Here is a 71,663-nt window from a genome sequence, read left to right as displayed (position 1 = left end):
CTAAAAAGATCATCATATTAAAGCTTTGGGGCAAAAAATGAGTCAAAAGATTTTCAAGGTGTAAGTTTTATCCTCCCATTTTTTTTGTTTTAACCCAAAGGAAAGAGACGAATGACATCATATTTTGTTGTATTACCAGTTCGTGTGTGAGGCTGGAAGCTCTGTAAGTTTGTATGATATTAGCTGATATTATGTTGTTGTTGTTTTTTACTTTTTACCCGGAAAGTGTGAATGGAATGACATTGTCTGATTACCAGTAATTTTTTGTACATCTTTGTGACTAAGAGAGAATGCATTAGCAAGTATATAAGTGATACAAATGTGATTAAAACTGGATTTAGAGACACAGTAGTTGTAAAAATATTGATATTGTTTATAAAAGCTTTGTCTTGTGATACTGGAGTGTCTGTGAGAAAGTGAACAGAGATATAATAGCCACCGTGTTTGGCAATGATGTTGATCACGTACTGTGTAAAAGAGTGCAGAAAAACGGGTAAATTATATCTCTTCATTAAAATAAACAGATTCTTACTCCCTCCTTATTCAGCCATTTCTCCCTGTCCCCTCCACCCGCATTCACTACTCTCATTTTTTTCCCTCTCTCTCCCCCTCACTGTGTTTTTTTCTCGCAAGACAAAGACGTGTCTTAACAATATGCATACTTATTTATTGACTGTCTCTCTTCCTATTGACCACCACCCCTCCCCCTTTGTCCCCCACCCCCACCCCATCTCTTCTCCTGTTTCTGTCTCGTGTCTTTTCTTCTAATCTCCCAGCCGTAGTGTTGTTACAAAATCATATTGTCATTTTGGGTACTTTACTTCAGCCCTTTCCATCTAGCAGTTCTGTCAGATACCTTCTTTCCTTTTTTTCATTAACTTCCCAGTATTGTGTATGCAAGATATCATGCTGAAGTTGAGGCAATCTCGAAAAACAACCACTCTTTCAGAATGGTAGTGTTGAGAATTTATTACATAGGTAATGAATCTCAAATAATGATACATAATCCATTTCGCTTACAAGAGAATGTGAAAAGCATTTGGCTCTTGTCCACTGGCGTTTTCCATATCGAGAGTGTGTTTGTGCATTTTGTTTCGTTTTTGATTGGAGGGATTATATGAATTTTGTAGCATTTCTAAGTGACCTACATAATAATCATATTGATAGGCAAGTGTTTTTCATCCATGAATCTCCTTTTTGCTCTTTTCTTCAAAGATGTCGTCACACTTAAAAAAGCAGTCATATTCTTCTTTTAGGCAAGACCAAGACTAATATATATTTTTTTTTTTTCTAAAAAGGGGAAAGAGCAATTGACATGTAGGAATAATAGAACAGATTGGGGGAGGAGTTTTTGGGGGGTGGGGGGGGGGAGAGAAGTGTACCTGAGAATCTGTGTCAGTTCTGTACAATCATTTAGCCCTATGTTGTAGCCAAGAGACTTCAACAGATATAAATGGGAAAGCAGTAGCAGAGCCATAACGGACGTTATCAGTGGTGGATTAATGTTCAAAGCATCCACTGAGAATGTAAAAGGGCTTTGCGTTGGCAAAGTTGCTTACCTGAGCTAGACCTTGAGCAGTCAGTGGTCTGGATGCAAATCTTCTGGATGAGATGATGTATTGTGGTTTTGTCAGCAACATGCACTCAGCTTACACACACACAGAGACACTCGCACTCACACTCACACTCTCTCTCACACACACACACACACACAGACACAGACACACATTATGGCATTAAGTGTCTGATTTGAAGCAAAATCTTTATTGTGCAGAATCTGTAACATTACTTTTTGTGTTTCCATATCTGGGTTGGTAAAAAAAAAAAATAGAAAAGAAAAAAAAAGAAAGATAATAATAATGATAATGATAAGTAACTTTAAGTGATCAACATTAATGCAGAATCTAGGATAGAGCTGCATTCTGCAACAAAATATTAAGTTTTGGGGGACAATATTCTAATTAAAAGAGCAAAACAAAAAAACACTAGCTTGTGGTTAGGTCCAAATGTGTACATACATAAATACATTTGCAAATTAAAAAAAAATTAAAAAGAAAGAAAGAAAGAAAGAAAAATATTGATGTTGCTGTACTGTTATAGAGCATCCTGAATTTCGCATTGAGAAATCTGTTGACAAAAAAAATGTGCAATACACCTGCAAAAACCCCTACTCCCCATTCCTCCCCCCCCCCCCCCCCCCCCTGCCAACCCCAAGAAAGCAACTAGACTTGTTTCATGATTGTGAGAAAGCACTTACGAGTTACATACAGAAGGAAGATTGATTGGAAAAAAAATTGACAGAGGTTGGGGATATTGAGGTGTGTGTGTAAGTGCGTGTGTGTTTTAGTCTGTTGCTTTTAAAAAAAAATAATGACAAAAGTCTGCAAATGACAGTCATAAGCATTGCAATTATTTATATATTGGAAAAGAAGATGTTTTGTTTAGAAGGGAAATGTGGATTTGTGTGTGTAAGTCATGAAATGTCAAGAATCTTGTTCTTCTTCTTTTTCAAAGTAAATGTTTGGTGTTTTTTGCAAGCACACACACCGTTACACTGGACTAGCTTACAGAACTCACCAGCTTAATAGGGGTTTTAGATCACTGCCACAATTCTCATTCCTTAGAATAGTTGGGTTGGGTTTTTTTTAATTTTTTTTAATATATATATATATGTATACATGTGACAAAATTTTCTGCTGTTTATCTTTTTACTACTGTTTCTTGCCTCACATGTCACACAGTAACTTAATGATCTCTGGTTTGTGTGTTTGAAGTTTTATTGTAAATTTCTTCAGCCTATATGTTTGCTGACACGGACATCAGGGCTTTGGCGTAACTGTTGTAACTGTAACACGCGGAAGCTGTGCGAATGTGAAACACCAGACATGAAATTTGTGATTTATACTGATTAAACAATAACTTTTTAAAACTTATCTTGTAAATGTTTTTGATTTTATGGTATTGAGAGTATGAGTGATAGAGAGAATACTGTTTTATACACAATGAATGGCACGAAAAGAGAGAGAGGGAGAGAGAGCATTTCATAGCATGTATTGATAGTTATCAGGTTCACCAAAGAAACCGGTGTTTTATCACCTCTTACATATGGTTCTTTTATTTTTTTTTCATGTCTTTTTATCTTTTCTTTCCAGTTTCTTCCTTCTGCTCTCCCCCCCCCCTCCCCCAGACATGGACTTTGCATTTAAGAATAAGAGCAGTCTCATATCAGTGAGTTTTTTGTTTGGGTTTTTTGTTTTGTTTTGTTTTTTCATGTTGAAGGTGCTAAACCATCTCTCCTGTCTAGTTCATTCAGTCTCCTGTTCAGTCCAAACTATTTTTATCTCAAAGGTTTATGAGTGAGAGATGATTCTTGATTCTAAATGAAAACTGTGTATGCATGCATAATGAATTGATTCTACTTCCAGTAGAAAGTGCACTTTGACGTTGCAAGACCCACAATCAAATGGCTAAAACAGATACATGTGTAGAACTGATACTTGCCTTCCCCCCCTCCACACCCTTTCCCGCCGCCTCCTCCTCACACTTTGAATGTTTCCATGTCAGGCTGTGTGTCAGAAAGCTCAGGTCTTAAATGTGTGTTGTGGAACTGGATCCAGACTGTTGAAGTGTCGACAGACAGTATGTGGATGCCTTGATACAATCCTGCTTTGATCAGTTTTGTATTGGTGCTATGAAGAACAGGCCTTAACCCCCCTTGCTACATGTATTCACATCCCGGCTTCTCTGCACCATGTGAATTTGTGTGTGTACTTTTTCTGCTGTTCACAGCTGCGTCTCGTTCACCTAATGGATTTTATGTGTGTCTATGTTAATGATTTTTGTGTGTTTCATTGTTTTACTTTTCCAGATAACAAGGTTCTTTGTTGCACAAGATAAACACAGCGTTTTGTCAGGGTGTAGCTTTGAGCATTGATGTTATTTTCAGAGCAGTGAGAATGGTCATTGTTACGTGATTGCATTTATTGCCCCACCTTTCCTACATAGATGATAGAAAAGATGATAGATGATGGAAAAGGATGATAACGAGTAGATTTCATCACTGACTGATCCATCTGACTTTTTCCTTCAAATAGTGCTGTTGAAGAAAGAATTCAAATATTGGACAACATGAAGCTCGTTAGCATAATATTACATGTCTGGTTTCAGATTTTTATCAATATTACTACTGTTGTGACTTTAATTTGTTTTGTTGTTTGTTGGGGTTTTTTTGTGGGGGATTGGGGGGGGGAAGGTGGGATGGGGGAGGGGGGTCTCTGTCTTCCTAGCCATGCTATTCCAGAAATTCATGACATGTCCTTCAGATGCAGTGCATAATATTATTTTCCATCGTAGCAGACTGATCTTTCCTTTCCCTCTCCCTGCCCTGTTGCTGTGTGAAAATTCATTCAGATTGGCGCTGCTCTTCCTGGGGAAACTCCTATTTAGTTTTACAAGACCACACCACCCTAACCTCCCTTCTTTTTATTTTTCTGATTGTTTGAGCATGTTTCTGAGTGCTGGTTTTGTGGTGCAGCTGTCTTGTTAATGCATGTAGTGAGCAAGGTGTGCTCAGCATACATGGCCTCTCTCATCGTACAATTATCCCCACCACACACAAAAATAGAATTATTACTCATTATTTTGGATGGAGAATATATGTTGTGGTGGTGGTGTTATTATTTTCATTGTTCTTGCTTTAGCAGCTTCTGTTACAAGCCGTTGCTTCGATTTTCTATATTGTGTTTGAAATGAAACGCCTTCAGTTGAAGGTCAGTAATATGCAGTTTACTTTCTTTTCCTGCGTGGTTCAGGTATCTTTCATGGGAGAAGAGATTTTTTGTTGTTGTTGGTATACACATCTGTACATATTATTCTGTTGAGAGAGTTTACTATTGTGTTGTTACCTCTAGTCGTGTGAAGTAGAACACAGTAGCCTCAGTTTTTCTTTTTTGTTGTTGTATTTTTGGTTTGTTTTCAGAGCGGTGGTGCAAATTTTATTTTTGTACGCTGTTCGATGAGCAATGATTCAAACGTTTTTTTTTCCTTCAGATAAAAAGCTTATGTTTTCCTGGTCCTGTTTTAGACTGTTAAGTCTTGCAGTACACTGGCTTAATGCAAAGGTTCGTATAAACATCTAAGTATCAAGAGAATGGGCATTTCATTGTCATTTAATTGTTATGAAGTCAATAGCTTTTTCTGTCATCCTCATAAAGACATAATTTGTAGCCCTGGATAGTGTTTTATAGATTGGATTTTTCGACTTACAGGGTAAATTTAAACCTTTTCTTATGCTAAAAGTTATTGTTTGAAAACAGTGTTTGAGAAACATGGTAATGATTTGTAGGAGTTAAAATCTACTCAATATTAAAGGGAATATGAAGTGGTTTGGCTTTATGGCTTCCATAAATACTTTATGGCTGCTCATCCATTAGTTTTTAGACACTTATAGCTGCTCATCCAATACTTTTAAAGCATATATATTACAAATGCAAAAGAAACAAAAACAAAAAAAAAGAAGGATTAAATGTTACACTTTGAGTAGTCATGGAAGCCGCCATTTTGAAAACATGTTGTGATGTCACAAGTTCAGAGACTTACTTTTACTTTTGTCTGACTTAATAAGATTGAAACAAATTCGTTAAAATATACTGTCCAAGAACTTTACAAAAGAAGGAAAAAAAATGTGCAAAGAATGAGTTGGAATGGATTTTGGTTAGTTCCATATAATTTGGAACCCGAGTTTTTTGGGAGAAAAGTTCAAACAAGCTGTTGAAATAGTCAACACAGACAGATCAAAGTTGTCGGTGCTGCTGTGGAAACTGTATGTTTGCCAACTCAGTCATGCCCAAAGAAAGCACGTGTTGCAGAGTCTGCTGCTAACAGCCTTTGAAAACAATGATTGTGATGGGCCTGCAGTTTGAATCACAGAACATCCATTGCTTCCCACAGTTGTTATAAACTGAGCAGTCCTGGAAGATGACATGGTGCACAGTCAATGTGATGTCACAACTGACCTTTCTCTGCCTTCTTTCTGAAGAACCAAGGCCAATATGTGACGCCCTGTGTTGCACCAGGCTAATAGTTCAAATCAAAATAATTGCTTTAGTGTGCAGATATGTTCACTTTAGTGCATGGTTCTGAAATTATTTACCCATTTGCAAGGTTTATAGAGCATGATGCTATTTCACTTCAAGTCTGCTTTAAACTGAGCAATATAATTGACCCCACTAGTGGCATCTTGTCCCATACATGTATATTCATGAACAGCATACACTGGTGAATAGAAACTGCTAAACCTAAGTTGATAGCTGTCTAAGTAAAAACAAAAACACGAATAAAGGCTGCTGTGTTGGGGGAAAAACTGTCAACTGAGACTGCTATGCCAGAATATATAATCAAATGGAATACTACAGAAAATATGTAGAGACTGCTAAAGAGACACGTTGAAAAAATTGTAAATAGTCACTTCTAAACGAGAACATTTTATTTGACGGAAACAAAGGATATTGAAGAAACTGAAAATAGAGACTGCTAAACACATATAATAAGCATAATTTTACCAAGGGCATACTGCAGAAAATGTTACTGACTGCTAAACAGAAACATTAAACAAAACATATGCTTTTTTTTTTTTTTTTTTTTTTTTTTTGAGCAAAGTGTGGGTGTTGCTCTGAGGCTGTAGCAGTACAGGATTATTGCTGGACAGTTTTTCCAGAAACTCGAGCAGAGAATTTGTGTACCTGATTTCTAGTTAGGAAAACAAACTGAATAACTGGTGCCAGTTTGGACAACTGATGCAGCTTTTGCCATTCAGTTTCCCTTGCTGCTAGCAACTTAACACACAGTTTAGCTGACAGGATTTTGTTTTCTTTCAAAAATTGGTCAGCTATTTTTTTTCAAGCGGTTGACATTCATGACTTCAAATTTTGTTCCCATCTGCTGGAAGTTCACGCAAGTGGTTTCTTTGTTCATTTACACTTTTCTGTGATGTGCGTGGATACTACGGTGAAATGTGAAATGGAGCCTGACTTTTCATTCAGTGCTGTGAAGAAGTGGATCAAGAAAGTAGAAACAGTGATGAAAGCAACAGACTTCACAAAGTGCAGAAGAGTTGATTATGGAAACCCTTCCCCTTCACTTCCACATGACAGGAGAGTAAAGTATGTGTTAAAGTGGGGAGTATTTATTTGTCTGTGTGTGATGGGTGATGAATGTTTGTTTCTGGTTTTTACTTTTGCTGACTGGATTTATTTTGTATCTGGTCATCTCCATTTAAGTTCCTATTACCCTCATTTCACATCTGGGGATCCTTTGATCCTGATTTTTTTTTTATCTTGAAGCCTGAAAGCAAGATAAAGACTGCTTTCATACTAAGAGAATAACATTATAAATAATATGAAGGATTTTAAATTGATGACATGGAGGTATATTGGTGAAAGCTAACAGATACTTAGCCCACTTTACACTTGGAAGTACAGTATTATATAAGCAAAAATTACACAGTGGATGAAAAGGGGGTGGGGATCTTTTTTTCAAGCGTCTTGCTCAGTTTGTATGGCTGTGGTCACACTAAGCCCAGTCTGTTTCTGATAGCATTTTGCTGAGAATTGTTCACATGTCATTTTGGGCTTTCCTGTCATGTATGCTGGTGGTAAGGGATGACACTGGCCACCAGCCATCTCCAGCCAGCAACAGTCAGCTTTTTGACTTGTGACATGCACACTAATGAGATGAATGGCTGGTCCAAGGGATGGAACTTTTTAATGATAGAGCATCGTGAATCCCAATATTTGTTTCTTCCATCTGGAGAGCTCTGTATTGTTTTAAACTGACAGCAACTGGCTGAAGTTTGTTGCTGTGTCAGGCTGACAGCAACTGGCTGAAGTTTGTTGCTGTGTCAGGCTGACAGCAACTGGCTGTCAGTAAGTGGCAGGGCTGAATGTGAACTTAGCCTCATTCTGACAGCCACCCATTATCTGGTCATTTTCTTGTGTGTTTTATTTTGCTGTGGCGATATATACTGCTCTATTTCAAAGTGAATGTGAGTGAAATCTTCATGTTGTTCATGTATCCAGTTTGCAAATCAGTATTTCTTCTTTCTCCCTCGCTTTCATGCTGTCTCTTTGTCTCTCATTTGTAGTTAGAAAATTTTATATCTTACCTCTGTGTGCTTATGTATTACTCACACTTTTAAGCGAATAATAGCTGTACTTAAATATGCACTCACTGCATCTTGCCATAGAACATGTGATACAGTCTCTAGTGTAAACAGTGTGGACCATTTTTAGTTGCCCATTGTGAATGGTACGTGCCCACTCTGCCTGTCTGCTTGTGCCTCTGTCTGAAACCTAGAAATGTTTTATTATTATGATAAGCTGCCTTTGCAGAATTAGGATCGACAGGATGCTCTGGATGCTTGCATAAGTTAACGTGTATCTGCTGTGAATGCTTGCATCAGTTAATATGCATCTGTATATATATATATATTCATGCATGCATGGAAGGGGAAAAATGCTAGATTGGTCACTTGTTTTTGATCTTTTTTTTTTCCGCTTAGTTTCTCTTTTTTTTTCCTTACGTGTTTGACTGCCAAAATTATTTACAGCGAGTGCTTTATTTCTTTCTCCAGAGATAATCACCTTCCATTTTAAGGAGACTAACATGACTCATTGCATTAAGGTTGAAGCCAAACTTAACTTGCATATCTGAAGCCAGAAGTTTGCTAGTTTTTTCTGTGGAACATGAGCGGTGACATGGATCAACACTATTCACTGATTGCATTGACCTACCGAAGAGTTTTGTGGCGATATTGACTTATGCTAAAATGTTTAGTGAAGGTTAGCAATCACCTGTGTATATATGTGTGTATAGCAGCTATGCTGTCTACAAGCTTTTTCTGTGTTTGCCTTCACACAAGCATGCTGCATTTTTATGGGATCAAAACATCATATACATGCCTGTGTTTTTTGTTTTTCGTTGTTGTTATTTTTTTGTCCTATTCTTTTTGTATTATTTAAGTGGATAATAAAGTGGATGAAGTGATAAAAGCATTGAACACTTAAGAATAAGCTCTTTTTTTTTCTTTTTCTTTTTTCTTTTTTTTTAGTCTGTACCTTGTGGTCAGAAGTTATGTTGGAAAGTCAAAAGACAAGGACTCTCTTTGCCTCCAAAGAATGCCTCTTACTTCCTTGTTCTTCCACAAAGGATGGCAAGAGTTGTCTTTCTCCTTTTAAAAAAAATCTCTACAAGATTCCACTTTGATGTGTGAATAAATGAATGAGTATCAACAGAAAACTGAAGTGGATGGTATCAGACTGTGATAGCACAAGGAGGAAGCCAAAATTACTCACAGAGACATTTCACGTGCTGGTAACACAAGACAGTACAGTGCAGTGTGATATGGTACAAACAGAAACCTAATGATGGAAATGCAAGTAATTGAAATAGTCATGCTGAGTAGGATCGTACTCCACTAAGGTACATAAATGGACTGGTTTTGAGTGCTAGAAAAGAGTTTTCAGTTCATGAGAATGATTAATAATACCCTCTCAGTATTACAACAATAACAAAAACAACAGCAAAAAAGATTATGACCAGAAACATTTTCAAACAAAATGGTCCACATTATTTCATGATAAATTTGTTTGTGACAGGATTTTTTTTTTTTTTTTTTTTCTCTCAAAGAGATATATCTTTGACATGTATTTTTTGGATGAGTGAAATAACTTTGCTATTTCTTCATATTCTCTGCTCAGCGCTTCTGCAAGTAGATGATCTGATGTGTGGAATTATTGCTTCCTTGCAATCTGGGTTGGCTTCTTTTCTGTTCAGTTTATCAGCTTTTTAATGTCTGAATGGCTTGATCTGATGTGTTGTTCTTGGTGATAGTAATGACATGATCAGGAGCATCTGAAACACTTGCCCCAGTCAAATCGTGTGCACTTTGCAGGGAGCATTTTTCTCATGATCTCTGTGAAATGTGTTGGGCTTGTTTCATCAGTTTGGAATTGTTGCTCCTGCATCTTGTCTTTCCTTCACAGCCAGTTTCTTTCTTTTGGGGTTCTTTTTTTTCTGCATCATATTTTGGGCTTGTTTTAAGTTTGTTTTTTTTTGGTTAAAAACTTTGTGTGTTTTGGGTTGTTCTCCCCCACCTCCCCCCTCTCCCCCTGTTTTCTTGTAGTGCTTTGCATGTCTCTGTTAACTTACAGTACCTTGAAGAGATCATCTGAGGCTCAAAAAAAGCTTTATGTTCATGTAGACCTCAAGCATTAGGCCTTTCTCTGCATTCTATAAGAGGGTTGGGGTTTTTTGTTGTTGTTTTAGAGAAAGTGTTTATGACAAGAAGATCAAACACTGAGAACAATGAGAGTAAGAAAGCCAGTGATCTTTGATTAACAGTACAAAGCAACAGTGGTAGATTGACAGTATTGATTATAATGCCGTTAGTTTCTGCATTATCCTTTCTGTGATAGAAGAAGGAAACAGTTGGTGGGAAACGCATACACCACCATGGCAGGCATTCTCATGCCGTTTGCACATGCTTAGCATCAACACCTATGTTAACATGATAATTGGAAAGTTGTCCCAGGCTGCGGCAATCTCATGTTTATAATTGATACCTGTTTGTGGAACTGACCTTATGTTTCCGTGTGTTTGGAATCAAAATCCAGTGTCACAGTGATCGTCATGCAGCACTGAAACAAAAGCCCTGTTGATGTTTTTATCTGTGGACGTTGGCCTTTATTTTGAATTGTATGCACTTCTGTCAGTAGATATCATAGCTCAATTTAAACCTGTCTGTGGTGCGGCTTTGTCTCAAAGGCACTGCCAGTGAATATGCAAATGGCGATGGTTTATCTCAGTACAGTTATTTAGTTCTGGTCGACAGGTATCTTAGAGGCTGTTATTTCTTTTTTAATGGTGGCGAAATGTAAAATGTTTCGAATAAAGATGTATATATTCTTTCTTGTGTATGTGTGTGTGTATGTGTGTGTGTCTGTGTGTATACACATACACACACACACACACACAACACGTACATGTGTGTATGTTTTGTTGCTGTTGTTTGTGTTTTTTCTTTTGAATTCCATTCAAGATCACATGATTTTCTCCCCTCTCTTTCCATTATTTATGATCATCAAAAACGGCATTTATTTCTTGTGAAACAGCATTTGTGTCACAAAAAATATTAGGTAAGAGACAAAGTTTTATTTTAGAAACCATGCAAAAGAGTTGTGCACTAGATGAATACAGTTACATGAACAAGCAGATGTTCTAAGAGCAAAAGATACTCCGGCATGGTTACTTGCCCTCAAGGCATTTCAACACTGCTGACGTGCTCTTTATTTCTGTTTTTGGATCTCATCTGGATCGAACGCCCAATATGTCCAAAAATATTTTTTTCCAGTCAAATTATGATTAATGACAATGGAATTTAGATTAATTTGGGTAATTTGGCTTTAATTAAGCCAAATTACCCAAATGTCAGAGGAAGTAACTGAAATTTTGGAAACTTTTTTTTAAAAATTTTGTATGTAATGTTAAAGTCTTCAAGTTTCCCATTTTCCTTAGTTTTCTTGAAAGCAGTATGTCAGTGTGTTCTTTGCATTAAGATGTAGGCAGTGTTTCCTGCTGACCAATTTATCCAGAAGCTTTCATTTGAGATGTTTTCTTCTTTTTTTTCTCTTTTTTTTCTGTTTTTTTTTTTCTTTTTTTCTTTTTGTTGTCATCCATGCTTTTCTTTTTCATATGGAAATATTGGTAGTGGTAAATTATTAAAAACTGTACTTTTTTCCATTGTGAAACAATCCTGTGAGAATCTCCACTGTCACAGAAGTGCAGCTTAAACTGATTTGTAAAATCCAACAGAACATAAGCACCATGACTAATGCATAACTGCTGTCGTTCTGGGATTCAGTAAGTGCTGGTAATTATGGGGATGTGGTCTGCGATCCTGTGGTCGTGATATACCACAGCCCTGTATCCACAGGTGTGGTCAGAAAAAGATATATGAAAGATCATTCGATTGAGCAGTCCATAATCTGCTGCTAGAATATTGGTTCTTTCACTGCATTTTCAGTTCAACTTCTGTGATAGAGAAGTGACTTTGTGGGAAACAAGGGTGCTAGTATTACAGTACAAGTGTGTTGTATTAAGCGCAGGGGCCAATGACACAGGTAGGCTGTAGGTCAGAGAACAAGCAGACCCATGTGGGAAGCTTGTCAGCTGAAAATACACTTCATGCCTGTCCCACAGCAGACTGGTTTACTGCCTTCTCTTTGTCTCTGCCTGTCTGCATGCCTCTCCATCTCCCTGTCTCTCCCTCCCCCCCCCCCTTTCTCTTGTCTCTCTCTCTCTCTCTCTCTCTCTGTCTGTCCATCTGTAGAATAGTTTTCTGCTTTTCTTCTTCAATGTGGGTAGTGGATTAAGGGCTTTATAGAAGTCAATATTGATCAGGCATTGTTCCCCAAGTTAGACTCTTGGACTTGTCATGCTTTCAAACAAAGTTAGGAACAAATCTATACTGTTTGTTTCACTTCCGGACCAATGAAATAAAGCGGTTTTTAAAAAATGAAACTCACTGTGATCTTTGTTCAACGCTCTGTTCACCTTGATCATGTGCCACCATTTGAGCCACATTTTTTTTTTAATGATTATATAATTGATGATTGAATAACATGTGCTATTTAGGTGTGTATTTCATGGATATATGAAGTGTTGACTGTGGTTGGGTGTATATCGTGGCTAATTCAAACCACATGTACTGAAGTGTTGAATTTGTGAAAGTCTCATGTATATAGTCTTTAATAATCAAATAAACGCTGTAGGAATGGTTTGGCATTTGCTTCTCATGCTGATTGCGAGTGCATTGTCTTATAATGAGATGGTTGATTGTGTGTGTGTGTGACATTTTGCTTATGTTGCAACTATGCATGGCTATATCCAGGAATGCATGCATGTACAAAAAATGAATTATAAGGTCAGCATGGAAGGCTTTCATATGGTGCTTCACTACTGAAGTATTTTGAAATTAAGACTAAACGTCAGATTCTGTTCTGTGTCAGTTCATACCAAACAACTGGAAGTCAGTTTACTCTGTGTTGGCTGCTTTTTTGTGGTGAAAGATGCCTCTCCCAGATAACCTCTTTCTTCACCAATTAGCGCCATGCCATGCATCTAAGCATTTACTCTTTCCCTCCATTGTTGATTTTTTTTTTTTTTTTATAGAAATGAGGTTTAACAAATCGATGTGAATCTTTCCTTCTCCATCCTGCCAGGAAAGTCTCCCACCACACACTGGGGCTTCCATTGATCAGAACTACACGCCATCAAGCCAGTAGTTTTGCTCCTCGGTATAACTAAACTGAATCCTTGGTCCCAATATTTCCCCTGGGTCAGGCCAGCTCTAGAGAATGGTCAGGGTCAGATGGGCCCAGTGTTAGGGTCGGTGATAAATGGCACTGTCCCTGTGGTTCCTTAAGGAAAACAGAGCAGTGGATGGACCCCTGCAGTCACAGCAGGGACACCCATCGTCTGTCCATCAGCACCAAGTAAAACTACACGGAACCTCCATCTGGCGGGCCAACATGGACTTCCTCTGCTTCACCGAGGCAAGGATGTGTCTCTCCACTGCGGGGAAGTACATGGCACGTCCTTGCTCTCAAGAGCTGGAAAAGCTTTGCAGAACTTTTATACAAACTACTTCTTCGATCGTGGGCTGCAGCTCCCACGTTCACTCATGTATGCGAGTGGGCTTTTACATGTATGACAGTTTTTACCCCGCAATGTAGGCAGCCATACCCCGTTTTCGGGGGTTGCATGCTGGGTATGTTCTTGTTTCCATAACCCACTGAACGCTGACACGGATTACAGGAACTTGTTTATTTGATTTTCTGCTTGCGTGTACACTAGCAGGTCTGCACATATGTTGACGTATGAGATCAGAAAAATCTCCACCAGGCGCTGTTACCGAGATTCAATTCCAGGACCCTCAGATTGAAAGTCCAACGCTTTAACCACTCGGCTATTGCGCCCGTCAGCAATTTGTAAGGTGTAAGCTTCGAACAGAGTAGAAGTTCAACTAGAACAACAACACCCTGATCTGTGTGAAAAAGAAGGATGTGTATGTATGTGCATGTATATTGGGGGGCGGGGGTGGGGGTGGGGGGTGTTGCTCCTGTGTAAAGCCTTTTTATGGGGAGCTGATGGTCTTCAACAATGCGAAGACGATGGCACCTCTCAGCCCGCCAGATTGCAAGCAAGCTTGGGAGGACCAGGTACACTGCAGGACCCATGACATCCTTTACAGTCAGTGGGTCCTCCATTGAAGTTTGGAACCACTGGCATAGGCCAGTGGTGGACTGAATTCCAAGATTAACGCAACAAAAGACTCGCCATCAATGTCTCTGGATCCAGATCCCCAAGATCGGGTGCAGTCTGCTGCAAGGTCTCTGCTGTCCTCTCCCTGCCCTCCAGTATTCCTGTTGTCCATATATGATTGTCAGTCGTGTCCGACTATGACCATCAGAACAGCAGAGGAAGCAACTGCTGTTCCGAATATTCGGGCTAGAATTTGATTATAGTGGAGAGTGTCTTGCCCAAGTTCATCCCCACTCTCTCGGCCAAGAGGGTTTTAGGACAGTCGGCGTTGGGATGGTTCCCAAAGGCCAACCAGCCCACAAGGCTGCAGCACTAAGAGCCAGTGCAATTTTGCCTCCTAGTTTGAGAGTCATAGTCCTTCACAAAAGACTAAGCTGTAAATGATTTCCCATTGACTGGAGAAACCATTGATAATACAGCTCTCACTTTGCTGTTGGTCCAAATGTAAACTGTCAATCTGTGATATAAGCCGAGTGTTGTCCATGGGATCGGTTCTAAGCCACAGGACGGGAAATGGGACACACCAAGGACTGCTGTCGACACACAGACACCGCCCATCATTCAGCTGACTGTTGGTGGCCGGCTTTTGTCGTGTGCTTCTTGAATCAGCACTGGGTGGAAAATCCCTCTTTGCTTGTAAAACTTGTGAATGCAACTAATTTGACTGTGGTTGTGTGGAATTCCATACACCAACACATCCACACACTCGCACAACAAACACCCGAGTAGTCGTTTCAAACATCTGCTTCCGTGCACGGCTGAAATTGAGTGAACAAATCGTGATCAGCGTATTCATCATCATCATCATCATAAAAACAGGATTACTGCTGGACCTACTGGTTAGCTAATATAGAAAAGGCGATAATGATAGTTTTGAGGGCACAAAAGTTAGCCATAAGCATTTTGACCCAAGAAATACGCAACGCACGAAACATCGGTCACAAGTTTTCATCCTTTGAACCATTTCGCCAACTTTTGCAACTTTCACTTTTTTCTTATATTGTTTCAGATAAATGTTCAAAGCAATTACCATTCGATTGGCGTATAAATGGTGAAGTTCAATATCATACGTTTTCTGCTTTTCTGAAGAAAGGAAACGGGGCATTGTCAAGGCATGTAAATGAGTTCGAGAAATATGATCGTTTTCGGCTGCTTTCTTTGAGAAACTTGGCATTGATAAACTGAGGTGGCCTGTTGTTTTTAAAAGAACATCGAAATGCCTCAGAGAGAGACAGAGAGAGACGGATGAATTGCAAAGCCTTTTATCTTTTTATGATTGTTTTAAAGTCTATCTATCCATATTTTTTCAAAGATTGTTGACTTCTTTGGCCGTCTGTATGTTTTCTAAAGAATCGTAAGTGGAAAAGCTGAATCTTCTCTTGCTTTTCAAAGGTTGTTCATTGACAAGATGAAGGGGGAAAAACAGGCATCCTGCTTTGACAATTCTGATTTTGGCAACCTTTCCATGACGCGAAAGAGAACGTATTATTACAAAGTCTTGCAAGAACAGTGTAATCAGGGTCAAGGGCTCTAGACTGTCCATTCCACCGACGTTCTGCTGAAGTCAATGGCGTGGCAACCATAAACCCGTTGTCAGTTCACCATTGTATCCACAGAGCTGATAGCAGAGCTCTTGAAGGCCACTTGGTGAAGGAGGCTTCCAAACACTCGCACTCAGGGGTTATTGTTCGTTAATGACACGAACAAATCTTGACGAATGCGCACATGTGTTCCATGGTCTCTTGGAAACGTTAACTACAGTAGTATCATTTTAAACACTCCAGTCACAGTGCGAGGAGTCGTGGGTTCCAGTCCTCCGCCTCGCTACACTGCTGTTCTCTGTGGTTATCGCAGATTGGATAGATGAGGGTTGTTGTTTGATTGTATTGTATTTCTCTTTTTGTCACAACAGAGTTCTCTGTGTGAAATTCGGGCTGCTCTCCCCAGGGAGAGCGCTTCGCTACACTACAGCGCCACTTTTTTTTTTCTTTTTTTTTTTTTTGGTATTTTTTCCTGCGTGCAATTTGTTTTGTCTTGTCGAAGTGGATTTTTCTATAGAATTTTGCCAGGAACAACCCATTTGTTGCCGTGGGTTCTTTTACGTGCGCTAAGTGCATGCTGCACACGGGACCTCGGTTTATCGTCTCATCCGAATGACTAGCGTCCACGAGACCACCACTCCAGGTCTAGTGGAGGAGGAGAAAATATCGGCGGCTGAGCTGTGATTCGAACCAGCGCGCTCAGATTCTCTCGCTTCCTAGGCGGACGCGTTACCTCTAGGCCATCACTCCAGGTGTTAACATTTTTTTTGTTTTTTTTTTTGTCAGTTTTCTTTGCTGTTTTTGTTTGTTTGTTTAACTCTGATTTCCTTCATCGTTGAAATGTGGCAAACATGTGCTGCACAAATGCTCGAACTGTGTGAAACAAACAAAACGAAACGAAAGAACAGGACTGAGGGAAGCGGAGATGATTTTACAATACAGGGCGACTGTTGTGTAAGTCTGTTCCACACTCATCTGCCTTGTTCTTCCTTGAACCCCTTTATGTCTCTTTCTTTTTCTCTGTTGTAGATTTTATCTGGTGTGTGTGTGTGAAGAAACAAGCTGCAGCACCTTTGAACATTTCACAATCATCCACACGAACTGGTGTTATTAAATTAACATTGACATTGACTCCTCAGATGGACTTGATGAGAGTGTGACCTTACTCGGGTCACCAGGGAAACAAGGTGTTATGTCACTAGAACTGAAAGATGTGTATATATCTTGACCAGTTCTCTTCCTGCCACCACGTGTACGTGTATGTTTCCATATCAGTGTGTGTTTTTCCTCAGATTTTTGTCAGGAACAGCACCTGCTGCCCTGGGTTCTTTTACCCGTGTGCCCAATGCATGCTACGCCCTAGACCTCGATGTATGGTCTGATTAAAAAGACTAGAACCCAGACAACCACTCAACTTGAAGGGGAAGGCGGAGAGAAAAATATCCTGGGCCGAGCCTGACTGGAATGTGGAACCCAAGACCATAGTGAGTTATATGCATCCATTTGGTCATCATTGGACCGCGCGCACACGTGTGTGTGTGAAAAGAGGGAGAGCCTAATGATTTCCATTATCAGGGTCTCTCTCTCTCTCTCTCTCTCTCTGTCTGTGTGTGTGTGTGTGTGTGTGTGTGTGTGCAAATTTGACGCTTTCGTTCCTTTAAAGTTGAAAAGTCAACAACCAGTTTCCAGTTTTACTGCGGCTGGCCATTTTGACCCCGACATACTCACGTGGGTGTTGATTATGGGACTTGCTGAGGGAGTCATCCTTCACATTTCCACTGTCAGCTATTTTCAAATCCATACATTCTTTTATCTTTATCATAATCAGTGTACATACTGAGTGTATGTTAATTTGTTTATTCATACTAGACATCAGGAAGGACGATTTTTAATTTTTTTTTCAGTTTAAGTTCCCTGCACTTTGCAGTGTTAATCACAAGAGAATAACAAACGTGCAGCGGAAGTTTAACGTTTAAGGGTCCTGAAATGCTACTCACATATCTTTTTTTCCTTTTTTTTTCATGTCGTGTCATGTATCACAATAATAAAACTGTACATGCTTAGAATATAATGTTAATTTGGTAATATCTGTCAGCACATTTATTCATTCACCTTTTCTTTCTTTTTTTTTTCTCAAGGCCTGACTAAGCGCGTTGGGTTACGCTGCTGGTCAGGCATCTGCTTGGCAGATGTGGTGTAGCGTATATGGATTTGTCCGAACGCAGTGACGCCTCCTTGAGCTACTGAAACTGAAACTGAAACTGTCAGCACAGGTGATTCAAACAGGCTTCGATCTTGCCTACAAAAATAAGACATAGTACAAAATAGACGATACCCCTGCCAAAAACAGCAACAAAGACGAAAAGAAGCACGCGCGCGCTCACACACACATACACACACACACACACAAGTTGAGGAAAGAAAAAAAACCCAGGCATATTAAGATGAGCGAGAGAGAAAGAAAAGGGACCTGACTCGCAGTCACCTTCTCAGTGTTAAATTCAGTTCTGCGATGTGGTCGCGCAGTCCGAGCAGCCACACTGAAGCCTCGCTACACTGCATGTAACCAGATCCTTGTACCGCTCTCGTCAACAGACGCCGGCCCCTTAATTGGACCGCCATCTACAAGGACCTAACGGAAAGGGGAAGAAGGGGATGGTGGCGGAGGGGGTAGAGGGCTAAGAAAAGGGGCTGCGACTCTGCCGTAGAAATTGGGGAAGAGTGTAGGGGTCGGGGGGTGGATGGGGACGCGAAAGGTTGACCCCCCCCCCCCACACACCCCACCCCTCACCAAGTGGGATAGTATGGGTCGGGAGTGTGGAGGGAGTTTAGTTTCAAGCTTGCAGGGCAGTACAATGTGGGGACGCGGAAGAAGGGGAGGGGGTGGTGGAGTAGGAGGAGGGGGTGAGAGGAAATGTGGGAAACTTCAAGAAACGTCTGTTATCACCATGCAGGTCTTGTGTGTAATCGACATTGCGTGTGTGTGTGTGTGTGTGTGTGTGTGTGTGTGTGTGTGGTATCCTGTGAATGTGTGTGTGTGTGTGTGTGTGTGTGTGTGTGTGTGTGTGTGTGTGTGTCAATTTAATTCAATTCAAAACACTTTATTGTCTGCTTCAACCAAAACAGAAATGTGAATGTGTGTGTGTGTGTGTGTGTGTGTGTGTGTGTGTGTGTGTGTGTGTGTGTGTGTGTGTGTGTGTGTGTGTGTCCTCTTTGTGTGTGCGTGTGTGTTTGTGTGTCCTCTGTGTATGCGTGTGCGTGCGCGTGTGTGTATGTCCTCTGTGTATGTGTGTGTGTGTCGGTGTCGGTGTGTGTGTGTCCTCTGTATATGTGTGTGCGTGCGCGCGTGTGTGTGTCCTGTGTGTGTGTGGGTGTGGGTGTGGGTGTGTGTGTGTGACCCTCAATGATCCACCACTTCCGCAGAATATCAATGCAGGCGAAATAAAGAGTGAGTGAAATTGTTTTTACGTTGTTTTTCAGCGGCTTACTTGTCAGTGTGACCTGATCGAGTTAGCACTGTTTTGACATCAGTTGGCGCTTGTGCGGGGCTCGTTCAAAGTCAGCGTTGGTAGTTGTCGCCTTTTGTTTGACTGGCTTTGTACTTATGTCATAAAACGAACTTGATATGATTCTGTTATTGTCAAAGCTCGTGGCAAAGACCACAAAGACTGTGTTGAAGCGAAAGAAATATTGAAATGTGATAACACTGCGTTGAAATCAATAATGTTAAAAGATATTATCCGCAAAGTGATGATCTGAATGACAAAAGATGTCAATACATTATCTGGGCATAATCAGCAAATTTATGACAGTATGTTTAACTGACCTATTTTTAACTTGAGTTATTGCATATAATGTACAGGCTACTTGACACAGCTAAAAACAACATGACGATACAACATGATTCAGTCGATTAATAAATAGATAAACGAATGAATAAATAAATAAATAACAAAATCACAACAACGAAACTTCACAGAAGCAACCCACACATTTCACGTACACTGAAAAAACACAATAAACAAATAATCATCACAAAACAAGCAAATACATTTACATATAAACGAACAAATGATACTGATGCGTGCACACCGAATAAAAACAAAGTCACAAGCAAATACATAAACGAACAAGAGAGGCAAGGCCTTCAAGACTCACTTGTGATACGCTTAAAAAAAATCCAAGCTTTTTATGTATTGAGTATAATTTCAAAATGTAATGTTTAAGATGAGAAAGATCAGTTTAAAGCAAATTAAGTCCCCTAGCATTAATTAGAGTAATTTCCCATTTTTACTATCTGCACCAAAACGTTTGCAAAATAAATAAAACTTCCATGCTTAGCAAAAGAAGTTCCTGTTTGAACAAAAAATGATAATAATGACTGCTCTAGTTGTTGGGTCAGAATATCAGATCAAAGTGCCAAGTTTAGAGAATACAAAAAATATAAATATAACACTAAATGCAGTTTGCATATAATTAGGCTTCATTCTTTATTTTTTTGTGCCCATCCCAGAGGTGCAATATTGTTTTAAACAAGATGACTGGAAAGAACTGAATTTTTCCTATTTTTATGCCTAATTTGGTGTCAACTGACAAAGTATTTGCAGAGAAAATGTCAATGTGAAAGTTTACCACGGACACACACACACACACACACACACACAGACAACCGAACACCGGGTTAAAACATAGACTCACTTTGTTTACACAAGTGAGTCAAAAATGACACACATGCACACTGAATAAGAACAAAATCAGGGGGCGGAGGGGGAGGGGGGGGGGGGAGAAAGTAGCTGAGCGCCAAACGCTCACAATGAATCGAAGGTCATGGTTCATGTAGACTGCTCGCCTTCGGAGTGTCACGAGACGCTAGCGAGTGCTGGCTGTGCTAGCGAGGGCGTGTGTGTCTGACGACATTCAAACTGAGTACGTCATCCAGTCGGTGCCAGGTCAGTGCTGTGCAGCGGCGCTGCCTCTTCGAGAACAACCGATAGTCTTCAGTCCTGCACTGCAAACAAACACTGAAACCCCACGACTCGATTCTACGACAACGTGTGGTGTTGTTTTGCCTGGTGGATAAAATGTAAGTAATAATAATGCTGGAACAAATGTGCCTATGTGGTTGAACTGGGGGTGGGGGTGGGGGGGGGGGTTTCGTGGTTTATGTAGCGTTTGTGTTAGTATTTGCGTGCTTCTTTTTCTTTAGTTTTCTTTGTTGTTTTTTTCCTGCTGTTTCTTTTTTCTGCTTTCTTTCTTCCATTTCTTCCTTCCATCTATCCTCCCTTCCTTCCTTCCTTTCTTCCATATATCACCCCTTCCTTCATCCCTCCCTTCCTTCTTTCTTTTTTAAAACAAACATTATTTCCCTTTGTGTCTTTCATATATAACCTTTTTTTTCTATAAACATTACCGGCCAGTGTTTTTTTTGTTTGTTTGTTTGTTGTTGGTTTTTTTCTTTCTTCTAAATATCAAGTTTGTTTTTCCTAATTCTTGTTCAGTTGACAGTTTTAAAACACCGTATGATGCCAGGTTTGTATCTGTTGTAACCTACTTTTTGTTTGTTTGTTTCTTTTTTTGTATGTTTGTTTTTAAGTCAACGTGATATTTCTAATTTTTAAAAGCTGTCTGGCTGGTTTCACTGAATGTCTTCCTTTGATTTGTTTGGTTTTTGTTTTTAGTTTGTTTGTTTTTCGTCTCTTGTTTACTTCCGTTGTTGTTGCTGTTGTTGTTTAATAATACGAAAAAATGCGGGGGTGAAATCCCGGTGCAGGTTACTTTTTTAAAAGTTTTATTTTCAAAGAGGCGTCAAAATGGGCGCGGTAGTTCATCCTTATGTTTTCTACTTCACCACAGCTGCTGAAAAAAATAACACACACACACACACACACACACACACACAGTACAGTTGAGTTTAACGACCTATCGGCAATGAGCCCTTAAGGTCAAGTTGTTCGTGGCTGTGGTCTTATCCATGGGGGTGTGATGTGGTCAAGGCGTTGGTCCTGTCACACACACACACACACACACACACACACACACACACACACACACACCTCGATCTAGACCGCCTACGTGACATTCTGCAAATCAGTAGAATATGAGAATCTTGACACCAGGCTGTGATATTTAGTACACCATCTTTTAGACCCAAAACAACTGGAAATCCGTGCCATAAGATGGAAGAAGATTTAAAATATGAGCCACGTTTCCTTGACTGCTGTGACCGACACGAAAAACAAACAAATAAACAGTGCGCGCGATATTCACCGGGCACCACGAACCATAACTCTGGTGGTCCGGGCGAATTCTCTCCCGGCCTAAATTAACACTCACGGCCACTCCCAGTGTGCCAGGAAGCTACAAGTGCAATGGCTCTCTGAATGGGGCGTGTTCCGTTTTCATGGTCTGTCTGACTGTACTCTAAATCAAAACAAGCTAGTTTTAGGGGAATAACTAACGCCCATTCTGTTTAATGGAGGCTTTATTTATAATAAGAAGAAAACTTTGGTTAAATCTGCCAGGTCCAGTGACTGAAGTTTACAACTTCGCAAACCATTCCGCACACCTCCACTCCCAATAATCTAGTTGCTGTTTTCTTCTCTCTTTTTTGTCAGAAAATTTCAGTTACATAAACATCTCTCTGGCGACAACAATGATACCATCGTAGCTGCTATTACTGCTACTGACAGCCACGACCAGACTTGAATATGATAACCAGAACAAAAGGGAGGGGGGGAGGGGGTGATAATATTACTGTGGAAAGTCTTTGTGTTATATATATATATATATATATATATATATATATATATATATAACACAAATACTTTTATATACAAATATATATGTGGTGTGGAAAGTCTTTGTTATGTACACACACACACACACACACACACACACACACACACACACATATATATATATATATATATATATATATATATATATATGTGTGTGTGTGTGTGTGTGTGTGTGTGTGTATCAGTATATGCGTGTGTGTATTATATATATATATATTACTGTGACAAGACACTGTGTGTGTCATGTATGTGCGTTTGCGCGCGCGCATGTGTATGTGTGTGTGTGTGTGTGTGTTTATGTGTTGTGCGTGCGTGTGTGCGCGTGTGGCTGCATGTTCATATTGCAAATTCAACATATCCGTCGAGCTCTCACCCGCCCTCCCAAAAGAACAATAACTGTTTGAAGGCTGTGCACTTAATTCTGACGTGTCACCAAAAGGAACTGACAAAATATGAATCATAGACCATTGGTCCTCAGCTGGCTGGCCTGTGCACTCAGCAACGGAAGAAACTAGTTAGTGAAAGGCGATGGTTATCTGTGTGTGTGTGTGTGTGTGTGTGTGTGTGTGTGTGTGTGTGTGTGTGTGTGTGTATCTCTGTCTCTCTGTCTCACTGTCTCTGTCTCTGTCTGTCTATCTGTCTGTCTCCGTCTCTCTCCGAGATTTTTCAGATCATGTGTGAGAAGGGGTGTGAAGAGAGGAAGAGTGTGCATTACATTGTATATTTCATCTCTTGACGAACGTTCAGTATACTTTCCATCTCCAACCGTTGGAAATTGTGAGTAGTTATACGTCACCACATTCCCAGGTCTTGAGCCACACTGATGTTATATCACTGCTTCTGCTGGTGGTATCGCTGCATCTACTGCCAGTGTTGTTTCAAGTTCTATCATTGATGCATCTACTGCCCGCAGTGCTGTTTCAAGTTCTATCATTGATGCATCTACTGCCCGCAGTGCTGTTTCAAGTTCTATCATTGCTGCATCTACTGCCTGCAGTGTGGTTTCAAGTTCTATCATTGATGCATCTACTGCCAGTGCTGTTTCAAGTTCTATCATTGATGCATCTACTGCCAGTGCTGTTTCAAGTTCTATCATTGATGCATCTACTGCCAGTGCTGTTTCAAGTTCTATCATTGATGCATCTACTGCCAGTGCTGTTTCAAGTTCTATCATTGATGCATTTACTGCCAGTGCTGCTTCAAGTTCTATCATTGCTGCATCTACTGCCAGTGCTGTTTCAAGTTCTATCATTGATGCATCTACTGCCCGCAGTGCTGTTTCAAGTTCTATCATTGATGCATCTACTGCCAGTGCTGCTTCAAGTTCTATCATTGCTGCATCTACTGCCAGTGCTGTTTCAAGTTCTATCATTGATGCATCTACTGCCAGTGCTGTTTCAAGTTCTATCATTGATGCATCTACTGCCAGTGCTGTTTCAAGTTCTATCATTGATGCATCTACTGCCAGTGCTGTTTCAAGTTCTATCATTGATGCATCTACTGCCAGTGCTGCTTCAAGTTCTATCATTGCTGCATCTACTGCCAGTGCTGTTTCAAGTTCTGTCATTGCTGCATCTACTGCCAGTGCTGTTTCAAGTTCTATCATTGATGCATCTACTGCCAGTGCTGTTTCAAGTTCTATCATTGATGCATCTACTGCCAGTGCTGCTTCAAGTTCTATCATTGCAGCATCTACTGCCAGTGCTGTTTCAAGTTCTGTCATTGCTGCATCTACTGCCAGTGCTGCTTCAAGTTCTATCATTGCTGCATCTACTGCCAGTGCTGCCTCAAGTTCTATCATTGCTGCATCTACTGCCAGTGCTGCTTCAAGTTCTATCATTGCTGCATCTACTGCCCGCAGTGCTGTTTCAAGTTCTATCATTGCTGCATCTACTGCCCGCAGTGCTGTTTCAAGTTCTATCATTAATGGAGCGACTTTTCACAATTTGGCTGCTGTTGCTGCTATATATCATGACTACAAGAAGTTCCAGTGTGTCGACGACGACATAAATTTGATTGGTCATATGATAGACGCGGAGGGAACCTCACAACATAAAATGACACTATCATATTGGTTGAAACATTTCTTTCTGCGTTAATGGGCTGCTGCTCCTACCGGCGTTCACTCATATCTACGAATGTGTTTTTTACGTTTATGGCCGTTTTTACTCCGTTCGGCCATGCGGACTGGGACCTTAACTCCGTTTTGAGGGGGTGTGCGGGGTAGGGGGTGGGGTGTCCTTATTGGTGTTTTAGTGTTTCCTTAACCCATCGACACTCTGACATGGATCACAGTATCTTTAACGTGCGTATCTCGTCATTCACATGTGTAACGACATGAAGGTGCTTAGCAGGTCTGCACATCTTGTAACAGGGAAGGGGAGGGTGTGTGTGTGGGAGGGGGGGGAGGGAGGGGGCGGGAGGGAGGGGGGGCGACTCCACATTCAACTCATCAGGCGCTAGGATCGAACTTTAAACCTTCCGATTGAAAGTCCGATGTTCTAAGTCACTCTCCTATGGCGCCTGTCAATTGATACATAAAAGCAGGAAATCAGTACTGCCTGGAATCGAACCCACAACCGTTTAAGTTTGTAGTACACCACCACCACCACCACCACCACCACCATCCCCATGCCTCCCTCTCCCTCCCACCTCATACCCGCTGATTGAATGTTTCACCTTCGGGACAAACAATGAACAAACTGACCGAAACGTAGCATCAGAAACAGTCTATAACACTGTATGTTCGCACTCTGCCACAGACCATACCGCAGCCGCCCGCAGATAATAGATGGAGAAAGGCGGGGCGCATAGCCGGCACAGAGGGTCGGCACAGTGGAGGTGATAACTGATAAGCCAGCTATTGTTTTCACGTGCCAGTGTCGCGTTCACAGACACTCGGTGGTGGTTGCACAGCGGGCCATCTCTTAATCATGGACGAAAACATACAGCGTCTTGTCTTCCCTGGGCTGAATACCAGTGCGTATGAATACAAATGCGAATGTTCAGGAGGTCTCGTGTTCAAAATTCCGAGCATTTATTCGGTTTTCGTCTTCTTCGGGTATTAGGACCGTTGAGTTTGGTGTGTGTTTCGACTCAGTGTTTCGACTGTTGGGGTGTGGATCGCATTGGGAATTTCCACTAAAGACTGTTGGGTTTGGGTTTCATGTTTTGACCAGGACTTCGTGCTTGTTTGTTTTTCCACTCGGAATTTCGATTGCCTATTTCCTCCAACACTTCGTTTATTTTGATCATTTCATAGTATCTACAATTAATCAGTGTTTTCTCCACAATAGGTATACTTGGAATGTACCGTTCGATGTTAGCGATTCTTGGATTCAGTGTTGTCAGGAAACATTGTTGCTATGAGATTAATGAACTTTTGAGGTTTTGGATCAATTGTTTTTGTATATTTTCTGGGTTGGAACACACACACACACACACACACACACACACACACACACACATAGATGTATATATATGTGTGTGTGCTCTTTTCATGTTATTCCTTTCTAACCGTTTTTATATTTTGTTGGTATTTATAAGTTCACTTATTAATCAATATATGTATTTAATAATTTATTTGTAATTCTATTTACTTGTTTTTGTGTGGGGCTGGGATTTCGTCGCCAAGACAAACTGGTTTTGTGAATTGTAAAGATCAAAAACCTTTTTTTTTCATTTAATGTGTACACATTATGCACTGTCCGCTTTAAACCTTTAAACATTGTCTTTTTATGTGAGCATAAACTTATGTCTGTTACAACCTGTATAGATTCCTGACAGTTTGGTCATGTCTCGTTTGCAATTTTTTTTCAGAGCATGTGAACACTATTCCAGAGTCAAGTTTCGTGAATGAAGAAGGATGAAGACTGGGTCGGAGGAGCACAACTTTTGACCGATCAACAGAACGGTCTTTGGGAGACGTGGCACAGAACTTGAAGTTTCTATTGAAACTACAGAGACTGTGGAGTACTGCTCAAGGCAGGCGTGTTTATGATTAAAGACAAACTGCTGAGGCAAAAATCCTTCTGTATGTAGCAACACTGACAAATGCCAAAAGCCGTGGGGAGAAGGTCCAGTAAACTGACGTAAGCTTGACGAAAGTAACGTTTGCAATGTGTCTCCTTAAACCATATATATGCTTCAAGCCAATGAAAAAACGTGAGAACTGTCCTGTGCGAACCGTCATTGTAATGATGACGTAGCCTCCACAAATACAGATCCTTATGTGTGTTTTCCTTGCCTGGAAAACGAAATCTGTTCCACAACTCGTGTGACGACACAAAAGACAAGACACTGCTGTTGTGCATTGACATACCCAGTCAGACTCCACAGGGAAACGTCAGAAAGTGGACATTGGACCCACTTCATTTTGAAAGTGGACGTTGGACTCACTTGATTTGAGTTCTCCTCAGAGCAGAGTCACTGCCCACGCAGTGAAGGCAGAGGGGGCTGACAGACACCCGAGGTCAAGATGGCCAGCCGCTGGGGCAGCCAGCAGAAGCGGAAGTGGACTACCCTCAACATGGACGAGACCCCCGGCTCCTTCCGCCGGCTGGGTGAGGACGAAGCCACCCGACAGGAATGGCCTGCAGCCACCCTGCCACCCTCAGCCATCAACGGGAGGGGCGCCGGCACCCGGGAAGGTCACGACCAGGGCTCTGCCCGCCAGGAGGGGCCCGACAAAGCCACGGAATCTCACCAAGGTCACGGGAAGGTGAGCCAGAAAGGGGACAAGCCAGACACGGGCAGCCAACCTGCTCACAGTGAGGGCAAGGTCGCCACCAAACACGCCATGTCGGCCAGCCTGCCACGCGAAAAACGCGCGGACAAGAAACCTTCTCTCTTCAAGGCCTTCACCTGGAGCAAAGGCAAGAAGTCTAGACCCAAGCTGAACGAAGCTGAGGGGTCAGAGAACACTCCTGAACACCCAGAGGATCGCGGAACCGAACCTGAAACCCCCGAATCACCAACAGGTCACGAAGAGCCCCCATACGACTACTCCGAAAGAGCCGTGGACGTCCCAGACGATGACAACACTCACACAACCAGATCTGCACGCTCGAGTTCCAGCTCCAGCTCCTCAAGTAGCTCCAATGACGAATCGACCATCCCTGCTGGTCAACACGGTACCACAACCTCAAAGACGCCAGACAAAAAGCAAGCGGCAGATGAAACACAGTCCGCTCCCCGCAAGTCCAAGACGATCAGAAAGGAACTTCAAACCACAAGCTCCTCGAACGTCGACAGAAGCGTGTCTGAAAAGACGGCGGGATCACCACTCACCCCGAACCAGGAGAAACCCTTACAGGACCCCAAAATGCTAAGCAAGAACTCCAAGAAGGCCCCCGCTCCAGAACCAGACACACAACCAACCCAGGACGCTCACAGCAGAGGGGGCTATTCAGGAAAAGCCGTGAAAAGCCCCACTACGCCAGCTGCCAGTTCACAAGAGCAGGACTTGGCTGCACGTGAATCGAGGTCCGAGAAGGTACGCTGCGACACAGGACGCCGGTTCCGCCTGGAGGCCACGGTGCTGGTGGACGACGAGAGACCCACGGAGCGGCGTGTGACCTACCTGGGCCCCGTCATGCTGTCCCCGCTGCACCAGAGCCACGTGCAGTACGTGCACGTCACGGTGGCTCCGGGCTCCTGCGCCCAGGCCTCGGAGGGCAGCTTGCTGATGGTCAGGCCTGCTGAGCCTGTCAACGGGGACGCGGGTGAGGACTTTGTGTGTGTGTGTGTGTGTGTGTGTGTGTGTGTGTGTGCACCCGTGTGTGTGTGCGTTTGTGTGTGCGTCCGTGTGTGTGTGTGTGTGTCTGTGTCCGTCCCCAACCCCCACTCTGTCTGTCTGTCTCTCTCTCTGTCGTTGTCTCTCTCTTTCTGTCTTTCTTTATGTAAAAGTATATGTATCTCCATATGTCAACATATTTTGTTTCTTTACTTCTTTTTATTGATGTGCGGTCATACCTCTTGTTGTCCAGCTACCCATCCCTGTCTCTCTGCCTGTCTGTCTGCCTATCGCTGTCTGCCTGTTTGTTAATCTGTTTGAACATCCATGTATCAACTGATGGCTTTCTCTCCTTTTCTTGATGAGTAGCTATATGTGTGTGTGTATATGTATAATTATGTATGTGTATGTATATGTACATGTATATTTGTGTGTGTATGTATATGTATATATATATATATATATATATATATATATCTTTTATCATGTCAGTCTTACATATGCATATTCTAGCCATTGTCATGTTAAACTTTGTAGACTTTGTACACATTTTACGACACTTAGTCTTAAATTTCATTATTTTTTGTTGTGAAGCGTGGTGAGCCCCTTCTGAGATGGGGGTACTGCGCTATATAAGCCTACATTTTATTATTATTATTATTATTAGTCCTGTCTATCTTTCTATGGGTCTATCTCAGTGCCTGTGAGTCTAAATGTTCATCTATGTTCATCTTTTCTTTCTTTCTTTCTTTCTTTTTCTTCGTGTGCATTCATTCCGTCTGTCTTGTCAGTAATGCGTCTGTCTATCCGGCCGCTGACTGCTTTCTTGTATTTGTACAACATATTTCTCTGTGTGAAATTCGGGCTGCTCTCCCCAGGGGGAGCGCGTCGCTACACTGTGACTGACCCTTTTTTTCTGCCTGCAATTGTATTTGTTTCCCTATCCAAGTAGATTTTTTTTTCTACAGATTTTTGCCAGGGACAACCCTTTTATTGCCGTGGGTTCTTTTACGTGCGCTAAATGCGTGCTGCACACGGGGCCTTGGTTTATCGTCTCCGTCATCCGATGACGTATATTCCTGTTCGTCTTTGTGTCTTGTCTGTCGTTCTGTCTATCCATCCATCACCTGATTTATTTATTTCTTATATGATCATAATATATAACTCTCTTTTTTTTGTATAGAATATATATCTTTCTGCCTTGTCTGTCGTTCCATCTATCGATCCCTTAACTAAATTCTTTTTCGTGGTGCCGGATTGTTGCTTTGACAGAGTAGAAAAAAAAACAGGATGTCATTCACTCCTAGTTTTGCCACCCCCCTGCCCCCTCCACTCCCCACCCCTCTGGTCTCTCTCTCCTCCGCCCCCTCACTTGCTGTGGTAACGAGCACCTTGCAGCACTCTTTCACGCACACCGGAACTGGCCTCTCATCGTACTTGCAGCCAGCGGGTCTGTGTTTGTGACCAGTTCCTGCTTCTCTGCTTCGTCTAAAGTTGGCAATCCCCCCCCCCTCTCTCTCTCTCTCTCTCTCTCTGTCTCTCTCTGTCTCTCTCTCACTCTCGCTCTCTCTGTCTGTCTCTCTCTAACTCGCTCTCTCTCTCTCTCTGTATGTGTGTGTGTGTGTGTGCGTGTGCGTGTATCTATGTGTGTGAGAGTGTGTGTGTGTGTGTGTGTGCACGCGCGCGCGTGTGTGTGCCCAACGGGTCTGTGTTTGTGACCAGTTCCTGCTTCTGTGCTTCGTCTAGAGTTGTTCCCCTCTCTCTGTCTATGCCTCTGCCTCTGTCTGTCTGTATGTATGTTTGTCTGTCTGTCTGTCTGTCTCTCTCTCTCCTCTCTCTCTCACGCACAATCGCCCTCTCTCTCTTACTCTCACTGCTCACTGTATCTCAGCCATCATCATCGTCATCCTCCTCCTCCTCCTCTCTCTCTCTCTGTCTCTGTCTCTCTCTCTCTCTCTCTCTCTCTCTCTCTCCTCTCTCTCTCTCTCACGCACAATCGCCCCCTCTCTCACTTACTCTCACTACTCAATCTCTGCCATCATCATCATCATCATGATCATGACCATGATCATGATCATCATCGCTCTCTCTCTCTCCCCCTCCCTCTCTCTCTCTCACGCATAACCGCCCTCTCTCTCTTACACTCACTATTCACTCTCTCTCTCACTCTCTCTCTTTCTCTCTCTTACTGTCACTACTCACTCTATCTCTGCCATCATCATCATCATCATCATCTCTCTCTCTCTCTCTCTCTGTCTGTCTGTCTGTCTCTCTCATGCACAGTCGCCCTCACTCTCTTACACTCACTACTCTCTCTCTCTCTCTCCCCCTCCCTCTCTCTCTCACGCATAACCGCCCTCACTCTCTTACACTCACTACTCTCTCTCTCTCTCTTTTTCTCTCTCTTTCACTACTCACTCTATCTCTGCCATCATCATTATCATCTCTCTCTCTCTCTCTCAGTCTCTCCTCCACCCTCATCCTCCACCACACACACACCCTCTCTCTCTTGTGTTCTGTCACGCTTTCTTTCTGTCTAGGCCGGCTTTCCATTTTCCTACAGTTTCAGTGGCATGAACATTTACAAGACGTTCCAGAGAGGAACAGGTTTGCGTGTACCCCTCTGTGACCCTGCTTTAATCATGTAACTGAATGAGACTGTCTTTAGGCTACCAGATTCTGTCAGGTCCAGAGACAGAGAAAGAACGGCGGCCAACAGTCGAGTGTTTGAATCTGGGTATGCGTAAACAGAGTGGATCCGAAGCCGATCGTAGTGAGCGAGATGAAGTGTAGAGGTGAATGCAAAAACACCAAAAAAACAAAAAACAAAAAACAAAAAAAAACAAGAGTTTGACACGGTTGTCTTTTGTCCACGACGGGAAAAATAACGATTTCATGTGTATTCACCGTCCAGGTATATATTTTTCGGGATGTTGTTTTTGCGGGCAAAAGGGAGGGGGGGGGGGAGCACGTTGATCTTCCCATGGTCACATTTACCAACATCTCGGTAACGGCGTCTGGTGGGTAAAGGGTGGAGATTTTTCCGATCTCCCAGGTCAAGTTCAGACCTGCTAGTGCCTGAACCCCCTTCGTGTGTATACAGCAAGCAGAAGATCAAATACGCACGTTAAAGATCCCGAAAACCACGTCAGCGTTCGGTGGGTTATGGAAACAAGAACATACCCAGCATGCACCCCCCCCCCCCACCCCACCCCACCCCGAAAAACGGAGTATGGCTGCCTACATGGCGGGGTAAAAACGGTCATACACGTAAAAATCCCACTCGTGTACATACGGGTGAACGTGGGAGTTGCAGCCAACGAAGGCAGAAGAAGAAGAAGACGACGATTTACCAACATGCAGCATGGCAAACCTCTTCCCCACCCCCACCCCCAACACACACACCCTCTCTCTCCCTCTCTCTCTCTCTTTCAGTTTAACGGACACCCCTCCTTCCCCTTTCCCTCTCCCCCCCCCACCCCTTTCCTCCCTCGTCTCAGGTTCAAACCTGTAAGCCGAGTCTTACCCGTCCCATCCTATGTGAAAAGGAAAAAAAAAACGAAGTTAAGAAGGAAAAAAAAAAGCGTTTGGTGGAGATAGAGAAGAGAAAGAACAAGAAGCAGAAGAAGAAGAAAGAAAGGGGGGAAAGAAACAAAACGGCGCACCTTCTCACTGAGGCGCCCACTGACAGAGTGATTTATGGATGAGTCCACTGAGCACTGAGCATTGTGGCCTGTATCTTCAGGGTTCACACCCCTATCGGGTTCGCTTGATTGGACATGCCTGACCAGCCATTTCTTTTCCGGGCTGTCTGCTTTCTCACTTCGGTTTGTTCCGGTTTCCGGGAACGTGAGGGACATTTTGTATATAACATGTCCGATTGTCAGGAGCAGAGGAGTGGATAAATAAATGAATATGTAAATAAACAAAATAAAACAAAACAAATCAAAACAAAACAAAACAAAACAAAAACAAACAAACAACAACAACAAGAGAGGCAAGGCCTTCAAGACTCACTTGTGATACACTTTTTAAAAAAAATCCAAGCTTTTTATGTATTGAGTATAATTTCAAAATGTAATGTTTAAAATGAGAAAGATCAGTTTAACGCAAATTGACTCCCCTAGCATTAATTACAGAGTAATTTCCCTTTTTTACTATCTGCACCCAAACGTTTGCAAAATAAATAAAACTTCCATGCTTAGCAAAAGAAGTTCCTGTTTGAACAAAAAAATGATAATAATGACTGCTCTTGTTGTTGGGTCAGAATATCAGATCAAAGTGCCAAGTTTAGAGAATACAAAAAAATATAACAGTAAATGCAGTTTGCATATAATTAGGCTTCATTTTTTTATTTTTTTGTGCCCATCCCAGAGGTGTAATATTGTTTTAAACAAGATGACTGGAAAGAACTGAATTTTTCCTATTTTATGCCTAATTTGGTGTCAACTGACAAAGCATTTGCAGAGAAAATGTCAATGTTAAAGTTTACCACGGACACACAGACACACACACACACACACACACACACACACACACACACACACACACACACACACACAGACAACCGAACACCGGGTTAAAACATAGACTCACTTTGTTTACACAAGTGAGTCAAAACTCAGCGGAGGACATTTGTATACATGTCAGATTGTCAGGAACAGGGGAGTACTAATGAATAAATAAATAAATAAATAAGCGTTAGACATTTGTATACGACATGTCATATTTTCAAGAACAGGGGAGTACTAGCAGATGAATATATGAATAAATAAACAGATGAGCGAGGGACATGTGCATACAATCTGTCATATTGTAGAGAATAGGACTGCTGAGTGCAGATAAATAAATAAATACAATAAACGATTGAATAATTTTATTTTGAACGGATGAGCGCTGTAGCTTTAATACATGTTGTGACTTTTTGAAGGAAATTCAAATGAAATATTTTTAAACTATGACGTTTCGAGATAATGACTAAATGTGCCATAGGACAAAATAATATACTTTCATGTTTTAAAGTAGATGTGACCTGTATATCTTGGCAGACTCTGCAGTGGGACTTTCATGGATAGATTATCAATGTCCGAGACTGTCCGTAAATACACAGACCTTCACCGGCAGGTTATGACTAACCTTTTGAAACATGAATTTATGTTGGGATAAACGTTATAACCAGCATATTATGAAAACATAATCTGAGGCATGTAGCTTAATTATAACCAGCATATTAAGGAAGACTAGAGTCGTTCAGAGAAAATTGCAACAAATTTTCGCAGTGTGGAAAGGTAATAAGTTGGGAGATTCGCTTTTCACGAAAGTAAAATTTGTTTTCGGTCGGAAAAACTGTTTACCTTAAAATCGATGGTCACAATCAAACACTGTACCACATTTGTAAGGTTCTAAAATTGCACACACACACACACACACACACACACACACACACACACACACACACACACAGATATATATATATATATATATATAAATGGGGGTTGCTTTTGTTTTTGACAATTGATCCATGTCAACGTCCAGTGGGTTATGGAAACAAGAACATACCCAGCATGCACACTCCCGAAAACGGAGTATGGCTGCATATATGGCGGGGTAAAAACGGTCATACACGCAAAAGACCACTCGTGTACATACGAGTGAACGTGGGAGTTACAGCCCATGAACGGAGAAGAAGAAGGCAGATGATCTTTTACAATATTTCTGATTTTCTTCCCAGCCAAGTCAGGCTTTTTTCAGATCATTTCAGATCACCTCTCCCTTTCACTGCTTACTCAGAGGTGGCTGAAAGGACTCCGGTGGTTGAATGACAGTTGGTGAGACTGGCTGTGACAGATTGGAGCATATGAGTTTCTCTCTTTTCTTGTCTTTGACAGAGTCAGAAAATGCATTTCCTTTCTGTATATATCTTATTTTGGACGAGATAGTTTCGTAAACACTGGCACTTTTACCCCTTACCTCCCTTTAGAAAGAAATGAAAATACAAAAATTGTCTTGGGCAGAAAATGTTTAATTCTCTGAACATTGGACCACCGCATCTATAACCTATCTACACCACACGGAAAGGACGTTTATCAAAAGTTACTCACTGTCCAGGCTGTGTGTGAATGGAAGTCTGGTGTGTAAACAAAGTGACCACAGAAATGTGGTCAAGCACACGTGTGGTGGACAATGTGTTGGTTTATTGTCCTCAAGAACTGAGTGTCCCCGGCTTTTACAGCTCCCTGTCACTGACCCACTGACAGCAAGCCGCACTTCAGTCAGCTTTCACCTGTCTCAAGCACCTCCCTGTTATTGCTGCATGTCATCACTGAGCTCTTTTATGCCTGCGAAGAATTTTCCCGAATTTTTCTCCTCTTCTCCTCCCACGTTACATGGTTTGACCCACCTCGGTTGTTGCTGCCAACACAGTCAGATCAATAGTGATCCCAAGTGATAGGGCTACTCTCGTAGGTACCAGTCTTATTGTATTTTATCATTTTGAATTTTTTTTTTAAATCATCCAGTGCTTGTGAAAGTGTTTCGTGGTCTTTGCTGGAGTTTCATGGATTTGTTTTACATCATCAGTCTTGGGTCACATTGACAGAAACAAATGTAAGGACCGAAAACATTTTTTTTTCCAATAATTGCTGTTTGCAGATTAAATAAAGCTTTTATGTCATGTACTCGAAGCAGAGCACATTGAGCCATGCACCTGTGAGCTTGAGGAACATCCACTGCTGCATGCTGACATATCTGAAGTGATTTGTTCAAGACAGACTGACACCAATATTCAGTCGATGATGTTGATGTTTTTCGTTTCTGTCATTTCGCTGCTGCTGTCCCTGGCACTCAGCTCGCGACGCTTTCGTAAGTAGTTTTCAAAATCACTTACCACAATTTTGGTTCTTTCTTTCGTTCTTTCGCTCGTACTTTCGAACGTTCTTTTCTCTTGTTCTTTCTTTCTGTCGCGCTTGAAATCATGTGATGGAAGTTGTTCGCTATTGCTGGAAAAAAAAAAAACCACTGTGTAATGAGAACATTGTATTATCGCCCTGTAACATTGCCCAGACTGTGTTATACTAAAACAAGAGGGAAAATGCCACTGACCTTCATTTGAGACACGGCTTTTAGATTTGGCGTTAAGAATTTCCATGTTCTTGCTCCGTAGATTAGCAAACATAGAATCTGCGATTAGGTGTATGAAAGGCCGATGTGAGAGAATGTTGCTGGAATTGTTCACAAACGAGTAGTATAAGAGACAGTATTTGACATTGTATTGCTTTATGTGTGGACACTGAAACAACGTGTTTTGTTCATAATATGCCCCCGCATGACACTAAATATCAATGGGAAATAAAGTGGTGACTGCGTGTGCTTACATTGAATCTGTTCTATTGATTTTACAACGCTCATTTCATTTAGGTTCTATATGTTTGAAACGAATATCAAGTAAAAAAACCCCAAACAAACACACATACACACAAAATTATTCAAGGTATTGTTCAAGGTTTTCTTGGAAAAGAAAGTGAAAGGACCAGCAAGGCAGAAAAAAAAAGAAAGAAAAAACGACTGACAATACCAGGAACAAAGAGAGCGACAGAAAGCAGGAAGTTTCTTGCACGGAATTCCCGGTATGTGTTCCAGGATAATATTCATAATGAAAGTCCCCCTGACATCCCCACAGAGAAAAACATCACACACAGATTTTTTGTTTTTAATTTTGGGATAAGACAGAGGAATAAAACTGCAGACGAAAAAATTGATGTTTTCACATCAAACCACACACAGAAGTACTTTTTGTATTTGTATCTGTATTTCTCTTCTTTTTTTTTTCTTTTTTTTATTTTGTCACAACAGATTTCTCTGTGTGAAATTCGAGATGCTCTCCCCAGGGAGAGCGCTACCCCCGACCCCTCCCCCCTCCTTTTTTTTGGGTGGGGGGGGGGGGGTATTCTTTCCTGCGTGCAGTTTTATTTGGTTTTTCCAATCGAAATGGATTTTTCTACTTAATTTTGCCAGGAACAACCCTCTTATTGCCATGGGTTCTTTTACGTGCGCTAAGTGCACGCTGCACACAGGACCTCGGTTTATCATCACATCCAAATGACTAGCGTCCAGACCACCACCCAAAGTCTAGTGGAGGGGGAGAAAATATCGGCGGCTGAGCCGTGATTCGAACCAGCGCGCTCAGATTCTCCAGCTTCCTAGGCGGACACGTTACCTCTTGGCCATCTCTCCACCAAGCTACCATTAACTTTGTATGGCGAAATAGATAAATCAGTCAGTAAATAAAAGCATCATGCGGTGGTGTGGTGAATGCCTATGTCAGTCCCAACAGAGATTCTATTCCACGAACAGGATTCACGTTACATGCTTTGACCCATTCCACGTACACCATACAACCTTTGTGCTCAGTGTGACAGTCACACTCAGTGGTAACGAACGAACTGGGCAAGGCAAGGCAAGACAAGAAGTTTAGTTCGTGTGCCTCCTGGGGGCATTGAAACATTACATTCGGATGAGACGATAAACCGAGGTCCCGTGTGCAGCATGCATTTACCGTACGTAAAAGAACCCACGGCAACAAAAGGGTTGTCCCTGGTAACAGTATGTACAAATAGCCACTTCGATAGGAAAAACAAACAAACAAACAAACAAACAAAAAAGACTGCAGGCAGAAAAAAACAAAACAAAAAAAACATTGGTTGCGCTGTCAGTGTAGCGACGCGCTCTCCCTGGGGAGAGCAGCCCAAATTTCTCGCAGAGAAATCTGTTGTGACAAAAAGGAGAGTAACACAATAATAATACAACACAATGCATTCATCGTGTTGCACACGAGTCCTTACTGACACACAGTGAAGTGGGCGAAGGCGCCAGACAGTGATGAGGGCGATGTTTATCTGAGTGCTGTCCTGTTGTGACACCTCCTGCCTCTCTACTCGTCATGTGGGGGCGTTACTGACTGACATACACTTTTACAGAGATGTTGTTTTGGTTGTTGCGTCTCTCTCCTTCTGTGTCTTGTCTGTGCTTGTACTTATGTCCAGCTGTTCCTGACTTGCCTGGGTTTTTTTTTGTAGGGTGTTTTGTCTCTGCTTCTTGTCTGTCTGCCGCATCTGTCTCTGTCTCTGTCTGTCTGTCTCTGTTTCTGTCTGTCTGTCTGTCTGTCTGTCTCTCTCTCTGTCTGTCTGTCTCTGTTTCTGTCTGTCTGTCTCTGTTTCTGTCTGTCTGTCTCTGTCTCTGTCTGTCTGTCTCTGTTTCTGTCTGTCTGTCTGTCTGTCTGTCTCTCTGTCTGTCTGTCTGTCTCTGTCTCTGTCTGTCTGTCTCTGTTTCTGTCTGTCTGTCTGTCTGTCTCTGTATCTGTCTGTCTGTCTCTGTTTCTGTCTGTCTGTCTGTCTGTCTGTCTCTCTGTCTGTCTGTCTGTCTCTGTTTCTGTCTGTCTGTCTCTGTTTCTGTCTGTCTGTCTGTCTCTGTCTGTCTCTGTATCTGTCTGTCTGTCTCTGTATCTGTCTGTCTGTCTCTGTCTCTGTCTGTCTGTCTCTGTTTCTGTCTGTCTGTCTGTCTGTCTGTCTCTCTCTCTCTCTCGGACCCTCGCTCTCTGTCACACACTATCTATGTCTGCCGCATCTGTCTCTGTCTTACTGTCTCTCTATGTCTCTATCTCTATCTGTCTGTCTCTGCCTGTCTGTTTGTCTGTCTGTCTGTCTGTCTGTCTGTCTGTCTCTCTCTCTCTCTCTCTCTCTCTCTCTCTCTCTCTCTCTCTCTCTCTCTCTCTCCCCACCCTCGCTGTCTGTCACACACTCTGTCTGTGTCAGCCGCATCTCTCTCTCTGTCTCTGTCTGTCTGTCTGTCTGTCTGTCTGTCTGTCTGTCTCTCTCTCTCTCTCTCTCTCTCTCCCCGACCGTCGCTCTCTGCCACACACTCTGTCTGTGTCAGCCGCATCTCTCTCTCTCTGTCTCTGTCTGTCTCTGTCTGTCTGTCTGTCTGTCTGTCTGTCTCTCTCTCTCTCTCTCTCTCTCTCTCTCTCTCCCCCACCCTCGCTCTCTGTCACACACTCTGTCTGTGTCAGCCGCATCTCTCTCTGTCTCTGTCTCTGTCTGTCTGTCTCTGCCTGTCTGTCTCTGCCTGTCTGTCTGTCTCTCTCTTTCGCTCTCTCTCTCTCTCTCTCTCTCTCTCTCTCTCTCTCCCCGACCCTCGCTCTCTGCCACACACCCTATCTGTGTCAGCCGCATCTCTCTCTATCTCTATCTCTCTGTCTCTCTCTGTCTGTCTGTCTCTGTCTGCCTGCCTCTCTCTCCCTCTCTCTCTCTCTCTCTTTCTCTCCCCGACGCTCGCTCTCTATCAAACTATGTCTGCTGCATCTATCTCTGTGTCCGTCTCTCTCTCTCTATGTCTCTGTCTGTCTGTCTGTCTGTCTCTGTCTCTCTCTCCCCGACCCTCGCTCTCTGTCACACTATGTCTGCCGCATCTGTCTCTGTCTCCGTCTCTCTCTCTCTATGTCTCTGTCTGTCTGTCTGTCTGTCTGTCTCTCTCTCTCTCTCCCTCTCTCGCTCTCTCCCTTCCCCGACCCTCGCTCTCTGTCACACACTCTATGTCTGCCGCATCTGTCTCTGTCTCCGTCTCTCTCTCTCTATGTCTCTGTCTGTCTGTCTGTCTGTCTGTCTCCCTCTCTCGCTCTCTCCCTTCCCCGACCCTCGCTCTCTGTCACACACACTGTCTATTGTCAGCCGCATCTCTCTCTGTCTCTATGTCTCTATCTCTCTGTCTCTCTCTGTCTCTATCTGTCTATCTCTGCCTGTCTGTCTGTCTCTCTCTTTCGCTCTCTCTCTCTCTCTCTCCCCGACCCTCGCTCTCTGTCACACACTCTATCTGTGTCTGCCGCATCTCTCTCTCTATCTCTATCAGTCTATCTCTATCTCTCTGTCTCCCTCTGTCTGTATGTCTGTCTGTCTGTCTGTCTGTCTCTCTCTCTCTCTCTCTCTCTCTCTTTCTCTCCCCGACGCCCGCTGTCTATCACACTATGTCTGCTGTATCTATCTCTGTCTCTGTCTCTCTATCTGTCTCTGTCTCTCTCTCCCCGACGCTCGCTCTCTGTCACACACTCTCTGTCTGCCGCATCTATCTCTGTCTCTGTCTCTCTATCTGTCTCTATCTCTCTACCTGTCTCTGTCTCTCTCTCTCTCTCTCTCACCCGACCCTCGCTCTCTGTCACACACTCTATCTGTGTCTGCCGCATCTCTATCTCTATCAGTCTATCTCTATCTCTCTGTCTCCCTCTGTCTGTCTCTGCCTGTCTGTCTCTCTCTCTCTCTCTCTCGCTCTCTCTCTCTCTCTCCCAACCCTCGCTCTCTGTCACACACTCTGTCTATGTCTGCCGCATCTATCTCTGTCTCAGTCTCTGTCTGTCTGTCTCTCTCTCTCCCTCTCTCTCTCCCCCCCCCCCCCCCCCTCTACCCTCGCTCTTCTGTCACACCGGATTGTGCCCCCAATATTTCGACTCTATCTCCTGGTCTGCTTTTGTAGGTATATGACTTACAAGTGTATGTGCGTGTGTGTAAGTACAGTAGGCCTGTGTGTATTTTCATATACCTACGTACGTGATCGCGCGCGTGTGTGTGAATTCAAGGTCTTCAAAGCAGATACTGGTCTGTGGGGTACAGTTGGGTACACCAACATGGTTTTATTGCTAATATTATGACAATAGGCTTAACTGGTATGTCGAGTGGAGGCAGTGAATGAATGAATGAAAGAATGCATCTTGAACGAGTCGTTGAGGGTGCAATATACAGTTTGACAGAGAGCCTGCACACCATTTCTATGACTCAAAGATTCAGTCAAATGTCCGAAAAAAAAGCAATGCTTTGAGAGAGAGAGAGAGAGAGAGGGGGGACGAGGGAGGGGGAACAGGGGGGGGGGATGCGGCGTGATCTCATTGGTGTCTCGTTTGCACACCTTCCATCATCATTAACCAATCCCATCATCAGTCTCATCACTCATCTCATCACAAAATGATTAAAAAAAAAACAAAAAAAACTCGAATGGGAAAAGGAACTGTGTTTAAAAAAAAAAATACAACAAACACACACACACACACACACACACACACACACACACACACACACCACACACACACACACACACACACACACACACACACACACACACACAGAGCGAAATCAGAAATCATGCAATGTTGAACAGATGTGTGCCTTTGCTGTACGTTCTTAAAGTCTACCGTAATGTACGATTGAGACAGTTGTACAAGACAGAAAAGAGTCAAACCAAATACTGGACGGGCGCAATAGCCGAATGGTTCTTCTTCTTCTTCTGCGTTCACTCGTATGCACACGAGTGGGCTTTTACGTGTATGACCGTTTTTACCCCGCCATGTAGGCAGCCATACTCCGTTTTCGGGGGTAGCCGAATGGTTAAAGCGTTGGACTTTCAATCTCAGGGTCCCTAGTTCGAATCTCGGTAACGGTGCCTGGTGGGTAAAGGGTGGAGATTTATCCGATCTCCCACGTCAACACATGTGCAAAAACCTTGTGAAAAACAATAGCTGTGATACGCAGCTGTAATCAGTAGTCTCAATCAGTTTGCGAGAGTTCAAAATTGTATTTATTAAAACACGCACAGACACACACACACACACACACGCACGCACGCACTCACACACACGCACGCTCGCACACACACACACACTCTCTCTCTCTCTCTCTGCTTCTCTCTCTCTCTGTCTGTCTGTCTCTCACTGTACACACACACACACACACACACACACACACACACACACACACACACACACACACACACACACAGCACACACACATACCACACCACACGACATCTGCATACGACACACATATAAATACGTGCAAATACCACACGAGAACACCTAAAACAAAAAGACGTAGATTAATAATATAAACAGGTGATGCTGCAACATAATAACTTCTTCATAAACGTAGCCAATGGTCCCAGTACACAAACACTACTACCGTATCATCATAGCTTTAAAAGCTTTCCTGAGCGCGGGAGGAGTAGAGTCCGTGCCTTCGCATCCGTCTTGTTCCACGCGGGTCTCCTTAATTAACACGGGGTGATTAGGGTTAAGGGTCAAACCTTATTCTGTACACAGCGCGTGAGTAATATAACCCGAGAGTGAGCGAGCGAGACGGAGCGAGGTGAAGAGCGAGAGGGAGATTGGGGGTGTGGGGGGTAGGGAAAGACTCACTTCAGCGTCAAGTACAGTGGGAATGTCAAGGGCCTTTTTTCTTTCTTTCTTTCTTTTCTTTTTTTTTTTTTTCCCCCCCTCCTCCTCTCCAGAACGGAAATGTGGTGTGTCGCCCACTTTTTCTGCTGTGAATAACAGAACTAGGGTGTGTCCGTCTCTGTCTGCAAAGTCTGTTCGGTTGATAAAACTGTGTACTATTTACGACTGAAACAATGTATGTCTGATAACCTGTGAGTTTAGGAGACAATGCATATCGTGGATCTGTAATCTCTATGTAGCCTCGTTAATAATTTAGTTGAGAAAATGTGTCAGATTCAGAAACTATGTCGGCTTTGTTCAGTGTGAAATGCACACGAAAAATGAAACGACATTCTCGCCCGTAGCATTTAGCAACTGACGAGCTCACCATCATGCTCCTAGAAACAATACGCACGCATGTGCGCGCGTACACACACACACACACACACACACACACACACACACAAACAAAAAACACACACACACTCTCCGCCTCTCTCTCTCTCTCTCTCTCTCTCTCTTCCTTCCTCCCTCTTGCTGTCTCTCCCTTACGCTCACGAACACACATACACATAAGTACACACATAGAAACACGGACACGCACACACCCATATGCAAGCACACACACACACACACACACACACACACACACACACACACACACACACAAACTGACACACACAGACTCTCAGTCACACACACACACACACACACACACACACACACACACACACACACACACACACACACACACGCGCGCGCGCGCACACGCACACACACACACACTCTGCATTTGGCAAAACCAGCGAACTTCAATCAAAATCCTTACACGTGACGACACCGTAGTCATGGAAATCAAGAAAGCTTGACGAAAGTGTCAAACATGTTAATGAGCCTGTACAGAATTCAACTTCTGGACGAAGAGCGGTGACAGCATACTCATTAAAGTCTTCCTTCAACCCGCAGTCACATCTTCACTGCTGGGTGAATCAGACAAAAGTAAATCACATCAGGCATAGGTAACGGAGGATGACAAGAGAATACCTTCACTGCAAGAGAGCAAAGCGCTTACTCGTTAATGTTGTGTTTCTGGAATCTGTGTCCTGCAAGTGGTAAACACGTGCACTTTGTGAACATGTGAAGGCAGATATTTTCTTCTTCTGCCGCTTATTTGCATGCATGTAGGCTACCGTGACGTGACTGCAATCAAAAACGGTCTTTTTCTGATCTGCTGTGTCCTTTGGAATCCATGTGACAGTCTCTGTGAAAGGTGTTTGTGGGTTATTGGTGAGTTAAGTGTCTCAGGACTATTGGTAAGCTGTCTTCTCTGAATTATTTCCCTTTTCTTTTTTCTTTTTCTTTCTCGTTCTTTCTTTCTTTCTTTTTTTGTGCTGCCGATACTGAAGTGTCTTCTTTTCTTCCATGTGTTCCTTGCGCGTGTATTTTTTTCTTCTTCACTTGTTAACAGCTTATTTTTCCCCAACTGTGTCATTCTACATCTGCTCTGACTTTTCGTCCTCCTATTATTCCCCTTTTTGCCTCGTCCTCCACGCCGTCTTCCTAGTCGTTGTGCTCTTGTCCATTTTCGTCTTCATCGTTGTCGTCTTTGTTGCCGCCAGTGTGAATTACTTTTGGCGCGTCTCAAAATGTGTAAGAAGGACAAAAACAGACAGCTCCGAACAAGTTTGTATCCTCTCTCCTTTTATGACTCTCTCTGGTTATATGTAAGTTCGCGCGCGCTCACACACACACACACACACACACACACACACACACACACACACACACACATATATATATATATATATATATATATATATATATAAAGCTGTACATCAGTCTGCCTTCCTAGCCACCTACCTTTCTGCCTGTCTTTCTCTCTTAATATCAAGCAGTCCGAAATCAGTAGAGGCGAAAGAAAACAACGAGAGAGAGAGAGGGTGGGAGGTGGAGGGGATGCAAACACAACGTAGTCAACTCCCCAAAACAGATGGACGAGAAACCCACCCTGCAAGAATCATTCAGTTTCGCCCATCCCTCGGAAGCAGACATAGCAGTATCGTGTTACTTTCCACAACCACAATTCACTCACCCTCCACCTCCACCCTTTCCTTTTGTTCCAGGGCCTGTGGCAATGACATCCAGCACAGGGGAGGACGGGGGCAGGGCCCCACTCTCACCAAACACACCAAGTCAAGTAGTCAGCTCAAAGCACATTCAACTCTCTTCTGCAAGAGCCTCAAAAACGGCATCGCTCGCTACAGTGGAGCTGGGCGCCAGCTCAGAGCCATGCGAATCAGAAACCAGAGTCACTGCGGACGTCATGGACGCTCAGGAGTCTTTTAGAATTGACGCTTCTCCTTGGGGTGTAGACAACAAGGAGAATGAAGACGTTGAAGCCATGAGGAGAAATCCTGATGAGGTTGTAGACGTTGGCGATGCTTTGCTGCTGGGTTCTGGAGAGGAGAGTCTGATCATGATAACAGAGGACAGTCAGGTTGCGTTTGAGCCTGCGCCTTCGCCAATCCCTGTTGACCAAAGTGTCGTTGGAAGTTCAAGTCCTGCACACTGTGTGCCTGCAGAACCTGGGAGTGCGGGGGGTCCGTTCGATGGAGGCAATGAAAGTGGGTCAGAACCTGCACCAGCTCCTCGTCCCCCGGACAGACCTCACCGACGATCAGGTTCAAGGTTATCGTCCACGTCATCTGCGTCATCTTCATCAACATCATCTAGAAGCAGTAAATCAAAGCAAAAATCGTATAATTTTGGGAGAACCGGATGAAAGCACTCAAGACACATCAGAATCCCAATATACCTTTGTTCACACAGAAAAAAGTATCATGAAGCCTGATAAGCTGTCAACTGCAACTGAAGAATCGCCATCTGAGAGGGTTACTGCTTCAGAACAGTGTGGGGCTAGTATTTCTACAGAGAATCGTGCAGACAATCCACAGAGGAGGTCATTTAGTCGGCCTCACCTTGAGCTGCTAGACCCCCACGTGCTGCTTGCTGGTGATGGCGGAAAACACAAGACAGAGTCAAGAGATATTTCACCAGGGGCAGAAAATAGCTGTGACTACAAGACCCGAACAACACCAGGTGTCGGCATTCCAGAGATCAGTGTTGGAAGTCAGCCACATGATGCAGAGAAGAGTACTTCATTAATAGCAAAACAGGATGAAAACCTTTGTGTAGAAGAGCCAGTGATGATGAGGCAATCTGTAAATCGACCCCAGAAACCAGCTCGCACAAGTCTCGTGAAGGAGGAAATAACAGAAACCAATGCAGCACCTTTAAACTCCGCAATAGATCGACCCTTGCTGCCACTGAAAGGAACACCCAGAGAATCATCATCGTCTTCGTCTTCGTCCTCGGACTCTGAAGATGGTGTCAACAAAAAGAAATCTCCAGCGGATGCTACTGAGCGTCTTCAAGGTGTTCAAACCGAAAAGAGAGACGGTGCGGAGACAGAAAGACATGAGCCACAGGTGAGAACTGAAGGACTCGGGGAACAGCAAAATGACAGCTCGAGCGCTGACTCTTCTCAGTTCTTCACTGACACATCCCAGGTTGATCAGGTAGATAAGCCTGACAGCAGTGAAATCCGTGTAAAAAATGTAGAAGCGTCAGAGAGAAAGCCATGTTTCAGTGCACCAAATTTCGCTCCATCTGACACTGTTGTTTCCCCGCCAGCCTCTCAGAAAGGTTCGTCTGATTCAGACAGAAACACAGGGTCTTTCGCCAAAGGGAAGAAGGATACTCGTAAACCTCCAGTGTTTGTCACTCCGCCGCCGCCACCCGAAAAGCCTGTTCGCACGTGTGGGTCACAGTCTGATCTGTCTGAGAAATCTGACATTGAACAGGACATCGTGCGCTCTCCTCCTAAACCTGTCAGATCCATGGACAGACTGTCACCCAGTCTTTCATTGGCTTTTGATCGAGACAATCAGAAAGGAAGCCCTAACACATCCGTGTCATCAGCACCATCTTCCAGTGAAAGTAACCAGGAAACGAGGCCACCTCTTGTACCACCACGACGAGAGAAACCCCGAATGAATGGCGCCAACCACGTGGAATTGAGCAGCAACCTTTCAGACCCTGATAGTGTTAACACTGTCATGCCCAGACAAGCAGAACTTAAAGTTGATCAGTTGAAGCCATCATCCATAGCAGTTCAACCTTTGAACAAATCATACGACCACTCTGGAGCTTCAGCATTCGTACCTTATGAAAACAGCGAGATTTACTACACAGACTCAGCATCTCCACAGCAACATAAAGATGAGAACAGCTCGCCTAAGACTCCACTCTCAAGCGGCTCTGATCAAATCAAGAAAGAAAACCTACAAGAAAAGAAAATCTACAGGTCGGACAAGTCTGGAAGTTCGTCAGATGAATCAAAGAGAGAAAATGACTACAGTCCGCCACCTGTACCACCACGGCAGAAAACGAGCAGCAAAAAAGCCACAGTGAAGAACATGCCCAACATGAATAGCTCCACATCATCTGCAGTGTCCCAGGATTCCAAAGGATCACGCAACCAACCCTCTTCGGCTGATCCCATGAAACCCACAGTCTGTCTGGAAACTGCTACAAGCATCACACACAATCGTCCTGAAATAGTATTCAGTTCGGATTTTGGAACAAACAAAGCACCTGTGGCAACGTCTCTTCAGGTCGGTGCGTCGCCCGAAATACATGACAGATCAGACAGCAGCTTTGAACTAGAGGTGCCGATGACAGAATCACCCAGTCCTCGGAGCTTCCACAGTGATGTGAAGCTTCCCCTGAAGCCGTTAAGATCTCCATCGCCAAAAGTTAGCCGGGCCCGGACACCTTCACCTAAAGTGGCTGCACCCCAGCCCCCTTCCCCAGAAACAGCAGCCAGGTCCACCAAGTCCACCTTTCGACCAATCACCTCTCCTAGCAGTGTAACAGAGTCTGTACAGCATACCGATGAAGACAACTCAGAAGCTGACACGAAGACTTCCATGAATCGATCCGTCTCCATGAGCTCCACCACATCAGCAACGTCACACGAGGACGACAAGGCCAAGAAGGGCAGCAAGTCCAGACTGCGGAAGTACTGGCCTTTCCGGCGCAAGAGGGGGAACAAAAAGGACAGGAAGATGGAGGTACAGGACGCAGACTATGAGAAGAGCGTTTCCTCTCCTCACCTGGCCTCTCTGCCTCTACACCACTCCACGCCAACTCTTGAACGGTTTGCTTCAGACCCAAACACTGTTGGCCCTTCTACCTCCAACAATACTGACCAGCATGCTGAAAGCAGACCTGAAGATAGCGATACTTCCACACTGTCTGAAAGTGCTACCAAACCTAACAAAGAAAAGAAGACAAAAGACAAGAGTTCAGACAAAGGAAAGGCAAACCTTTCTGCGTCAACGAGCGGTTCAGAGCGGGACAAGGACAAGAAAGTAAAAGACAAAGAAAAGAATAAAAACAACACTGCGAATGAAGGGAAAGAGAAGGCTGACTCTTCAGGAAATCAGTCGGCCGGCAGCTCAAAAAATGTCACGCCCACCGTGGAGAGGAGATCCAAAGGCTCAAAGAAAGCAGAAGAAAAGGAAAGCACGAGGCACAGTGAGGACAAACAAAATGTCGGCAAGGAGCATGACACATCCACCTCCTCCTCTTCCTCCGCCAGAAGCAGCAAAGACGGCAAAACGGGAAAGGACAAAGAAGACACAGAAAGCAAGAATTTCATGGACCTGCCCTTGACACCGCCCCGAGTGGCAACGCCCATCCGGGAACACTCACCTGCTTTCTACTCCGTGCCACACCACACCCCACAGGCAGAAATCCAGTACAACCGTTTTGACGGGGAGTTTCAACGACTGGACGAAGACCTTCAAGCTGATGCTGACATGGCCACAGCAGTGGCTGAGAAACGTCCACCGATGGTGGTGGTGGCAGTGGACCTGGGGACGACGCACAGCGGCTATGCCTTCAGCTTCAGCCGGGATCCCAGCAGTGTGTACGTGATGAGTCGGTGGGCGGGGCAGGAGCCGGGGCTGTTGAATCACAAGACGCTGTCCGCTGTACTGCTGACCCCTGACCACCGCTTCCACAGCTTTGGCCTGGCTGCCCGCAACCACTACCACAACCTGCTTCCCATTGAGGCCCGCCACTGGCTCTACTTTGAGCGCTTCAAGATGACCCTGCACCACAGTAAGGTCAGTACCACACGATGTCTTTTATGAACCTGGAAGGTATTTGTCCCTGCGCAAATTGTGTGTGCTGAGAGGAGAATAAAGCTTGATTCAACACGTTGAATTGAAACGCTCAACGTTTATATAAACACAGGATCGTTAATTAAAAGGGGGGTTATTTCCAAGGACAGTGCATTAACAACAACCGTGTAAGCGTAAATTCACACATAGTTACTTAATTCTTGGAATAAAAAAAACATAGTTTGAACACATTACTAAAGATCGCCATATCTTTACCACATGTAAATTTCCTGAAACATATGTACATTTCTGTCTCTCTGCAAGCAAATGAATGATAGAAATGAATGTGAACTTCGGTTGAAGGTTAGCATAATCACCTAGACATCCCAGTATCACTTCCAAAAACCAACAGTCTTGACATCTTATGTGCATTTCTGTCTCTCTGCACACAAATAAATGATATAAATGAATGTGAACTTAGCTCGAAGTTAAGCATAATCACCTAGACATCACTGTATCCATTCCAAAAATCAACAGTCTTGACATCTTCCACCCACCCATGTCTGCACCAGGAGCTGAGTCGGGAGACCCTGGTGACCGCTGTCAACGGGACACAGTTACCGGCCCTTACCATCTTCGCTCACGTGCTGGACTTCTTCGTCACGCATGCGCTGCAGCAGCTGAGTGACCAGAGCGGCACAGAGTTCCGTCGTCAGGACGTCCGTTGGGTGGTGACTGTGCCGGCCATCTGGCGGGAGCCCGCCAAGCAGCTCATGAGACAGGCAGCTCTGGTGGTCAGTGCACCTGTTGCACGTGCAGTTTTTTCGTTGGTTTTGTGTGTGTGTGTGTGTGTGTGTGTGTGTGTGTTTTGTGTTTGTTTGTTTTTTGTTTTGTTGTTGTTTTTTGTTTTTTGTTGTGTGGATTGCCTGCTTAGTAAAAAAAAAAAAATGAATGGAGATTTGGGGAGGTGGGTTGCGGGTCATCGACTGGAAGGGGTTGTTTCAGATCGACGTGTGGTTTGTCTCTTTCTGTCTTGTTTTGTTTGTCTCTGTAAGACAGTCTGTCCATCTGTCTCAGTCTGACTGTCGCTGTCTGTCTCTCCCTCCCTCCCTCCCTCTCTCTCTCTCTCTCTCTCTCTCTTGCCCCCTCTGTATGTTTCATATCAACGTGTGGTCTTTCTATCACCCCTCCTCTCCCACCTTTCCCAATATTGGTACGAACTCAATCAAGCTGTACAGACACAAAAAGAAGTAATCAAACGGCACAACCATCTTCTTCATTGGACACTGGCTGTTCTCTCTCTGTCAGGCTGGTATGTTTACCAGAATATACAGATACCAAAAGAAGAGATAATAAAACACACTACCATCATTTTCCATTGGACACTTGCTGTTCTCTCTTTCAGGCTGGTATGTTTACCCAGAATATACAGATTCCAAAAGAAGTAACTATAAAACGCACTACCATCTTCCGTTGGACACTTGCTGTTCTCTCTCTTTCAGGCTGGTATGTTTACCAGAAGCGAACCATCTTCCATTGGACACTCACTGTTCTCTCTCTCTTTCAGGCTAGTATGTTTACCAGAAGCGAACCATCTTCCGTTGGACACTTGCTGTTCTCTCTCTCTCTTTCAGGCTGGTATGTTTACCAGAAGCGAACCATCTTCCATAGGACACTTGCTGTTCTCTCTCTTTCAGGCTGGTATGTTTACCAGAAGCGAACCATCTTCCATAGGACACTTGCTGTTCTCTCTCTCTCTTTCAGGCTGGCATGTTTACCAGAAGCGAACCATCTTCCATTGGACACTCACTGTTCTCTCTCTCTTTCAGGCTGGTATGTTTACCAGAAGCGAACCATCTTCCATAGGACACTTGCTGTTCTCTCTCTTTCAGGCTGGTATGTTTACCAGAAGCGAACCATCTTCTATTGGACACTTGCTGTTCTCTTTCAGGCTGGCATGTTTACCAGAATCGAATCATCTTCCATTGGACACTCACTGTTCTCTCTCTCTTTCAGGCTGGTATGTTTACCAGAAGCGAACCATCTTCTATTGGACACTTGCTGTTCTCTTTCAGGCTGGCATGTTTACCAGAATCGAATCATCTTCCATTGGACACTCACTGTTCTCTCTCTCTTTCAGGCTGGTATGTTTACCAGAAGCGAACCATCTTCTATTGGACACTTGCTGTTCTCTTTCAGGCTGGCATGTTTACCAGAATCGAATCATCTTCCATTGGACACTCACTGTTCTCTCTCTCTTTCAGGCTGGTATGTTTACCAGAATCGAATCATTTTCCATTGGACACTTGCTGTTCTCTCTTTCAGGCTGGTATGTTTACCAGAAGCGAACCATCTTCCATTGGACACTCACTGTTCTCTCTCTCTTTCAGGCTGGTATGTTTACCAGAGCCGATCCGTCACAGCTGCTGATTGTGCTGGAACCTGAGGCAGCTTCCATCTACTGCCGGAGACTGCGCATGCATCAGCTGGTTCCGGAGGGGGGAGGGGCCCGTCCCCTCCAGTCGCCTCGTCGGTCCATGGAGATTGTCAACAACACTCCGGCTGTCAGCAGCCTCACTGTTGGTAGGGACAGCATATTGTCTATGAGTTGTTGTTTTCTTGTTTTTTAATGTGGCAAAGCTTCAGGTTAAGATGTGGATTGCTGTGTGTGTGAGAGACAGACAGACAGACAGACAGACAGACAGAGAAATTAATTATATACATTTTTGAGTGCACATTTGTATTCTCGTGTCAGTCTCTCTGCCTACCTTTCCTGTTTCAGTACTAACTAAACTAACTTTTTTTTGTGTGCGCTTAGAGTTGATTTCATCAAGGTTTTGCACCTTATAAGTGCCATGATTATTATTATTATTATTGTCTTTATTTATCTTTTTTTTTTAAATTCTATTCTATTTTATTTATTCTATAATTATTATTATTTAATTTTTCTTTCTCAAAGCCTGACTAAGCGCGTTGGGTTACACTGCTGGTCAGGCATCTGCTTGGCAGATGTGTAGCGTATATGGATTTGACCGAACGCAGTGACACCTCCTTGAGCTACTGATACTGATACTGATACTAACTAAACGAGTCAGCGAGATCTCTTCACTGACTGATGGTTTTACTCACGTAATTATTGCTATCCTGACACTGCCGAACTGTACCAGCTAAAAAGGAAATAACACTTCAGTTACAGTTTTCGTTTTGAATCGGATGCTTAGTCATGTATTTCTGGTACCTTTGTGTTCTTGTTTCTTTATTGTACTTATCTATCCTAGTAAAACACACACGGTTTGTTTTTGTTTTTTTATTTGGATATTGGTTCACGTTTGATTTCGTTTTGTTGTGGACATTTCATTGGTCATGTTTTCGTTTTGTCATTGGTCATGTTTTCGTTTTGTTGTGGACACTCCATTGGTCATGTTTTCGTTTTGTTGTGGCCATTTCATTGGTCATGTTTTCGTTTTGTTGTGGACACTCCATTGGTCATGTTTTCATTTTTTTGTGGACACTCCATTGGTCGTGTTTTCGTTTTGTTGTGGACACTTCATAAGTCGTGTTTTCGTTTTGTTGTGGACACTTCATTGGTCGTGTTTTCGTTTTGTTGTGGCCATTTCATTGGTCATGTTTTCATTTTGTTGTGGACACTTCATTGGTCATGTTTTCGTTTTGTTGTGGCCATTTCATTGGTCATGTTTTCATTTTGTTGTGGACACTCCATTGGTCATGTTTTCATTTTTTTGTGGACACTCCATTGGTCGTGTTTTCGTTTTGTTGTGGACACTTCATTAGTCGTGTTTTCGTTTTGTTGTGGACACTTCATTGGTCGTGTTTTCGTTTTGTTGTGGCCATTTCATTGGTCATGTTTTCGTTTTGTTGTGGACACTTCATTGGTCGTGTTTTCATTTTGTTGTGGACACTTCATTGGTCATGTTTTCGTTTTGTTGTGGCCATTTCATTGGTCATGTTTTCATTTTGTTGTGGACACTCCATTGGTCATGTTTTCGTTTTGGACTCATACAGTTTGGCAGTCTCCGTGATTCACATTGATAGGGTTTGAAGTGCGTCTTTTAACAGAGTGGGATGTTGAACAGTGGGATGAAGCTGTCCCTGTTTTACAGATGGATCCCGGAGCTGTGAGTCTCTGGACTCTCTTTCGGAGCCGACCCTGGAAAGCAAAGTGAAAGGTTGATTAATCTTTTTGGAGGATGCCACCTACTTTCCTGTCACTTTGTGTTTTTTTTAACCTTGATTGCTGGTCACTGGCAGAGGTTTGCCTGCAGACGTTTGCTGCCTGGTTCATGTTTGTCTGCCAACACACGGCCCGTGAACTGATGTCAGTTCGTTCGTAACCGTTTTTCTGTTGGGCCTTGCCTGCTGGACAGTGGGTAGTCTTACTGTTCCTTTCCTTTGGGGAGGACAAGGTTGGGGGGGGGGGGGGAGGGGGATGAGGTGATGACATACACTTCTCGTAGCTACGTCTGTTCAACGAGCACGTCACAGAAGACATTGTCAGTTCCTTCCACCCAGTTTTTTTTTTTTTTTCCCCTTAAACCTTATTCCCGTCTCTTCCTTCCAAGCTACCAACCTACCTCCCTTTTACATTTTTACCACCAGCCTCCTCCATCCCCCTCTGTTTCTCTCCATTCAGTTTCAGGGGGTGTGAATTCTGAATTCTTCTTGACGCGTATGCACCAGCACGTTCTCGAAATAATTAACCACGAATATTGTCAGGGACTCAGTTAAAAAAATGCAGGGAGATTTTTTTTTTTTTTTTTTTTTTTTAATAGAAAATTTGGGGGCAGAAGGCCAATCTTCGTTATGCGAAGCATGGGGCATGAACCTGTTTCTGTTGTTCATCAGCATGTGCACTGTTCTTTTTTTGTGTGTGTGTGTGCGTGGGATTTTTTTTTCCCATGCAGGCATTTTGAAACGATGTTGTCTCTCTGCTTTCTCTCTCTGCTCACCCCCCCCCCCCTCCCGCCTCCCCCGCCCCCTCCTTCCTCGCTCACTATGTGTCTCCCTCCCTCTTTTTCTCCTCTCTCTGTCTCCTCTGTCTCTGACTTTCTCTCCCATATTCCCAGCCCATTTATCTCTGTTCCCTGGCCTCGCGTCCCTCTCCCCCTCCCGTTTGATTGCGATCCTGTTGCATCTGAATGTGTCTCACCGATGTTTGACATGCTCAGTCTCTGGCACAGAGAAACACGCATGTATGTGTTCTGAACCGATCCATTGTGCAGTGAGACATGATAACATGTTGAATGTAAGTCGAATAATTGTCTTTTTTCAGTATGTATATATGTATACTGTCTCTGAGAAAACAGTGCAACCAGAATGGCTAATTTCGTGTTGAAAGAATGTGTGTCAGTGTTTGTACGTGCCATTGCAGGCGTGCATGCTTCGTTCATTTATTTATTTATAGTCTGTTCATCTAAGATGATGATATTAGGCGTGCGTGCGTGGGTGAGTGCGTGCGTGCGTGCGTGTGTGTGTGTGTGTGTGTGTGTGTGTGTGTGTGTGTGTGTGTGATTGACAAGATCTAGGATAATTATCATGATGGTTATTGCTCCCACTGCCATGTCGTACTGTCGTTCATTTCATAAAAATGGTGTAAACGAAAACACATTGCTCATCACGACCATACAGTGAGCTCCCGCACAGTTGCTTGTTACTTGTCTTTCATTTGAAAGCATAATTCAAAAACGTAAGTATGTAAAATATACACTATTGTACATGGACACTTGATAAGTATCATATAATGGTGCCGTTGTTATTGGAGTATTTATTCATGTGACAGCATTTGTCTCGGGTTTCTTATACAACACATCGTCTAAAAGCAAGCGAAAAAACAACAACAACATATCAGGTTTTGCTTGTGTATATTCCTTTTCTAGTGTCAGTGTCAGAGAGGTGATATTTTTGCATTTCTTTTTACTGGTTCCTCTCCCTCGGACGACCTTGGTGATTGATTTGATTCCAATTAACGTGGTGTGAATGGAGGGGTGTTTGCACGTGCAGATTTGATTCCATGTAACGTGGTGTGAATGGAGAGGGTTTGCACGTGCAGATTTGATTCCATGTAACGTGGTGTGAATGGAGAGGGTTTGCACGTGCAGATTTGATTCCATGTAACGTGGTGTGAACGGAGAGTGTTTGCACGTGCTGATTTGATTCCTTGTGACGTGGTGTGAACGGAGAGTGTTTGCACGTGCAGATTTGATTCCTTGTGACGTGGTGTGAACGGAGAGGGTTTGCACGTGCAGATTTGATTCCATGTAACGTGGTGTGAACGGAGAGTGTTTGCACGTGCTGATTTGATTCCTTGTGACGTGGTGTGAACGGAGAGTGTTTACACGTGCAGATTTGATTCCATGTAACGTGGTGTGAACGGAGAGTGTTTGCACGTGCTGATTTGATTCTGTGTAACGTGGTGTGAACGGAGAGTGTTTGCACGTGCTAATTTGATTCCTTGTGACATGGTGTGAATGGAGGGTATTTGCACGTGCAGATTTGATTCTGTGTAAAGTGGTGTGAACGGAGGGTGTTTGCACGTGCTGATTTGATTCCATGTAACGTGGTGTGAATGAAGGGTGTTTGCACGTGCTGATTTGATTCCATGTAACGTGGTGTGAATGAAGGGTGTTTGCACGTGCTGATTTGATTCCATGTAATGTGGTGTGAATGGAGGGTGTTTGCACGTGCAGATTTGATTCCATGTAACGTGGTGTGAATGGAGAGGGTTTGCACGTGCAGATTTGATTCCATGTAACGTGGTGTGAACGGAGAGTGTTTGCACGTGCTGATTTGATTCCTTGTGACGTGGTGTGAACGGAGAGGGTTTGCACGTGCAGATTTGATTCCATGTAACGTGGTGTGAACGGAGAGTGTTTGCACGTGCTGATTTGATTCCTTGTGACGTGGTGTGAACGGAGAGTGTTTACACGTGCAGATTTGATTCCATGTAACGTGGTGTGAATGCAGGGTGCTTGCACGTGCAGATTTGATTCCATGTAACGTGGTGTGAACGGAGAGTGTTTGCACGTGCTGATTTGATTCCTTGTGACGTGGTGTGAACGGAGAGTGTTTACACGTGCAGATTTGATTCCATGTAACGTGGTGTGAACGGGGGATGTTTGCACGTGCAGGTACCCGTTACCTGGTGGTGGACTGCGGAGGGGGCACCGTGGACATCACTGTGCACGAGCTGAGCTCCAGTGGTCAGCTGGTGGAGCTGCACCGAGCTACAGGAGGACCTCACGGCTCCACTGGTCAGTGGGGGTCACTTTAACTCTTGACACGACAGTACAGTACAATGCCATGCAGTGCAGTGCAGCCACGGTACCGAACATTAAAATACAGTACAGTGATATACGATGGAGTACAGTGTAGTGCAGTACAGCCACGATACCAAACAGTAAAGTACAGTACAACTCAGCACAATGCTACACGGTGCAGTACAGTGCAGTTCAATGCCATTCAGTACAATATGGTACAATACAGTACATCACATCACAGCGCAGTACAGTACAGCACAGCACAGTACAGTACAGCACAGCACAGTACAGTACAGTATGATATAGCACAGTGTAATGCAATACAGGATAGTTCAAAACAGTACAAATCAAAACAGAACTTTCCAATAGGACACAGTAACTACAGCACACTATTAATGTTATGTATGATAAAACACAGTACACCGCAACATATTGTAGTGCAATACAGCACAGTACAATGCAGTGCAGTATGATACGATACAACACGAACAACACAGCACAGCAGAACACAATCAGTCGCATGAAAGATGTAAGGAAACAAAAAGTACAATACCACAAAAATTGCAATGACGTGCAATATCCTAAAACACAGTGCAGAATATCGTTTCCCGAGCTGCGACTCTAGAGCTCACTCCCTGGCTTTGACGTGCATTTCCGTTTTAACCCTCTCGTTCCGGCGAGGGCTTGCTGGGGTTGATCGTGTTTCCATCGAACGCTGCGATGGTTCAGGGGATGTTTGATGTGTGTCCTAATCTTCTTCTCTTCTTCTTCTTCTTTGTCGTTCGAGGGCTGCAACTCCCACGTTCACTCGTATGTACACGAGTAGGCAGCCACACTCCGTTTTCGGTGGCGTGGGGGGTGTCCTCATCTAAATCTACCCGCAGGGAGAAGATTGTAGGTGCTGGGTGGACATGGTGGAGAGACTGTAAATTTAGGATGATGGTGTGTTCACCAAGAAAGACATCGAAGTCTGTGGAGGCCGAGGTCTTTGTCACATTTGGAGGCTGAATTCTGTGTCGTAGTTGCACTTTGAAATATCTTTCAAGTTATCAGTTTTCTGTGACAGTTGATGCTGAATCACTCTCCACTCCTCTGGGTTTGGAGGCTGAATTCTGTGTCGTAGTTGCACTTTGAAGTATCTTTCAAGTTATCAGTTTTCTGTGACAGTTGATATTGAATCGCTCTCTCCTCGCCTTTGGATGTTTCAGGGGTGGATGCCGAGTTTGAGGCGTTGCTGAGGTCCATCTTCAGCAGTGACTTCATGGACAACTACCAGCGACAGTACCCGGTAGGCTGGGTCAACCTCATGACGGATTTCGAGTCCCGCAAACGGGCGGCCTCCCCCTTCAAGACCACCTCCTTCAACGTCTCCCTCCCCTTCACCTTCATCAGCGAGTACAGGAAACATAAGGTGAGCGGCGTGGTTGGTGGTGCTCAGTGGCTGGGTTTGAATAATGATGGTTCGTTTTAGTTTGTGGGCTGGGTTGGGTTGACGTGATTGGTATGTTTGTGTGTTAGGAGACGGAGGGAGGAATAGAAAGAGACAGAGAGAGAGAGAGAGTCGTGTGTGTGTGTGTGTTTGAAGAGAGTTTCTGGCCTTAAAACTGTAACAGACAGTTTTTCAAACTGATAAAAGAATTATAAATATATATTTGCATGTCCACTCTACACACAGCTAATCACGAAATCATTTTCTAACTAGTTCACTCGTCTGGCTATGTCTGCAAACAAAAATATGAACACATGTGCCCCGCAATAAAAAAAAAGTTGCACAGACCTTTTGAGAAATGTTTCCACTCTTTTATTAAAACCAGTATTTTCCATTACATTACTGACACGCTCAAGCCGACAAACAAAAGGGAACTAAAAAGAAGAAACTCTTCAGGGATGCGAACAAGTGCCACTGCACAAACAAACACAAGGCAGCCACGAATTTCAACCTTCAGGTTTTCAACATACAAAATATATGACACAGATAAAGGCACAGGAAAACGGGAGACTTGAGCACTTAGCTATTGGGACGATCCAAAAAGACACACACACACACACACACACACACACACACACACACACACACGAGAGCACGCGTGGCTATTTTAACTTCTGCCTTAAATGATTTGTACTTCAATTTTATACACGTTGAACAATAAATTTCACACACCCCACCCCACCACCCCCTGCATACATGGCTTTCTTAACTTACTTTGCCATTGTTTATGTGTATTTTCCTTTTGTACGTGTCGAACGAAAAATTCCTGTATCTACGTATAGACAGTAAACGAGAGTCTTAAGTCGTGTGTACACATAGTGTTGACATCCGTGCAGGTTCTATACCTGTGTACAGACAATAAACCAGACTTTAGTTTTGAGTCGTGTGCACACACAGTGCCGACATGCATGTTGGTTCTATACAGGTACATAGACAATGAAGCAGACTTTAGTTTTGAGTCGCGTGCACACAAAGCGTGCGTGTTGGTTCAGTACTTGTGTATAGATAATAGACCAGACTTTAGTTTTGAGTTGTGTGCACACACAGTATTGACGTCAATGTTGGTTGTATACCTGTGCACAGACTGAACCAGACATTAGTTTTGAGTCGCATGCACCCAAAGCGTGTGTGTTGGTTCAATACTTGTGCATAGATAATAGACCAGAGTTTAGTTGTGAGTCATGTGCACACACAGTATTGACGTCAATTTTGGTCCTGAACATGTACATAGACAATGAACCAGACTGTAGTTTTGAGTCGCGTGCACATAAAGCGTGTGTGTTGGTTCAATACTTGTATATAGATTATAGACCAGACTTTGGTTGCTGAGTCATGTGCACACACAGTATTGACGTCAATTTTGGTTCTTTTCCTGTGCATAGACAATGAACCAGACTGTAGTTTTGAGTTACGTGCACACACAACATGGTCTTGACATGCGTGTTAGTTCTATACTAATGCATACACAATAAACCAAACTTCAGTTTTGAGTCATGTGCTCACTGAGTGTTGACATCTGCGTGAGTTCTATACCTGTGTATAGAAAGTTGACTCTCCTCCCCGTGTGTTTTTTTCCCCCGGTCAGGGCGAGGTGGACCAGGCGGTGAAGAAGCACGGCGACCCGGAAGTGGAGTGGTCTCTGCAGGGCATGCTCAGGCTGGCTCCTACCGCCATGAAGCGGCTCTTCACCCCTACCCTCATCAGCATCAGACAGGCGATCGGCGACGTCCTCAACCACCCCAACACCCGGGGTATGAGCTCACGGGGTGGTCGTGTGGTGTAGTTTTGAGCCTTGACTGGATGTGTTGTGTCTGTGTGTGTGTGTTTGTTTGTGTGTGTGTGGCACAGTCTGTTCTAAAGGTAAAACGCTGGTAAGGGCGCATGGGTGGTCTTGTAGTTTCAGCCTTAACTGGGTGTATTGTGTCCTTGTGTGTGTGTGTGTGTGTGTGTGTGTGTGTGTGTGTGTGTGTGTCACAGTCTGTTGTAAAGGTAAAACGCTGGTAATGGCACATGAGTGGTCTTGTTGTTTTAGCCTTAACTGGGTGTATTGTGTCCTTGTGTGTGTGTGTGTGTGTGTGTGTGTGTGTGTGTGTGGTGTGTGTGTGGCACAGTCTCTTGTAAAGGTAAAACGCATGATAGCCAATCAACTTATCTTTGTTGCTGATTATATTAACAAATACAATTGATGCATTGATCAATCAGGTGGAAATTTAACGGATGTTTTTCATACCATCAGGGCCGGGTAAGGCTGTATGTCCGTGTGTGTATGTGTGTGTGTGCGCGTGTGCGCGTGCACGTGTCCACGTTTGCATGGATTTAGTATAATGGTATGTGTGTGTGTGTGAGTCCACACATGTGACCTATATTCATGCTCGTGCTTGCGTACGCTCACCTGTGCCCGTACGTAGGCGAAACACAGGTTCATTTGTGTGTGTGTGTGTGTGTGTGTATGCGCGCGCGCGTGTGTGTGTGTGTGGCAGATCTTCGCTACCTGTTCCTGGTGGGAGGGTTCGCTGAGTCGCCCTTGCTGCAGCACGAGGTGCGCCGTGAGTTCGGCCACCTGCTGACCGTGCTCATCCCCCAGGACGTTAGTCTGGCCGTCCTCAGAGGTGAGGTGCCTGCTGTTCCTCTGCTTCTCCCCACCTCCCTCCCTCTGTCTGTCTGTGTGTCTGTGTCACCCTGTCTGTCTGTGTCTGACTGTGTCACCCCGTCTGTCTGTCTCTGTCTGTCTGTCTGTGTCACCCTGTCTGTCTGTGTCACCATGTCTGTGTCACCCTGTCTGTGTCACCCTGTCTGTCTGTATCTGTCTGTGTCATTCTGTTTGTCTGTCTGTGTCACCCTGTCTGTCTGTGTCACCCTGTGTCGCCCTGTCTGTCTCTGTCTGTGTCACCCTGTCTGTCTGACTGCCTGTGTCACCGTCTGTCTGTGTCACCCTGTCTGCCTGCTTTTGCTTTTCAGGGTCAAGCTGTGTGTTGTCAGGTGGGGGCTCCGGATCTCCCATCGCTTAGTCTCTCTCAGTGTTGAATATCTGATTTTGTTTTTACTTCGTTGTCTCAGGGTGGGGTGAATGCGGGGTGGGGGCGGGGGGTCTGATCCAGACTGAACCTCCCAACGCTCAGTCTCTCTCGGTATTCAATATCTTGATTCTGTTTTACTTTGCTGTTCCCAGGCGCAGTTCTTTTCGGGCTGGACCCCAAAGTGGTGAGCGTTCGCTGCGCTCGTCTGACCTACGGGGTGGGCATTCTCAACCGCTTCGACCCTGACAAACACCCCGATCAAAAACGGGTGCACAGAGACGGGACGGACTGGTGCACGGACGTCTTTGACCGTTTCGTCGGCATCAACCAGCCCATGGCGCTGGGCACGAGCATCACTCGCCGCTACACCCCAGCACGCGCCGGCCAGCTGCTGATCGTGCTCAACATTTACAGCAGCGTGAACCCCGCACCCACCTTCATCACTGACCCGGGGGTCAGCAAGTGTGGAACTCTTTACCTCGACCTCCGCCGCTCCTCCTCCTCCTCCTCCACCGCTGTCACTACCACCACCACCACCACCACCACCACCACCTCTGACGCTGATTCGGACCTGAAAGGCGGGGAGGGGGAGGGTAGCCAGGGTTGTCCGCCGCGTGAGATCCTCGCTAAAATGGCTTTCGGGGACACGGAGATCAGTGTCACTGCTCTGGACGTCAGAACGGGCAAGGAGGTCAAGGCCAGTGTGGACTTCCTCAGTGGCTGAACGACAGGTGGGTCTCGGCTGATGAGTCAGTCCCGGGTTGGAAATGACGTTCAGGTTCGCTTTTGACGCGACTGGAGTGTTTCGGAATGTGTTGAAAAGGCACCTTGATAAAGATAACATGACAAGCTTACTGCCATTAGTTGAGCCGGTTCTAACACATGGCATGGTTTCGTTCGCCTGTATCTCGTTTGGTAGAAATAAAGGCTTCCTGGCCGTCGATAGCCTCATATAACTTGACGGTTTTCTTTCCTTCATTAAGTACATCCATGGACGGCTTGCGAGTTTAAGGTATGCCAGTATTGTTACGAGTCATCTGCTTGTAAACGTTTCATGATTTGTCGTGATTGTACCCAAACACGACTGTTCACTCAATGTGTATGGATCATTGCGTTTTGTCTGTGTGGACTGAAAGATAGGCCTTAGTTTTCGTTTTCAGTCAAAGGCCTGAGTTTTCGTTTTCAGTTAAAAACCCAGAGGAAAGGATCAATCAGCTATAGAAAAAGAAAATCATCCAAAGCTTCTTCATTCGTTTATCCAATAACAGCGAGCAAAACAGAATATCAGATTATTGTACACCGATGGTTAGAAGCTAAAGACTGTTCCATGTATATATATATGGGTGTAAATCTCCATGGCCTGATATCAAACAGGACTTTTAATAAAGACAAGACTTTAATAATGTTTTAGTATGCTATTTCTCTTACAGTTATTACTTGTTGCTCTTTTGCTTTCAAGATACAAAGTCACGGCTACACTCGGACATTGTTGTGTTGGAGAACTTTAAAACGTTTTCTTGTGAATCAAGTTTACACACTCATTGTACCAGCGTTCACACACTCTCACACACACTCTCTCTCTCTCTCTTTCTCTCTTACTCATTGGGAGAGAGAGAAGACGCACAGCTCTCACATGGATTCAAGCAGGTGACAAATGAAAACAAAATCAGTCTATTCCACATGGCTGAACAGATCACAGTACTCCACCTTGAAAACTTTGTTTTTCCTATTAAATTTTTCTTAATCAGCAATTAATAGGAGTGAAATGGGATCACTAAACAGTGTATGCTTGCTTTGCTGTTAATTTAGCATAATACACACAGCCTGACCCATTGTTTCTGGTCTGCCAGTGTCATGCCTCTCCATCACCGATCTTCATAAAAAGGGGAACAATCCAACTTTTTTCTCATCCATGCAAGGGCACGGAATTGAACGCCAAAAGCATCTCTTTCAGGATCGGGGCAAAGTCATGGATCTGTTGGTGTCTTAAAAAAAAAAAAAAAAAAAAAAAAAAGCACTGGAAAGATGCCATAAAAGAATTCTATTCCAAATATTCTGAGAACTTATGGGAAAGTTGTTGTTCAGGTGTAATTTTTTTATTTTATTTTTTTTTTATTTTGGTCCTTGTATTCAGTTATTCTGTATAAACTGGAATGACTGAAGACATGAAAAGAATATGTGTTTTACTTCTTAAATTTCAAAACATGAAGACAAAGTCCACGGAATTCAGACAGCTGTTTGTGCTCAAACTTCTAAGTCTTTATCAGCCAGTTAGCTAAAGTCTCATTGGTAGGCCTATCAATGTCCAGTCAAGCATGATTAGCCTCACCCTTTACCAGAATCGTGGTTACAAAAAATGTGTCTTTAGGAAAATGAAACATGTAATCATTACTTTACAACATTTTACTATTTTGCTCGCAGTAACCGAAACAGAAGGTTGGTTATTCCAGTTTGGTAAAAATGTGATGCTCTTTTCTTTCTGTTTTTGTTTAATCTGATGTGTTTAATCTTGCCAAGTATTGTTATACTACGCTTACTACATACACCATTTTTTTTCTTCATGCATTTTGTAAGTTGATTGTATCTGTTCTAGTCAATAAAGGTGATTTTGTAAACAATTGAATATTCACCTATCATTGTGTGTAAACTTGAATGCAAGATTAATTGTGTATGTGTGAGTGAAGTTTTTGCTAATCTTATGACGATTGTATATATCTACATTCATCTGCATACGTGAAATACGAGGACACCTCATAACAACATCTCCATATCATTGCCGCACAGGGAGATTTCAAAACTGTATCCCTGTCACAGTACGTACATGATCGTTTTCATGGCAGTTTTTTTTCCCTTTAATCAGACCCCTAAAATGAATACCATGGTTGACCAGGCTAAAAAAGCCACATATCTCTGGCCACTGTCTGTGACAATGGATCGCACTTGATGGTGTTCACAATGTTTAACTTGAATTGAACAGTAGAATTATTCTCCTATGGCAGAACTGTCTAATAATAAATTGGCAGTTTGTATTGCAAACCTTGCTAACTTACTGACTGTTAAGCCCTCTGACATCTGAGGTAGCAACGTAGAACTGCAACTCTTGTTTATTTTGAGCCAGTCAGCTCTGAACTGGATACATATCTAAGGTTTTTTTGTTTTCTGGTGAATTCCAAAGCTTCTTCAAAGAGAGTGTGGTGGACCTTAAACTTTGTGTGTGTGTGCGTGCATGCGTACGTGCGTGTGTTCGTGGGTGTGCAGATGCTAGTGTTCTAAACTACCAGGTTAACAAGAAATTCTTATACACCTCCAGAGCTAATTATCATCTTTTGATAAGTCAACCAGTGCACATACCTTGGAAATCAATATCAATACTACAAGAAATTCTTATACACCTCCAGAGCTAATAATCATTTTTTGATAAGTCAACCAGTGCGCATACCTTGGAAATCAATATCAATACTGCATGCTTTTATGTTGTAGAAATGAAGGGACCAAAGAGGGAAGAAGATCAATACTCCTTGTACCACACTCTTCTTTTGTCACACCTTTCTCCTCACAACAGCAGTCAGGAAAACACAGCTGTTCTTTCCGAATGGACATTCTTCAGTGTTTCTTTCACAACATTCCATACATAAATCCGCCCTGCATCATACACTTAAAGCACGCTTTCAACATGTCATGCTTTCCATTTGCAATAAAAGATATGAAGAGATTTTGGTCAGTGAGATATATATCACAAACGCATTTGAATAAAATTATTGTATGTGACAGTTACATGCACAAAAATGCCACAAACAAACGTGTTTGCCATAAAAATACATTCCACAGACATGTTTGTCATGAAAAAATATTCCACAAACCTACATATTTGTTGTACAAAATATCTAGTCCAAAAAGCAACATCTACATTCACTAAAAACAGTAAAATGATTTGTTCACATTAAAAATGAAACCCAAGTGTAAAATGATGTCTGTCTGCACTGAGAAGTCATCAGTCAAGATCAATGTTCTATGTGCAAGTTTACCACTTTCTCTGTGAAACAGAATAGTATCATCCGCAGAAGAAAGCTTGGATATATATGAAATACATAATTCCAAAAAATGAAAATGTAGTAACATTTTAAAGTAACTAAGTATTGTGGTTTTTTGTTGTTGTTGCTTTTCTTTTCTTTTTTGTAAGGTTTCCATTTTTATCAAAATGTTAATCAAGCAAAATTAATCAAATTTTCAGATCTATACCATTTCCTGATTATGGTGAACTTCCTGTTTTATCTAAGTAAAAACACAAACAAACACACTCACAACTCACACATGAATTGTCATCATACAAATGATCAAAAGAGATTATCAGACATCTTCTCATTCATAAGAGACATTAAAAGTTGGAAAAGATATCAATAACTTGTGTCTGATACTGAAACAAATGGTATGCTTTTTGCTTAAATGTCACTGATGTTCTTTTGAAATGTTGTAACATTTTTTTTTTCCAATTCTACAGTTCATAATCATTTTGATATCTAACATTTAAATTAACAATTCAATTGTCCTTAAAAATGAAGCACAAAAAAAAAAATTTTTGTATCTGTAGAAAGAACTCGCAACTTGTGCATAACTGGAAAAAAAAAATACCAGTTATTACCTCATCAAAATCTTTCTGCATATTTATGTTCATAGATGAGGTTATTTACAAAAAAAAAAAAAAAAAAAAAAAAAAAAGGAAAAGAAAACAACTAACCCTCTCCACAATGTTTAACTAAACTACATTGCATGTGAACATCACAGCATAACATATGCATTAATTTTTTTTCCATTTATCAAATTAGCTCTATAAACACACATCCATCTGACTCAGAAATCAAAACTCACAACATTTTTGTTCGTCAACAGTGACTTTACCATGTAAATACCATGAACAACAACTAATCAGTCCCATAACACTAATAACTAATCAGTCTCTCCATCTAAAACTTTAGAGACAGGTGACTAAGAAACTAACAATATTTGATTGTTATTGTGTCTTTAATTACTAAGACTGATATCATATGACTCGGTCCAGATCTTCTAAGGCAAGACACTCGTCTCAGGATCCAATCTGAAAAAAGTAACCAAATAAATAAATGAATTAATACAAAATATGCATGCATTTGTGTGTACATGCATACACATGTGGAATAAATATTGTGAAGTGTTTGCCAGGTGTTGCTCAGCTATCAAACTGATACAATGACATGTTTGCCAAACTACTGGTAATGCAGTACCAAAATTCACACAAAGATCAGGGTAAATTCACACCATCCTCCTCTTTATACAGTGATATTTCTATATAAGCCTCCTCAGGTTACAAACTTCTTTGCCTATATAACCCTTGTCAGTTTCTGAACAATTGGTCTGTAATTTTAATGCAGTACAGCATCATTTTTTTATGTTTCTTTGGGTTACTTTTTCAAATGAAAAAAAACCACAAGGACAAAACCCAGTTGAGGTCACCAAAGCCACCACACAAACAGGGGAAAGCACTCCACTGGTGATCTGCATCACTTCATTGTCTAGGGACAGTGTTCTCCATCTCATCGATACTATGCTACTGTGCCCTCACTGATATTGTACTGTTGTCAACATGGCTTGGGACTGTGGAGACCTAATCTGAGGTGTTTTTTTCTTGAACTTAGTTCAAGGTCACGTAGTAAGTTACTTATGAGAAAAACTAAAAGCACTGTTTTAGAATTTTGGCTTATTTCTCCAAAACAGCTGGACACACTTCATAATACTCAAGGTCTTCAAAGTAATCAAAGTCCAAGTAGGAAAATTTGTGTCCCCACATACATGTATAATTTGGGGATTGGTTATGATGTGATACAATCCCAGTGTGTGTTCAGTAATAAATTCTACTGCAAATGGCAGATCATTTTGACATTAACCACCAGTGAAAATAACTGATCAAATGTTCAAGTAATTTTTTATTTCAAGACAAAGACTGACTTTCATGTTATTGTACCTGCATAATATACATGGCGCGGGTGCAGTTCTGAAAGTTCATTTAACTTTTAAGCTTTTTGACCCTTAAAAAAATTATATGTTTGCAGCACTTGGATGTGAAATGAGAATAGATTACTATTTGCCCCCCACCCCACTCCCCTTCCCCCACCCTTCATTTTCTTATTTCAAAAGATGAAAGCACTGACTATTCCATGGGCCACTCCAGCTGTATCATCCTGATGAGGTGTGTCTCCAGCTGTGGCCCAATCAGAGGGTTCAGCTGACACAGGTAAGTGGAGATCCAGCTGAATGCAATCATCAAACAATGGCAAATTAATTAATATGTATAATACCATGGATACATGTATAACAATGCCAGAATACACATGTATACACTGACATGAATGCTGCCTCTTGCAAAGAAATGCACCTGAACACCGAACAGATGCACATTACCTCTTAACAGTAACATGAGTATATTACCATGTGTGCAGTCACACACACACACACACACACGCACACACACAAGCGCTCACACACATACACACACACACACAATCATCACCCTCTGCCCCAAACACATGCCCCAACTTCCCCTAACTTCTTTTTTTCACATGTATTATCACATGCTGAAGACTAAGCACTACTAGTACTACTTCAACTATAACTACTAAAACAGCACACGCACATATATATGCATACATACATGCTACTTCTACGACTACTGCAACTACACAATAACACATTATGTATACATTCATACAAACATACAAACATATACATGCATACATCCATACATGTATACATGGATACATACTTATACATTATACAGTATACAATTTGGTCTGAAAATCATGTCACAAAGAATGGGTAGGAATGTCAAGTGTGCCGGTACCCTGCATAAACTTATAAATGTTCATAGAGCTTCAAGAATATGTGCTGTGAGCAAGGTGTCTTCATAAAGTAACTGCAACGCACAAATCAAAAAACAACACAATTATTTCAAACAATTATTTTTTCATGTCTGTGTGTGTGCGTGTGTGTGTGTGTGTGCTTAAATGTGTGTTCAAAATGCAAACTTCAACTATGAGGAAGAATTTCAGTGATTATTGTTACTTATATATTTAATAAGTGTTTGATATTCATATTGTGTGGTTATCTTGATGTGCAATCCACCCCTTCTCTTTCTCTGTTTCCTGATTCGAAATGTTGGAACATAGTGAAAGATTTGTGTGGTTTTACTGCATGCTTTTTATGTTTTAGCACAAGTTTCTTTGTTTTTATGATTTAGTTGTTGTTTTTTTTACTTTGATGTGCAATCAAGTGCACCCTCCCACCATCCCCAACCCCACACCCCCCATCCCTCTTTTGATCTGTCTCCCTCCTCCCTGCTTCTCTCTCTGTCCCTCTCTATCTCTCTCTCTGTTTATCATTCAGGTCAAATTTGGGTGTGTTTTGATGGGTGTTTGTGGTGAGTGGGAAGGTGAGTTTTGTTGAAGTATCTTTAACGTTAAAGACATGTTCAATGAAGTTTGCATATATCATTATATGGGTGTGTGTATTTGTGTGCCGTTCTACACGTGGCAGTATCTGCACCTGTGGGACTGTGGGCGTTGGTAGGCTAGAGAGTGGGGAAGGGACTGCACAACTCCTCTTCACTAAAAAAAAGGTCACCTGTGCTGGTCAGGCAACCAGGCTATTGTCGGAATGCTAGTGGCATAAAGACGTTTGAAAACAAGAGAACACTGGCCATTAAGGAGAAGTGTGAGCGAAGGAAGCAGGGCTCAACTTCTGGAGATGTTTTCCTTTGCAACACCTGTGGGAAGTGCTGCGCATCCAGAATCGGCCTCTTCTCCCATGTGAGGACACACACTGACAGATAAGCCTGCCTACCTACTCATCTGTTGGTCCGATGGGAGACTCCATAATATAAGTATTTGTGTAAGAGTGGGGGACAAGGGAGAGGGACAAAGAGAGTTACAGTTTATGTGAATGTTGTGTCATAATTTTATCTTTGTCATTTCATTTTATGTTAATCATATAATTGTGATCTTAAGTTGTTACCTTATTTACCTTATTCTACAATCTATGGCTTTGGGAGTGCCGTGCATTCATTGAATGTGGTGTCCTGTGTACTAAGCAGTGGTGCTCAATGTTGAGTGAACAAGAAACACCACAATAATTTCCAAGGTATTTTTTTAACATCAGTGCAATTATTGAATTAAATCTCTTTGTGATTTGTGCTCTTTCTCTCTATACATTTAAGTCAGACCAAAAAAAAAAAAAAAAAAGGAATGAAAAAAACAACCTCAAACTAAAAAAAAGTCATGAACGCTGCAATAAAAAAAAGTCCAAATTTGAAATTGTTAAATGCATTCAGGCATTTTTATTGTGCCTTTTTTCTTTTCTTTTTTTTCTTCTTTTTTTAAAAAAAATTATTCATCTGGATTCATTTTATGCCTATAAAAAGTGTAAAATATTCTACATACTGAGTGATTTTTAAAGAAAAGAAATATAACATTTGGTACAAACTACAATACTTTTCTGAAATAACAGCTCGGCAAAACACATTTCAAAATACCAAATCAAATTGATGGCACAAAAATATAAGTACACGGGAAATAAAAGTAAGTGAAAAAAAAATTATACTTACAACAAATAGCAGCACACTGCTGTGAGTACAAGGCACATCTGGACCACACTGCAGAACAAATACATAGAACTAAATACCTTGCATTCCGAACAAATCCATCAGTTCCACAACACAACTTTTCCCCCCCATTTCTCCATTATCTAATAACAGTTGTCTGCGACGTACAGATCCTGATCCAGTTTCAAAGTAAAGGAAGGTTTACCGTTACGAGCTTTAATAAAAGTGAGATTCGGCATTTTTCATTAATTTGCTTGTAGTTTTCTTGACCGCTTTCTTTCTGTAATCATATCAAATATCGAATAATTCCCCACCACCCCATCCACCCAAACACGCACGGAAATCGTCACTCATGATTTCTACATGAACTGTCAGCATCACTGTGCTTTATGTTTTTCTTTTCAATTCTTTGTTTGTCACATTTTAATCAGTTGATAAACTTACTATGTCATGAACCTACAAAAAACTGAAAATGCTTTTTTGGTTTGAATTGACGAATCGCTTCGATCTTTTTTTCTTTTTCTTTTTTTAATGAAAAGTCTAACGAGTTTCTTCACTACTCGGTCACACGCAGTGTGTAAACAAATCAATGTCGTTGATACTGTCAGCAACGCCAAGTCAAAAATCATTTCATGAGCGACATACCCTTTGTTTGGAGACTTCCACATAAAACACTGCACCAGAATCGGTAGGATGATTCCTATAAAACCGAACACTCCAGATACAATCCCGATCGTCAGGCCTGTACTGAGAGCCATTGCTGCTTCGACGTGGTACTGCCACCTTATGGAATAAGTCACATGATCGGTCATGTGATCCATGAAATCACGAAAATTGTCAGGTCAGCAAGCTGCAGAGAAAGTGGCGTCATTGACGACGGGGAAGGGGTGAGAGAGGGAGAAGGATATATATGATTGTGAATTGAGCAAGAAAACCTTTAAAGTGGATTCATAATTTACACCGGTATTGCTGTTTGACACCTGACAGGTACCAAAGATTCTCAACCATTACAACTGATACTGTGATGAAGGACTCCAGACGGAATGGGCACAACTGAACTTCGTCTGGATGTTAAACTTGTGCGCCAATTGTATCTATTCCGATAACAAAAAAATGCAGTTAGTAAATTAGTAAACACGAATTCATGAAGCTATATGTTTGTTAATTTCACACACACACACACACACACACACACACACACACACACACACACACACACACACACGCCGTGACACACACTGACATACACACACACGCACCGGCGGCACACACAAGCACGCACACACACACGCACACACACACACACACACACACACACACACACACACACTTAAACAAGCAAAATATCCTCGTTCAGATTCAAAGTTCCGCCTCTCTGCAAAATCATTGCAAATAGCGTATACTGTAGTCACACTGTCTACCTCAATTGCCGGAAAAAAAAAAAATCCAGGAAAACCTGCTTGCTATTCAAAACATTTCTAAAGCTGTAAAAAAAAAAAAAATTTTTTTAATTACAAAGATCTTTCGGTTCCTTTCGAAAGTTTTTTTTTCAGTTTCCCCCGCAGACTTTGCTCTTTGCGAAAAATTATGTTCCCTTCCTTCGGTCGACGGCGACACGCCACTGAGGTATTCAAGTTTCATTCAGCTATAATTCCTTAATAACTAAGCAATGCCCGGATCCAACTTCAAACTGGCCTCCAGAACGGAGACTAATTAAGACGCTGGTTCATCGATCACGGCGCAACTGCGTGGTCAGTTTAATTCTCAATTAATCAAATTTGAGCGTAATTTGTCATGATTGAAACGACGTGAACGCTAGTCCATACTAAGTCGAGCAGCCTTGCGGCCGAGAAGAGATGATCTAGGACAACGTGCATAGAACACTCGATCCAGAGTGAGACAACTCCTTGATGAGACAATCGAAAACATGATATGGTCGGGGGGAGTTGGGGTGGGGGTGGGGTTGGGGTGGGGTGGTAACAATCACCATTAAAAAGAATTGTCAACAAACTCAACGCCTACTGACACGTGTTTGTCGTTCACCCGCTGCACTACATACTCTCCACAGGATGCACGTACAGGGCTGCCGTCGAATTAAATGGGTCTCAGAAGCATGGATCCCCTCTTGCTACTCATAACCATTTAGCAAGGTCAATTTTATGAGTGCTTTAATCCGTAAAGCTGTCTCGATCCTCTCAATCATGGTTATCAAATGACAGCACCACTTTATGCCACCGACAATCAGTATCGAGATCCTCTGAATGTGAAGGCGCAGGTACAGTATCACAGTCGTGTATACAATTATTTTCAGTCAGACATCTCCAGTTAGGTATAATTGTTGGCGAGCCACGTCAGTGCAAGAAAAAATCTCAGGATGCCGTTGAAGGCTGTGTTCTTTGGACAGGAGTGCCAGGGCAAGAGAGAGAAGGAACTTTGATCCTTCAAACGACCGTCACGACAAGATGCTGTCATCATGGTAGCAAACTGTGACTGTGACCAAGCATCTGGACGGGCTATAGATGCTGACAGGGCAGGATCGGCTGAACTGCCTTCTACCAGGCGGTAGACGAACATTTCTTAAGTCAGTGGTAGCTTGCCGCGGCATGTCTGTTGGCACTAGCAATTCTGAGGAATATGTCACAGAGGAAAGACCGAGATTACCAAGAGCAAGCAAGAAACCAACCAACCAAACAACAAACAATAGATACCCTGAGTCTAGCTCCCAGACCCATATGTTCATTTCAGTGTACTGCTCCAGGGGCTGCAGATCCTCGACCCACCTCCACATCCACCTCAGTTGCACGGTCATGCAGCCGTGCTGCAAGGAAAACACACAGATTAACCCACCTGTTTCCCTGGCAATTGATATTCGTAAGCGAAGCTCTTCATAATGATACCATCTGCAGTTTATTCAAGAAAATATCGTTGATACAGTAGCCTATACAACCTGCGTGATTTATATTTTTCCTCAGGGCATGCACAGACGCTGCTCGATAATTGTATGGTGCTCTGGGTTCTACACTCCACTACCGGCACAGCCTCTTCGTTCAAATCTTCCCTGTAGATCCATTTATTTCACGGCAGCAGTACTGATCGACAGTGTCCAGTCTTAATTCACCACAGTTCGAAACTGCGTCCAGTCCATGTTCTGTCTCTCTCTCTCTCTCTGTGAGCAAGTGGCGGACTGAGTTGGGCGAGTCACTGAGTTCAGTTGTATCATTAGCAGTGTCTGAAGCCGTTCATTTGGCCCGGGTATAAACCAGTTTATTCATAGTCATTTCGTCGTTGCATATGCTATATAGTAATGATTTTCTTACACCCCCCCCAACACCCCCCCCCCTCCTGCCATCCCATATCAGTGTAAAGTGC

At 42.9% G+C, this 71,663-nt stretch overlaps 4 protein-coding genes across 9 annotated transcripts in view; 3 read left to right on the top strand and 1 right to left on the bottom strand.

Annotated features, from left to right (window-relative positions):
• LOC143299064 (uncharacterized) overlaps positions 1 to 2,929 on the top strand; it is a 60,664-nt gene extending 57,735 nt beyond the window's left edge. For all 5 annotated transcript variants that reach the window (XM_076612182.1, XM_076612198.1, XM_076612167.1 and 2 more), the window contains one exon: positions 1 to 2,929. This exon is cut by the window's left edge and continues 1,582 nt beyond it. The gene's annotated coding sequence lies outside the window, so the exon portion shown is untranslated.
• Positions 2,930 to 20,842: 17,913 nt separating this feature from the next.
• On the top strand, positions 20,843 to 44,493 carry LOC143299047 (uncharacterized). Its single transcript, XM_076612143.1, has 3 exons — positions 20,843 to 21,003; positions 26,537 to 28,440; positions 43,821 to 44,493. The coding sequence occupies exons 2-3, from the start codon at positions 27,195 to 27,197 to the stop codon at positions 44,477 to 44,479; spliced, it is 1,905 nt and encodes a 634-aa protein (XP_076468258.1). The 5' UTR covers positions 20,843 to 21,003; positions 26,537 to 27,194; the 3' UTR covers positions 44,480 to 44,493.
• Positions 44,494 to 44,537: 44 nt separating this feature from the next.
• LOC143299036 (uncharacterized) lies at positions 44,538 to 62,286 on the top strand. 2 transcript variants are annotated; one of them, XM_076612126.1, is made up of 9 exons: positions 44,538 to 47,891; positions 48,461 to 48,682; positions 50,279 to 50,471; positions 52,010 to 52,075; positions 55,034 to 55,156; positions 56,371 to 56,573; positions 58,237 to 58,402; positions 59,132 to 59,260; positions 59,821 to 62,286. In XM_076612126.1, exons 1-9 carry the CDS (start codon positions 44,538 to 44,540, stop codon positions 60,390 to 60,392), a joined length of 5,028 nt encoding a protein of 1,675 aa, XP_076468241.1. In that variant the 3' UTR covers positions 60,393 to 62,286. The 2 variants fall into 2 exon arrangements, with proteins under 2 accessions (XP_076468241.1, XP_076468246.1); XM_076612131.1 differs by lacking the exon at positions 52,010 to 52,075.
• Positions 62,287 to 64,347: 2,061 nt separating this feature from the next.
• Positions 64,348 to 69,094, bottom strand: LOC143299057 (V-type proton ATPase subunit e 1-like). Its single transcript, XM_076612155.1, has 4 exons — positions 68,940 to 69,094; positions 68,298 to 68,345; positions 65,851 to 65,949; positions 64,348 to 64,760 (listed from the first exon to the last, which is right to left on the bottom strand). Coding segments are annotated over exons 1-4 (261 nt in total). The 5' UTR covers positions 69,053 to 69,094; the 3' UTR covers positions 64,348 to 64,759.
• Positions 69,095 to 71,663: the final 2,569 nt, after the last annotated feature.

Source organism: Babylonia areolata, chromosome 2 (genome assembly GCF_041734735.1).
Source record: "Babylonia areolata isolate BAREFJ2019XMU chromosome 2, ASM4173473v1, whole genome shotgun sequence".
Classification (NCBI taxonomy): domain Eukaryota; kingdom Metazoa; phylum Mollusca; class Gastropoda; order Neogastropoda; family Buccinidae; genus Babylonia; species Babylonia areolata.
Note: the sequence above shows the minus strand (reverse complement) of the source record. Positions and strands in the feature narration are given on the sequence as shown.

What these genes read in the sequence shown, in the direction of transcription:
- LOC143299057 (XM_076612155.1), bottom strand. Translation starts at nt 69,052, where the DNA reads ATGGCTCTCAGTACAGGCCTGACGATCGGGATTGTATCTGGAGTGTTC. An exon ending in TGGAAGTCTCCAAACAAAGG is followed by an intron (nt 68,346 to 68,939) that starts GTATGTCGCTCA and finishes TTTGTTCTGCAG; the next exon opens with TGTGGTCCAGATGTGCCTTG. An exon ending in GCAGTGTGCTGCTATTTGTT is followed by an intron (nt 65,950 to 68,297) that starts GTAAGTATAATT and finishes GATTGCATTCAG; the next exon opens with CTGGATCTCCACTTACCTGT.
- LOC143299047 (XM_076612143.1), top strand. Translation starts at nt 27,195, where the DNA reads ATGGCCAGCCGCTGGGGCAGCCAGCAGAAGCGGAAGTGGACTACCCTC. An exon ending in GCCTGTCAACGGGGACGCGG is followed by an intron (nt 28,441 to 43,820) that starts GTGAGGACTTTG and finishes CTTTTGTTCCAG; the next exon opens with GGCCTGTGGCAATGACATCC.
- LOC143299036 (XM_076612126.1), top strand. Translation starts at nt 44,538, where the DNA reads ATGAAGCCTGATAAGCTGTCAACTGCAACTGAAGAATCGCCATCTGAG. An exon ending in CCTGGAAAGCAAAGTGAAAG is followed by an intron (nt 52,076 to 55,033) that starts GTTGATTAATCT and finishes TTGCACGTGCAG; the next exon opens with GTACCCGTTACCTGGTGGTG. An exon ending in AGGACCTCACGGCTCCACTG is followed by an intron (nt 55,157 to 56,370) that starts GTCAGTGGGGGT and finishes TGGATGTTTCAG; the next exon opens with GGGTGGATGCCGAGTTTGAG.